Raw genomic sequence first — 55556 nt, 5'->3', positions numbered from 1 at the left:
GGCGGTTATTGCGTAAACCAACTGCTGCAACACTAAACCATTTCGGTTTGTAGTAAACCATTTGTCGTCACGCTAAACCATTTGGGGTCACGCGAAACCATTTCACTTTACGGTGAGTAGATTGATTCGATACTATACCATTGCGGCTTACGATTAACCATTTGCCGATGACTTAAGCCATTTCACACTTCTCTGAACCGTTTGTGTCAAGTTACTGAACCAAAGTACAGTTAGCTGTACCGTTTGTCATTTCGAAACTGAACCATTTCAGTAAATACTTGGCCACTGATGTTTTTATTGAATCAGTTCAACTAGGGTGGCTACACAGCTCCTGAATTGTATAAAACATTTTTTGTTTGAATATTTCATTTCACCAAAAGCGACTTGTCCATTTGTATTTTAAATAAATCTCTTAGGATAAGATCGTTTTCTCAAAAAGATAATTAGACCCCATCGGTTATTACAAACCAATTCTATTTTTGTATTTTTGGCGATGACAGCCGCTCTTAAGTGGGCTCCTGTTTCAATTTGAGTTGAAGAATTTCCGGCTTCTAGCTTGCACAGACTTATGGGCCAAGGAACTCCCTGTTTCATTTTCACAACGCGCTGTTGCGATTCTCCGTTCCATGACATAGCTTTCGTGTCTTTCTTAGTACTTTCTCAGTCTTAGTGACTTTCTTTGAAACTTTTTCATGACGGATTGAGGAAGCAAGGTCGGAAAACAGTCAAACGTGCCTTCTATTTCCGCGACAGAGGTAAGAACGCATGGTTGTATCAGATTTTTTTTTAATTGAAGGTAAATACTTTTGTTTCGAATTCTTTTAGTTAAAATTTCCTCCTTCGAATGTTTCTCATCTGTCCAAACTTTCTCTAATTTCCGACAATGAAAGACGTTCCTGCAGTTAGGTGACGAGGATTGCTAACTTTTACTTTATTCTAGCGTGTATTAATTGTATTGCCGCTTCGTGTTGCTTATAAACTTATTAATTTGAGCTTGTTTGAACAAGTTACAGCTATCGAATTCACAAAAATTCGCAGGCAATACCTGGCGTTTACCTTGGACAAAATAAGTAACTCGGGAGAGTTAAAGGAATATGCAAATGATATCGATTTGATTCAGTGCAAGCGCTGTTGATCGAAACACTTTCAGTTTCGTTTGCGTGTCATGTGGAGCATGCACACAATCGTGTTTGGCGCTAGCTTTCTTGTCGGGCTCGTGTTTGTATTAACTTAATTTGCTCCCGTATATATGATGCATTTGATCAAAAAGCGATAAACATTTTCAGCGTATTTCATGTGCTTATGTTTATCATTTTATAATTTGAAAGTAATTTTTTCTTTTCGATAGACTGCTTAGATTGTCCTTCCAAACTGTAATGTTATACTGATTTCATTGTTAAATATTAAGACTAGTTGGTTTTTCTTCAAAAGTCAGCTAGTGATTTACTGCAAGCTTCCTTTCAATTAACTGCATTCGAGTTTTATGAATCCATGTCATCAACTGGTAATGATTGATTGGTATCTGAGTAAAGTTTTACCTTTTGTCATCTGCTAATTAATATATGATCAATCAATAATCACATCAACTGAATGTTTCCGATCAATTTTTTTTAATCAAAACTGGTTTAGTTCTGCATGAGGCTGCATGCATCCAAGTGTGTGTTTGGTGATAATTTATGTTATTACATGGCAAGATAGTCATGGGGTAAATATAAAGTTCTGATTGGTTCTTACTTGGTCAGGATTTTTCCACAAAGACCATCATCACACCTTACAGACAATCATAAAACATGTTAATTTAAAGTAAACTAGTTTAGTCCAAGTGACACTGGTGCATTACAATTACCTTGCTTTCTTAAGAGGTACTAGGGAATATTGGCACCATTTCATTGCTATAGTGGTACAACCTTGGGCCAATATTCCTCTGTAAAGCCCTGGCAATCGGTTGATTTTACACTTACAAGCTATTTTGAATTCCAGCACAATTGACTTCCTTGTTACTCTAAGTTTATTGAAAGTTTTTGTACTTGAAGACAGCCAGCAAGGATTATTTGTTATTTAAAAAACAACCAGTCTTGATTACTAGGAGAATTAAAGTTAGCATCAAAACAATGTAAATATAGAATAATTGCAAAAACAATTAGTTAAATATACATATACTGGTAAACCACAAATGTCAGCACCTGTACCAAATTGAAATCCATTTCAGCATACATCAGCATGCATAAATGTATATATATTTCACTGTTTTTCCAGCAATAAGTGTAACAGTTGAACCAACAATCACCTTTACGAATATGGGTGTCAGCTCAGCTGTAGGAAATTGAATTAAAGAAATATATCTTTTATAAGTTTTGACCAGTAATCCCTATTTAAAAATCAGATAAGAGAATTTTTCTTGGGTGCTGTAATTAATTTGTTCCTTATGAGAAAGGATTCAGCATAAACTCTCTCCTCTTGCGGAGACATGGTGTTCTTATGATTAGTGAGGTGGACTCAGGGTCAGGAGGTCTGCATTTGTAACCTGGCCTGTGCTGGACTCAGGATTAAGAGGTCTGGGTTCCAGTCAATGTGTTGTGTTCTTGTGCAAAACACTTTACTCTTACAGTGTCTGTCTCCACCCAGGAGTATAAATGAGTAGCAAAAATTAGTTAGGGAAACCTGATAAAATGCTATGGGGGTGAAGGGGGGGGGGAAGAGGGTGGAATGGACTTGCATCCTGTCCAGGGTTGGGTAGTAATACTCCTAGTTGCTTCATGTTAGGAAACCAGGTTTAAGTAAAGCTCAGGCCCTGGATGGGCCACTTTTCAAATCCAGATGTGACCCAACTACCTACCACTTCTTGGTTTAAATGATTTAAATTGCTACTGTTACAAATTATATAAACTTGAAACACACAGATGTTGATTTTTTCCCAATTTATTTCAGTCAATTGCATAGGAATGTCTTTGGTACGAGGTGAGCTAGGTTCAACTTTGGCTTCATCAGTCATTGTTAAAACATTTTCTATTCCACCAGTTTCAAGAATGTAAGCAGATGTGGAGAATGATATTAGTACACTGCATTACCACTTTAAAGGATATTTGGCCAGTCATGACTCTCTTCTATGATTACAATATGCTGTTCATTGACTGAGAGGATCTATGACATATTTGTTATTTTCTTTCCTCAAAGTTCAAAGCAAGTACACAAAGTTATAATAAGAAAAGACTTTATTTGATCATCATATAACATCCATTTTGTAAGTTTGCATCATAAGTACCATCATCATCATAATCTTTCTATTACATTATGCAACAATCCATTGAAAGTGTCAACTTCCCCCAAGCAACCAATTTCCAGTAGAGTGCAAGTGTTATATCATTGAATATGGAGGTGTTTAATCCTTGACACCCTAACATCAGTATCCATATTCTCCACACTATTCTTTGTATGTTTCTTGTGGTACTGAAAAAGAGAATTCATTTGAAGATCAATGCTTCTAAGGTTGGTGATCATTGGTCACTCTTAGGGTTTAAAGGGTTAAGGTAGTGTATTGTTTGTAAATGTTTAAGTCTACCCTTCCCACCCCTCTTGTTTGTATATCAGAGCATGTGTGTTGTGATGTTGATAATTAAAACAACGTGTTGGATTCCTTTCAAAGGTGTTGTGTACTGTTTGTGTTATAAATCCATAAATACGTTACAGGTTGATAGTGAACTTTCACTAACAAATGGCTGAGAAGAAAAAAGTCTAAAAGGTCTAGGTTTTAAAGCTTGGTCAATTAGTTGAAAGTCAGGTTGCTAATTTTTTTTTTTTTGCATAAAAATTGTCGGGCATTTGAACACATTATTGATTTTGCTTGTGGAATAGAAATTTTAGGAAACCTATCTCCAAAAGTTTAAATGCCCAGGGGTTTGCTTCAAATAGAGTGATGTTAAATTCTCATAATTATTATTACCACTGTTGTCACCCACATTATTAACATCATTATAAATATTAATCTCATCTTCTTTATCATTATTCTTATCATTTATATAATAACTATTTTTCTATAAGTAATATATTGCTTCTGGTTTTTATGATTACAACATTTGGATCTTATTGACTCATTAAAAGGTTGTCTAAATGTATTAAAGGCATTAGACTCTTCTACACTTATAGCGGAGCTCGCAGAGCATAGTCCCATAATTATACAAAATAGTAGTAACCTATCAAGCCGAAAAGATTTGGATGTACAACCGTACAAGGTGCTACTTTTAACATGTGTGGTCAACTGTACCGCAGGCATGCCAATGCCACTGCTTTGTCCAGTAGTCCAGTGGTCAGTGCACTGGGCTCCAAGTCAGACAACCCGGGTTCTAGTCCTGGCCGGGGCAAGGCGTTGAGACGTGCAAGGAAAGAAAAGAAAAAAACAAGCTCTGCTTTTAGGCTTGGCTAAATCTATATATTAATATGCCAACTCTCCCTGATTATCAGGGAGTCTCACAGGCACAGAATGAGGCTCTAATTTTCTTGATTACACTTAGATTGTTTGAAAGTAGGGATTACACTTTCTTCTAAACAACAACAACAACAACAACAACGGCAACAACAACAACCACAACAGCAACTGAGTCTGCTTAGTTGAGCTTTCAACAAAAAAATCTCTCATGAATTTACTGAATGGAGTGTGTCCTGTGAAGGGGGCAGGGAGGGGGGGGGACTGCACACATTCTCTGAGCTTTTCAGGGATGGGTCAAGTCAGGCAGGTGCAAAAGTGGTCACTGGCACAAGAGGAAAAATCTTCAGATTTTAAATCTCCAGATCTTGGCAGCGTTGCTTATACACTAATTAACTACAACCAAAGACTTTGACAAAATTATTTTTTATTTTTTCTTTGCAGCCGCAGCTGATGGTTATAGGAATGAGGGTAATGAGGCCTTCAAGAAAGGAGATTTCATCAATGCTATTCATTTTTACACCAAAGGAATTAAAATGAACTGCAATGAGAAAGAACTGAAGGCCAAACTGCACAACAACAGGGCTATTGCACATTTTAAACTTGGTAAGATGATGAGAGCTTTAATATGCATTTTTTTTTTCTATTTTGAAGCTATTGAGTTGTCAGTAGTAGTTTTCTGAGATGTTATCTGAGTTTTCTGGTGATAATTTTTGATGCATCCCAGAAAAATATACATCTTATTTTAATTGGCCTCTTAAATATACAAAGAAGTAACCTCTTACCCCAGATATCAGTGAGCATTGCAAGTTTTTATCAAAATTATTGTAATGGAGTGGTGCTACATGTATGGCTAATCAGAGATATTTATTTTGATAACAGGAAATCACCAGGATTCACTAGGGGATGCAGAAGCAGCCATTGAGTTAAATCCAACTTTCCTTAAGGCAATTGTGAGAGGTTAGATATGTTAGCTGTGCTATAATAGTAATAATAAAAAATAACTCAACACTCTAAGGTTGAATGAGGAGTTCAATCTTGTCTAAATTAACATTAATTTAGAGGTCTAAACCACCCTGGTGTACATTTGAATCCAGCTCTTGACTGCTATGCAACTACTTTCCATTAATTTTGATGAGAATATTATTTTGAGCTGGATGAAGAACTCAATGGGGAATGCAAAGCAAAATTTCAGCACGAGTATTTTAGTTCCTTAAGCTCACTGAGTGAGGTAGTCACAGGTGTGAGATATGTTAAGTCAATATCTAGCTGTTTTAAAAAGAAGTAAGGATCAGGACTTATGGAACTCTTTAGGTAAGGAATTATTGGTCCCAATTTAAATATTCTTAGAAGTTTCAGTTGTCTTAAAAGCTAAATAAATGTAACTGAAACCTAATAGGACCTGTTTATTCTTTTCCATTCAGTTTTTTTGTTTTGTTTTGTTTTGTTTTGTCTTTTTTTCTTCTGGTCTGTAATGATTTCAATGGTTTCAGGTTCTTTTCTCAGAATTGAGCCACAGTAATAATATGCTTCTTTATGTTGTTGCCCACAGGAGCCACTGCTTGTGTTGAACTGAAGAGATTTGAAGAAGCAATCACTTGGTGTGATAAGGGACTATCTGTATCCTTTGAAGGAATCTTTCATTTTTAACCGTGGGTATAATGGAAAAAGTTTCCATCATTTGATGTTTCAAGGGAGAAATTATGATGGGAACTTGTCAGCTCATATACTTTAAGTGTGTGAGATTAAAAACATAGGAGAAGTTATTACCTCATGACTAATGATATTACTCCTTTTAGCCAATTTGACTTAGTTCTACTATCCATGCCAATAACTGGTACATTATTTTAAATAACCCTTTGATTTCTCAGACCAAATTTGTAATTATCCTTACTGTCAACCATACGATTCTTGTAATGTTAGTACAGAGAATTCAGTATTGCATCAACTAACTATTTTCAAATTGATATATTTTTTTTTACTCTCAACACTGATGTTAAAGCTATATTAATTTAAAAATTGAGCAAGTGCTGCTCAGTTTTTGGAAACTAGGGATTAAATCTAGATATTTCGCGTTAATTTTGAGGCTGCACACAGAAAAAAACATTTTTTTGAAGTGTAGATTTACTTCATAACTGACTTTAAGACTGAATGTTATAAATCATATACCTTTCATGCAAAGCCCTCCTAATGGGCCATTTTATAGTTGTGTAATTAGTTTCCAAGCCTTTGATTTAGCGTGAGACTGAAGGTGACCTTGTTGTGATAGAGACCAGTATCTAGAAACGATAATAACAAAGTAGTTTGCATTTAAAAATCAGCAATGTTTTTATCATAACAAGGTCACCCTTAATCATCGCTCTTGTTCAGAGGCTTAGGAACCAAGCACGCAAATGTTAAAATGGACTATTACATATCAATATGATTAGAAACATAATCTTTTTTGTTTTTTGCACATTTTTAACCCTTAACATAAAAAAGATTGACAAAAACAATAGGATCTTGTTGTCATTAAGACTTCAGTCTCTCAGTGAAGTGGGAGATAAGTCCATGGAGAAAAAAGATCCTATTAGTCATGACCACGGTAGTGCAAGTTCAGGTGATGTCAAGAAAGTCATAGGTCTCTATAATCAGGGAGAAGAAGCCATAGAGTACCTCAACCTATATCTTAAAAAAGCTAAAGAAGTAGGAGACAAGCATGGGGAGGGTAACGCTTATGGCAGTCTTGGCAATGCTTATTTTATTGGGGGTGATTTCAAAAAAGCCATAGAGTACCACAACCTAGATCTTAAAAGAGCTAAAGAAGTAGAAGAAAAGCATGGAGAGGGTAACGCTTATGGCAATCTTGGCAATGCTTATTTTAGTGTGGGTGATTTCAAAAAAGCCATAGAGTACCACAACCTACATCTTAAAATAGCTAAAGAAGTAGGAGACAAGCATGGGGAGGGTGGTGCTTATGGCAATCTTGCCAATGCTTATCACCGTCTGGGTGATTTCAAAAAAGCCATAGAGTACCACAACCTAAATCTTAAAATAGCTAAAGAAGTAGGAGACAAGCATGGGGAGGGTGGTGCTCATGGCAATCTTGGCAATGCTTATTTTAGTCTGGGTGATTTCAAAAAAGCCGTAGAGTACCACAACCTACATCTTAAGATAGCTAAAGAAGTAGGAGACAAGCATGGGGAGGGTGGTGCTTATGGCAATCTTGGCAATGCTTATAACCGTCTGGGTGATTTCAAAAAAGCCATAGAGTACCACAACCTAGATCTTAAAATAGCTAAAGAAGTAGGAGACAAGCTTGGGGAGGTTAACGTCCATGGCAATCTTGGCAATGATTATCACCGTCTGGGTGATTTCAAAAAAGCCATAGAGTACCACAACCTACATCTTAAAATAGCTAAAGAAGTAGGAGACAAGCATGGGGAGGGTGGTGCTTATGGCAATCTTGGCAATGCTTATAACCGTCTGGGTGATTTCAAAAAAGCCATAGAGTACCACAACCTAGATCTTAAAATAGCTAAAGAAGTAGGAGACAAGCATGGGGAGGGTGGTGCTTATGGCAATCTTGGCAATGCTTGTTTTAGTCTGGGTGATTTCAAAAAAGCCGTAGAGTACCACAACCTACATCTTAAGATAGCTAAAGAAGTAGGAGACAAGCATGGGGAGGGTGGTGCTTATGGCGATCTTGGCAATGATTATCACCGTCTGGGTGATTTCAAAAAAGCCATAGAGTACCATAACCTACATCTTAAAAAAGCTAAAGAAGTAGGAGACAAGCATGGTGAGGGTGGTGCTTATGGCAGTCTTGGCAATGCTTATGGCCGTCTGGGTGATTTCAAAAAAGCCATAGAGTACCACAACCTACATCTTAAAATAGCTAAAGAAGTAGGAGACAAGCATGGGGAGGGTAAGGCCTATGGCAATCTTGGCAATGCTTATGGCTGTCTGGGTGATTTCAAAAAAGCCATGGAGTACTACAACCTACATCTTAAAATAGCTAAAGAAGTAAGAGACAAGCATGGGGAGGGTAAGGCCTATGGCAACCTTGGCAATGCTTATTTTAGTCTGGGTGATTCCAAAAAAGCCATAGAGTATCACAACCTACATCTTAAAATAGCTAAAGAAGTAGGAGACAAGCATGGGGAGGGAGGTGCTTATGGCAATCTTGGCAATGCTTATTTTAGTCTGGGTGATTTCAAAAAAGCCATAGAGTACCACAACCTAGATCTTAAAATAGCTAAAGAAGTAGGAGACAAGCATGGGGAGGGTAATGCCCACGGCAATATTGGTTATATGTATCAAACTGAGGGAGATTTGATAAAGGCTAACGAGTCATACAAATTAGCGCTTAAAATTGCTAAAGAGGTCGAAGACAAATCCTTGGAGGCAAGGGCCTACTATTTATTAGGATGCGTTTTTGAGTTGGAGGGTGGACTGCCAAAAGCCGTTGAACATTACCAGGCTAGCATAAACTTATTCAATTCCTTGAGAGTACTTCTAAAATCTAAAGACGAGTGGAAAGTTAACTTTCGAAATCAGTATCAAATGGCGTATACGGGTTTGTGGAGAGTTCTCGTAGAACAAGGTAATATAGATGAAGCCTTATTTGTTGCTGAGAAAGGAAGAGCTCAAGTTCTGTCCGACCTTATGGAATCCAGTTTTTGTGGCGGAGCAAGTCAGCACAAGGCAGGTGATGAAGATTTAGCAGTCACTGCTAAGTCTACATCGATTTGGATGAAACGTTTTTCAAAAGTTTTAAAAAGCGTTCCATCAAACACCATCTTTCAGGCAGTGGACAACGCTGACGTCAATCTTTGGGTTGTGTCCGAAGGAAAACAAGTTCAGTTAAGACAAAGTAAACTCAAAGGTTTTGTTTCAGAGAATAGTGGAGCTAGCCAGTCCTTTGAGTCGTTTATGCTCGGTGTCTATACACAACTTGGTGTTCGTTCCATTTTGAGATGCGAGAATCGATCTTTGGATGCTTTGAGGGAGAGCCCTTCAAAAGTGGATGAGAAACCTAAAGAAGACAACCCTCAACCTGCCATCCAACAAAGCAAATGCTTGAGCACTTTGTATGATAACGTTATAAAGCCGGTGGCTGACCTGATTCAAGGGGATGAGTTAGTCATTATTCCCGATGGACCCCTGTGGCTCGCTCCTTACGCTGCATTGAAGGATGGTAATTCTAAATACCTGTGTGAATCTTTCAGAATCCGACTCGTTCCATCATTAACCAGTCTTAGAGTCCTTGCCGATTGCCCAGATGATTATCACAAAAGCAGTGGTGCGTTACTTGTAGGAGATCCGTGGGTATCCGAGGTTACTAACAGCGAGGGAGAGAAAGTCCTCGAGCAGCTTCCGTTTGCTAAAGAAGAAGTAGAAATAATCGGAAAAATTCTGAATATCACGCCAATCACTGGCAGACAGGCCACCAAACGTGAGGTGTTGAAAAGACTCAGTTCCGTTTCCTTAGTTCACTTTGCGGCACACGGATGTATGGAAACTGGCGAAATTGCTCTTACACCTGACCCAGACCGAACATCTACTTTGTCTACCAAGAAGGAGGATTACATTTTAACGATTCGTGATGTGTTAAATGTTCAACTTCGCGCTAAACTAGTTGTACTTAGTTGCTGCCACAGCGGTCGAGGCGAGATCAAGGCTGAAGGTGTGGTTGGCATTGCGCGCGCTTTTATGGGGGCTGGTGCTCGGTCTGTTGTGGTGTCCCTGTGGGCGATTGATGACAAGGCTACTCTAGAGTTCATGAAATGCTTTTATCGACACCTTGCCGAAAGTAAACCTGCAAGCGAGTCACTGAACCTGGCCATGAGAAGCCTTAGAGAATCAGACCAGTTCCGCGACATCAAACACTGGGCTCCCTTTTTGCTGATTGGAGATGACGTCACTTTTGATTTCATGGCAAAGGAAAGAAAAAATTTGAATACAAACTTGAATAAATGAAAACTTTTTTTTTTCATTTAAAAAAGAATGACGCATGAACTTAGAGGGGTTAAATGTTTCTCTATTTTGGCAAATTTGGCTATTTTTCATTACTTTCTACTTTTTGTTGAATGGAACTCGAGATGTGTAACTTTACTTTGGTGAAGAAATAAAATTTTATTATTTTTTGATCAGTGGAATTGTCTTTTTTTCTTACCCTTACAAATTTAAATGCTCGCGAAGAGAGCGAAATGTAACAAGGCCTCTGTTATGAATGCCTACAGTAGTTGAACGCGAATACGAGATTTTCGTTTTCGTCAAAATGACACTCAGCTCTATTCCTGTATTACAATCAGTTGTATGGACAACAGTTTAAAGGTAATTTTACTTTTACATAACCAGGAGCTTGTCCACTGGGTTTTAATTACCTTTATGCTCTAAGCTCTTCATAAGCGAAGAAACAATTCGTCATTTGCGAAAGTTGGCGAATTTTTCTATTTCCAAAACTTAGATTTGCAAAATTTGCAGCCATATGTTGATAAAACTTGATGATTTTTCTACATCATAAATCACTTTGTTACAAATTAAGATTTTCTTCACAAGAAAAATTAATTAATATTTTTTTAATCCGTTTTAATGCAATCTAATTCTATCAGTGCCAAGATTGCCATTCTAAGCCTAATTTGAAGAAGTAAACATCAAAGATGATGTTGTTGAATTCACTGACCATATGTTAGAGACATAAGACCTACTTTTCGTCGTGTAGCCAGCCTCTAGTCCCGTAGGCCCGGCCCACTTGACTTTTATAATATGACTCTTTCAAATGTTGAAACGAAAATCGAAATTTCTCAGAGAACAGGCCGACAACAGGTCAAAAGGCTGGTTATCAAATGAGTTTGGTCAATTTTAGTCGGTTTTATCAAACACTGATCTGTTTGCTTTAAGGAACCAATAGAGAGAGGTTAAAAATTGTCCATGTAATCTAAACCAGGAAACAGCGACGCAGAGTTCACTATAACTGAAGTTTCCATAGCTGTGACTTTTAATGTATGTGACATGGAATTTGTTGTTTTTAGTAGGAAATTTTTTACGCCCATAACTTAGAGAAGCAGTTAAAGTAAGCCATGTAGTCCTCGTTAGGAATTATTTTGGTGAAAAGGTTCATGAATTAATGTAAACCAAGTCTGTAGTTGAAAAGGTTCAGGCCTCAGGATGAAACTTTTAATTTTTGAAAATTACCTGTCGAAACTTTTTTCTTTGCTTTAAATTTACCTTGGCACAATTTGAAGATTTTTTTTCAGTTTTAAGAACTTATACTTAGGTATTTAGAGCACGCTTTGTAATTAGAGCCCGTTATGTGTATTTCGTGTGAAGTGTTTTGATGCTATTTTTATTTAAAGTTGAAGATAATTGTTCATTTACCTTAGTTTATATGAAGTCATGAACTCCCAAGTTCTGAAGAAAAATTCTCCCAACTGATATGAGTGTTTCTTTTTGTTGCTTATTCCGAGAACTCGATGTAACATCACGTTTCTAGTAAAAAAAACTATCCCCCAGTTTGATATTCTCGAATTCTTTTTGACACCATGTTTGTCGTTGTATTAATACTGTTTCGGAGAGTTTAAATTATGATCAGTCTTGGGAGTAATTGGGTTCATTATTGTGTCTCCGTTTAGCGCGTATTTTACTTAATGCCTCAAATAATTCTTTGTGTAAGAGACATGTTCAGTGTATTAAATACAAAAACTGCGTTGATTTTCATTATCTGTCTCTATATTCTAAGGATTCACGTTCCGTCGATTATTCGACTCCATGTGTCCTTACATCGTAGAATAAACTCGAATACGCACGCTTATATGTCCCTTAAATAGCACTATACATCCCTCTACTGCAACTGTTATCATTATACAGCACAATACAATATTATACCCCTGAGTAGCTCTGTAAATCCGTAAAATGCAGTAACTATACAGCACGTCACAACAATATGTACCCCTAAATAGCCATATGCTTCCCTCTACCGCATTTTACATCACCAAACAGCGCTATATGAAGAATTTCTCCAATTTGGCGCGAAAATAGTTTTGGATATTTGTCTGCGGACATTGTTTGTTCCAAGATGCGAAAACTGTGAGCGAGGGACAGATAACGTCCGAGGAAAAATATCCGTGCATATTTTCGCGCAAAGTAGAGGCTATTGTGTTTTATATCCTTCAAATATTTTGCAACGCACTTGAAAAATGTTTATGAACAGCTTACTTAGTTCAATTAATAAAGGGAGTAATAAAGAGCGTTAGCCCTTCATTAGAGCGATTGCAAAGGGCTAGCGCTCGAAACGTGAGCTTTCAATTTACGAAATCAACTCATGATAAGACTAATTTATCCTGAATTGAATGAAGTTTGAAATGAAGACTTATCGTGGTGGACGTAAGGTTTGCAAATTTGGGAATATCGCTTGGGTTATATTCTCGGATATCACCCAGTTTTAGCTGGGGGATTTTCAGTCACTTGCTGCGTTTATACCAATCGCGCGCGAGCAAAAAAAATTGATGGGTCACAAACAGCGATATGTAACCCTAGATAGCTCTATACTGCCCTCTTCTGCAGTTTACATCACTATACAGCGCTATACAACAATATGTACCCGTAAGTAGCCTTGATCGGCATAATAGAATACATCGAAATGTTCCAGCCTCACGGGCCATGTTTTATGTCTCTCTCCAAGGTTCCTCAAATACTCGATGAAAACCTCTGCGTCGTATAAAGAAAACGCAGCATTTTCCAATGCATTCATGACTCGTCTGACGTGAAGATACAGAGATCGAGAGTTGATTACGGCTTCAAGTTTCAAACTCTTAAAGGGGGGAAGTATGTCTTGAAATCTTGGCTTGGACTCAAAAAGTCTAAAACAAAATCATTCATGAACGTTGTTATCAATTCTGAATAATTGAAATTCGATTCACGTTTACTTTAGCTAATAAATTTTACTCCCATTTTGCCACAATATCCACAATAAGACACACGCACACACGTATCTCAGTTCTAAAAATAAAAAGATACATGACAGGGTTGACTCAAGAGTACAATTGGTATGGAGGCTCCGGGTAATGGGCTCCTGCCAATATATTAATTTTATTCACCGGCGACTTCAGCGGAGAAACCTGGAGGACGGATGCGTAACTCGGAAGTATGAACAATACTTTTCCATTATTTTCTGATGACGTCTCTAGTGCACGCAAATCTAATAAAAGGACTGTTAAAGGGCTATGAAACTCAGACTCAAATGTTTACTCTACGTTCCAGTTGATAACAGCCTTTAATGTACCTAACAAATTTTCTTAATAGCAACATTGAACATCTAAAATTGTCGAAAGCTGCGACATTCGGATATGAATTACAAGTTCTTTGAGGTTATAATTCAGGTCGGCAAGTAGTTTTTCTTTGAGGTAGAGGTTCAACTTCTGCCTGAAAGAAAAATTACTTCTCATCTGCCGACCTGAATTCTCACCACTCAATAAACGTAATGAACTCGTGTGCTCATGCCCCCACAGAAACAAAGCGTTACTGCGTAGCAATTGAACAAATAATTTTAACTTACCGCCACGCCTATAATGCAAATTTGTAAAGTGTATAAACGATGGTTTATATACTTTACAAATATAGATATATCTTTAACTATCTAACTATCTATCTATCTATATATATATAAATGTGGGGGTAGAGTCTACCTTGGCATAAAGTGCTCAATTCTGTAGTAGCAGAGCTAAGTATACATAAGTTAAAGAATTAAAGAGGACGCATCGATTCTCTGTGACTCTAAGTTTCGCGCCTAAGCGCTCGTCAGACAGAACTTTTTACTTGTGTATACAAATATATGTATACATATATTTATTTATATAATAAGCTCATTTATGAACGCATTCTGATTGGTTCTCACCTATGATCTATTGGAGGACAGACGTATAGATGACGTCATTTTTAGAACTTTTTTCCGTCTATTTTAATTCTTTATTATATAAACAAATAGATTCCAAGTTGCCGTGCGTCTGTTCAGTAATAGATCACAGAGGACGTCAAAATGTGGCAAGAACATCAGTGACACACTCGGCTGCGCCTCGTGCACCACTTTTTTGCATTTTGACGTCATCTGTGATCTATTACTAAACAGACGCACGGCAACGTGGAATCTATTTGTTATATATATATATATATATATATATATATACTTACCTCCATCCTAGCATCCTAGCATCAGCACTGCACTGATGAGGCCCAGAAGGCCGAAACAGTACTGTCTGCAGTTAGTTATATATATATATATATATATATATATATATATATATATATATATATATATAACTGCATATATATATATATATCGCTCCTCCTGGGGCATAGGCCGTCAGCAACAGTCCGCCAGAGATCTCTGTTCTGGCCATCCTTTCTACCTGGATCCATGAGTGGCTGGTCTTTCTGATGTCAACCTCGAGGTCACGATGACAGGTGTTCCTTAGTCGCCCTCTCTTTCTATTATCCCGAAGATTTCAGTGGAGGTGAATTTTTGGTAACGCACTCTTCTTTGAACTTTTCACACATATATTTGTAGTTCCGACAATTTGAGCAAATCATTTTGGTGATGTAAAGGGAAAATCTTGCTATTGATGATTTAGCGGTTTTATAATTATTTGGTTTTTGCTATTTTCTTTTCACCTTATAAGAATCTATTAAATAACCTCGGCACCTAGTGACGTTTTGCTCATTTTTCCCCTAAAACAGAAAAATAAAAACGAGACAGGAAATTGCTGCTGAGTTTCCAGTTCTTAACGGCGGGTTATTCGTATCACAATTTCTCAGTGTGAGACAGGACCGCCAGTGATGAATTCCGCTAATTTGCGAAAAGTAAGCTAATTGATAATGACATAGTCTTCCCGAAGGTTTAGCAGTCTACAGTCTTCAGCTTATTTCAAAGCAGTTCCGAATATTTAAGCTTTCGGAAGCGAAAAGATACCTTAAATTCGACTGTTCTGTAGAGGAAATTTCATTCTTAATTTACGTATTAGATGTAAGGTTAGTTCTGAGGGGTGTGGGATAAAAAATAATTTGGTCAATTAGTGGGTACTAGGGGAGGGGAGTCAGATCAGACACAAATTACAAAGGAATTGGGTCTTATTCATGTTTTTGATCGCCTCTCTATTTTACGAGGGAAAGCAAATCGATTTGAGATTTTAAATCTGATCGACTCCTAGCTGGAATGTTTTCTGAAGCCCCCCCCCCCTCCCCTCCCTCCTCTATTAAAAGAGTAATGCTGAAGAGAGAGTCAATTTTGTCGCCATGTCACAGTTTTAAAATTGAGTTGAGGACAACGTAATTAAGTGAACTCAAGGTTAGGAACACCTTGTTAATTGCTGGCTGATAGAAATTGTTTACTTTTCATTTACTGTGTAAAAAAGAGTGAATTGAACACCGTCCGATAAAGAAATAAGACACAAATTACATTGAATATAATCAGGAATGGGCTCCTGATATAATGAGGTACACTAAGGTATATAGACAGAGAAGTTATAGTAGCTGAAATATTCATTACTGCTAGAGTAACAATTCAACTTTTTTGGCTCATTTGAATACTTGCTGTGTTATTGAAGACGAAGGGCAAATATAGCTAGTAAGTGAGAGGAAATTTAACTCTTTTTGTTTATTTTTTCACGCCTAGACTTGGCATGAATACCTGTATTTTCTCACGTTCTCTCAAAAATAAAAAGATCAGTTTGTTGATTCTGTATTAAAACCCTGGTCTTTTGCATGGTCTTGAACTGCATCCAGCTACAGCCAGAGAGAAAACGAACGGATGTAATTCGCCGCGAAGAAAGGAAATCATATTGAACACATAGGTGTATCCGGTAAGGACTTATTTTTCTTCAGGTTTCACCATAGTCAAACAAGTGATGTTTTATCTCCTTTCATATGCTTTTAAAACTTAATTCGTCATCTGCCTTTCATGGGCTTATTAGCGACTGACCAAGCTAACAGATTCTTAAAAAGCGATTTACATGTTATGTGTCTTCCTCTTATCCGATCCTGTTGGCTATCAACAAAAATACCATATTAATCAAGTTATTTTACCCCTATGAGGGAGACGCGATGGCGTAATTGTTAGTGCGCTGGACTCCGGGTCATGAGGTCTGGGTTCGAGACCTGGCCAGATCATTGTGTGGTGTTCTTGGTTTGTCGGTCGGGATTAAGAAATAATAGTAAAATAATAAAGTAAGATGAGATCGTAGCTATTCTGAGTCACTATGACCTGAGGTGGCAAAAGTCATCTGTTTGTGCTAATGTCATTACTTTAATGGAAGATATTCTTCTATTGTTGCCAGGTTGAAAATATTTTTTTGAAAAATAAAGCAATATTTTTCTGAATTCAAAATCATTCCCATACATCTTAATTTTTAGTTCAGTATGTCCTGAATTTGTAAGGATACTTCAAGGAATGGCAACAAAGTCCACAGTTGTCCCTCTCCTGCTTCCTGGCCCTGCTCCTCCCCCTCAGTGGCCTGCAGGCGGAAGTGACTGGTATGGTGGAGACGAATGTCCTTGATAATCAACTGCAAACAAGACAAGTGGAGATGCCCACTCTTGTAGGTGCAGTAAAAGATAGTGGTGTCGTTGATGATACACTCGAGGAAGGTGAACAGCAACAAGAAACCATTTCCAGGGAAGGTGAACAAATTGGTAAACGCGAGATCGCTAAGGTGTTTTGCGATCGTTGTAGCCAGACGAGACTGCGTTCACAATCTATCTCTAAGGAAGCAGAAAGTTTGAATTCACATTTCTAATTCCAAGTGAGTAGAAAACGAGCGGAAATGTTTTAAACTAATTTTACAAAGCTATTGTTCATTGAACTGAGCTACGCTGACAGTCTCCTTCATAGAAGAAAGCAGTTTAAAACTTTAGCATGGAGGTTACGCATACTCTTTTCTGGGAACTAGGAAGGAGCGCCAAGGAATACTTTTTAGTTGATTGATGTACGTCTTCACTAAACATTTTTTGCGGCTCATGTCATATTAATTAATGTTCGCCTCTCCTTTCCAGATTTTCGTTATCAACGCATATATGCCACCTTCAAAGGATTCTTTACAAAACGATGTAATCTAGTAGAGTATCTCTATCTAATCCGAAGAGCTAATGATAATTCTATCACTCCAAAAGACTTAAACCCTTTAACTCCCAAGATCTGATTGTTAATTCTCCTCTCTCGCTGCCATTTCCTTTTAATGAGCTGTTCAATCAATTGATTTATGCATGCGGTATTTCATTTTCGTCAAACGCTTAAACGTTAATTCATATCATCAAATTTCTTTCAAACAAAGAACACAAATCAAGAAGAAAACGGCTTTATATGGAACATAAACTCGATAGACTGGAAAAAATGTAAAATAATAAAAAAAAATGTAAAAATAATAAAAATTAGGTACAGCTAACCAGATCGTATGAAAGTGAGAGAATAATGTTATGTGAAGCGCTCGAGAAGTATTTTAGTAATGTTAAGGTATGTGCATACGAAGTATGCTGAGTTTTTGGGAGATTTCTACTCCAAGCGCAGTCTATTAAGAATATTTTGGTTGCTTTTGGCCTCGCACCAGCTGCAGGCATTGTAATTAACAACGCATGAATAAATGGGTTTAGTTTCTAAGGAAATTGTGGTGCTGCGTTGGTGAGGGGTACAACGAGACAATTTGGTTTTATAATCCAACTACACAAGGTAGAGTTCAAATAACGCGAAAATATGTATATACCACATGTGTGCAGTTGGTTATTTTGTACTGTAAAAAAATCTGTTTAACCGGTCGGCTACGCATGCTGCGCTTCTCTATCCACTTTGCTTTTCCCGCCTTATGAGAAATGAGCAGAAAGACTTGGCGGAAAAAAAAAGCAGTTGGATCATAAATAACCTAGTAGACTATTCATTGGTGTGTAGTATTGCCTAGTATTTTCACTCCTTGTTTGAATTCGACGAGCCTGTGGGGGAAGTCAAAATATGGCACAGCTCCTAAAAATACTCAGGTATGTCACCGCCAGATAAAGAAAATCCGAAAAATCACCTTGAATCTTATTTCGCAAGATGAGCATCTCACAGCTGGAGCTTGGGCTGCCTGTGGTGTGAGTTCAGATAAGTTAAGTTTTTTTTTCTCTCAAGGTGAAGTAACGGGATATTTTCGTCCGTCTGAAAGTCATGCTCTTTTTTTGTTACATGCCTAACAACTCACGCTCCATAACGTACCATTAAAACAATGTCCGAAGTCCGCTAGAACATACCCAATCATTGCACTACACGAACATTAGTCAATTTTTTACGTGCTTGAATTGTATTCCACCAACCAAATTCACATCTACGCGCGCCCGGGTATTATTCACTATTCATGACTCATTTCCTCGGGAAAGTTAACAATGTATCATCAACTTTTGGTTTTCCTGAGAATGTCACGCAATGGTAAAAACATCAGTATGGTCGTGAAACAAAAAGTGAGTCATTTGCATCCTGTCGCGGTCGAGTGAACATCTTTGGTGGCAGCGAGAAATTTTTAATGCTGGCCATCCCCAGCTCGAAGCGTTGCTTCTAAGTTATCACGAGCTAAATTTCAGAGGAGTAAAATCAAAATATTCCTACGTCGTGAGATCACTAGGAAAAGAGTACCCTCTCGACACCGTTCTTTTTATAAGTCACCTTCTGAAGAACTCATCAAAATATCTTCGGTCTTGCAAAATTTTACAAATTTAACAGGTTCTTAAGGACGAATTCCACGCTCCGTCGTTGACGAAACGTCGTTTTAAGGTAAGCTCTGAAATAATTAATTAGACCAAGTGGATTTTTGTCTCACTCACTCGCAGTGTTCCATCAATAACATTGCCAGTTTGTATGAACAAAGAAAAACTTTTTACATTGTAAAATAAAGACAATCCGGTATGAGGCGTGGGGTCTTGGTTTCATATGGTTTCGTATGGGTCTTTCAGCAAAGTGAGCCGGCAACAAGACAGTAGACCATATGATCGCAGACAAGAGCAAGTTATGAAAATGTTATCGATCTAAAGTGCTGTGTCCCTGCTTACTCTATTTTTTTAGAAGAATATTTAGTGAGAACCGAGACAACTGAGTGTTACGAGATAATCCGAAGCCTTTTTCCTTTTTATTTTGATTATAAACTACCGTCTACGTGTTACATCCTGTTCGCATTATAGAAATTGAAAGAGGAAACAGTTGTCACAAACATATGTTTCGAGGGGAAGATGTAAAAAGCTCCTTGCTTATTAAATGATACAAAACTTGGCAGGTATTTTCAGTCAGAGAAAAATTTAAGGTGACAAATCAAAGTACGAATTCTTGAACACATTATTTGACTTCTTTTCAAAAAATGTAGGTTTAATTAAGAACACAGCGTAACTGAATATTTATCAGCACACCTGTGGAAAATGAAAATAAGCTGAAATCCAGCTCGTACATAGATTTTGGAATAAATGATCGTCGTCTCCCTTTTTTTTGTCCTACATAAATTAACGAGTAAATCACATGCTCCTCGTTCTTGTTCGTCATAACTCGAGTCGAAAATTTTACGAAAATTTGAAATGAGAATACGTAATTGCATTTGTTTGTTCCACATAAAATCATGAGTGCACCACGTGCTACCCGTTCGAGTTTTTCATTGAAGGCATTTTGGGTAGCGAATATTTATCTATTAGTTTAGTTTGAAATGACAAAAGGATATAGTCTAATATGAAAGAAAGAAAACATTACTATTAATCCGAGTCATTACGTTAGTGCCATAACTCCTGACTGTGGTGTACTCAAAGTTCTAGGGAGCATGCCCGAAGGTGTTAGGCTGAAAAAACAACATGGCGCGATCGGTAAGATGTAAAGATCGTGTAGATTATTATTGCGTCTAAAGGCAAAAGGAAATATAAACCTGGGGTTAAATTGTATCAAGTGTAAAGACTTGTCAGCAAGCGGAAATCGTCGAGCAAGTTTCGCGTATTATCATTATAATTGTGCAGAGTTGCAAACAGTGGACTGCTGATTTTATGACGAGCGTATTTGCGTGTACACTATAACAAATCCCGTTTGAATTACCTACCTTAAAATGCCTGGCTAAATTTCTAAAGTGGCTACCAAAACAACGAAAAAAAGTGCCGATGAGGCGAGCGTTTTGTATATTTTTCGCCTTGTTGTGACACATCCTTAGTGAAAATATTTGAAGGATCTTTAATGATCCCACAAGATCTTTATGAGAACCTTTAAAGATCTTCAAAATTCTTGCTTAGATCTTCAAGGATCTTTCATTTTCTTGCCAGGATCTTCAAGGATCTTCAAAGTTCTTGTCAAGATCTTAGAGGATCTTTCATTTTCTTGCCAAGATCTTTAAGGATCTTTCATTTTCCTGTCAATATCCTTCGGATCTCCAAAGATCTTGACAAGAACTTTATAGATCCTTTAAAGATCTTTGAAAATTCTTTGAGGATCTTAAAAATTCTTGTTAAGATCTTTGATAATCTCTCGTTTTCTTGCCAAGATCTTCAAGGATCTTTTATTTTCCTGCCAAGATCCTGAACGATCTTCCTGCTTCCTGCCATCTGGCGGGACGCGTAATTAAGCACACAGTGGTAAAGGGCCCTTCCGTAGTAGCTACAAGACGCTGACAAAACTTTTTTCTAATCACCGAAAATAACATCAAAATTTGTGCTTGCTAAATTTCAAGTGTGCTGCACGTATCAGCACCCCCCGGAGGAACCCCTATATATAAGAGGGCGAGGATGCGCGCCAGGAATTTCGAAAACGACCCCTATAAAATTATAAAAGGTACCTGAGTCTTATCCGTGTGGGAGTGGAAACAACTGATATCTACCCCTATAAAGTACCAATTTAAACACAAAAAAATTGAAAAATCCCAAAAATAAGAACTTCTTTATCGATGTGTTCTAGAGGCTCAAGTCAGATCATTAAAATCGTCCCAGTGCTTATTAAATGCTTATTTCAGGTATTTTATTGAGCGAAAAACATCCTAAAAGGTACCAGCTAGGTCTCTGGCAGTCCACTAAAGTTTGAGACTCCATAAAAGGTACCAGATCACTGAATTTGACCCCTGAAAGGTACGACAAGCATCCTCACCCATTTCCGATCGCCTCCTCCCCCACCTTCCCCACCAATCCTGTCAGCACCTAAAAACAAAAGATGTGATTTGCCAACTACGAGCTGTCAGTCTCACCTCGTAAAATTCACATAAACTGGCTATTTACTGATAAAAACTTTAGGCACTGATCTGTCAAATTTCTATGCTGACAAAATCTGTCCTGCTTCGAGGCAGGACGGCTGTACTTTTGTTTTGTTTTGTTCGTCTTGACATAATTTGGTAGGGATTAAAATAACTGTACGTCTGCATTTGTTAAACAGACTATTCAAGTGCATCCAGAACTCGATGTGTGCACTTCTAGTGCATTAAGTATTCTTTTGTAACATAGCCAAAGATCTTGCGATGTCTACTGTTCAAGCCTTTTTCTCTTTTCAAAGAGGCATCAGAATTATTTTCATGTCAAATATGCAGTAAACTGCTTGCGTGTCATCCTTTGTTTTCAAGGTGTCCGATCAGGTATGACTGAAAATGTGTTGCCAGCGACTATAAAATATACATGGTGTGCCAACTTATCGCCACCTTTTATTGGCATATCGAGGCACACTCTTACCTAATTTATTTATGATTTTATAAGACCAATAAGCTGTTTTGGTCATTATATTACGCTTGGATATTACTTTTTGCCGGGAGCCCAGGTTTTACGTTGTGTTTTCCCCTATCCCAGTTATATCAGAAGCTAGTCACGCAATAATTGATACCAACGAAAATGACCCTGTATGAAGATTTTTGAGATCAAAATCAGTATCTGGGCAACTGCCCACCTACCCTTCCCCTAACTCAACAACAGGTCTTATAAAATCATAAATAAATTAGGCAAGAGTTTGCCTCGATAGCCAATAAAAGGTGGCGATAAGTTGGCACACCATGTATATTTTATAGTCGCTGGCAAGAAAATTTTTCCGGACTTTGAGTTCGTCTCACGATAGAACAACGCAATAACACAAAAAAATTTTTACAGTAACTTTATAACCATCCTTTTGTCTTATAAAAGCTAGAAGCTCAGTAGATTCTGTCGTATCGGTCATTGTTAAAACTGTCTTTGTTTTGATGCTACTTTTCGACATAGAAAAAGTATGTAGGACAAAAATATTCGCCAAAAAAGAAATATTTTTTTTCCAGCCTCAATAATCTCAGGGGGTTAAGTTAGGATGATAAAACAGAGGATTATGCCGACAGAAATAATGGAGGTCAAGTAAATTCGTTACATGAGGTCACACAACTCGGGTAATATTCAGAGTGAAAATTTGGATATTTGAGCGGTCGAACGAAAAAAATCATTTCTCAAAAACTAAAATATATTTTCACAAAAAAAAATACACCACAATTATTAGGACATATTGGGATACAAAATATGAAAGTAGAAGAGAAAACGAATTTGGGCGACTTACCGCTGTTTGTATGATGCATGTTGACATTAGCTCTTAATTGGTTTCTGATTTTGTGTCCATGTATCCCTCCCATTCTCAGAAGGGAAAAAATATTTATTTTGCAACTGGGTAATATGTTGAACTGATGTTTACAACCATTTTCATTCACCTTTTTTTCAGGCCAGGATGACTTAAAAGAACAACTTTTTAAGAAGCATCAGTCTTCTTACAGTTGCTATGGCTACAGGAAGAAGTTCAATTAAAGTTCCATGTGAAAATGAAGACTTACCTGACAGAGAAAATGCACCAGATTTTGACGAGGACACTTTACGAGGTGAGCTAGGTTCAACTTCGGCTTCAGTAATTGTTAGAACAATTTCTATTCGATAAGTTTCAAGAATGCAAGCAGATGTGGAATAGGATATATACACTGTATGACCACTTCAAAGAATATTTGGCCAGTCATGACTCTCTTCTATGATTACAATATGCTGTTCATTGAGAAGATCTATGACACAGAAACTTTTGCTATTTTCTTTTCTAACAGTTCAAAGCACTAACACAAAGTTATAATAAGTTAAGACTTTATTTGATCATCATATAACATCCATTGTAAGTTTGCATCATAGGTACCATCATCATCATCACCATAATCTTTCTATTTTAATGAAACATAATCACTTTGAAACCTTCAACATTCCCTCCTTTCTCCTCGAGCAACTCACAGGCATTTGATTTTCATCCAAGCCAAAGACAAAGAGCATGGGGGGGGGGGGGGAGGGGGTTTAACCCTGCCTGCCTGGCGTTAGGGAATTTGAATAAAAACTGTCACATTTAATTTCCAGTAGAGTACAAGTGTTAATTATTATTGAATATGGAGGTGTTTAAGGCAGATAGTGCACTTTCACTAACAAATGCCTCAGAAGAAATAAGGCTTGAAGGTCTAGGTTTTAAAGCTTTGTCAATTAGTTTTTAAAGCTTGATCAATTAGTTGAAAGTGAAATTGCTAATTATTTCGCCTTTTACATAAGATTGTGTGGGGCATTTGAACATTTTATTAATTTTGCCCAGGGAATAGGAATTTTAGGAAACCTATCTCCAAAATCCTCATCTCCAGGGGTTTGCCTCAAGTTGAGTGATGCTTAATTCTCATCATTATTCTTACCCATGTTGTCACCTACATTGTTAGCATCATCATAACTATTGAAAATCTGCAGATTTGAAATCTCCAGATCTTGGCAGCTCTGACTATACACAAATAATTATCAACTACGACCACAGACTTTGACACCCATTTTTAAATTTTTTTTCGAATTATTTTATTTTTTCTTTGCAGCCACAGCTGATGTTTATAGGAATGAGGGTAATGAGGCCTTCAATAAAGGAGATTTCATCAATGCTATTCATTTTTACACCAAAGGAATTAAAATTAACTGCAATGACAAAGAACTGAAAGCCAAACTGCACAACAACAGGGCAATTGCACATTCTAAACTTGGTAAGATGATGAGAGCTTTAATGTGCATTTTTTTTTTCTATTTTGAAGCTATTGAGTTGTCAGTAGTAGTTTTCTGAAAAAGGTGATAATTTTGAATGCATGCCCGGAAAAATTTACATCTTGGCCTCTCAAATATACAAAGAAGTAACCTCTTACCCCAGATATCAATGAGCATCACAATTTTTGCCCAAAATTATAGTAATGGTAGTTGGTTTGCAACATGTATGGCTAATCAGAGATATTTATTTCAATAACAGGAAATCACCAGGATTCACTAAGGGATGCAGAAGCAGCCATTGAGTTAAATCCAACTTTCCTTAAGGCAATTGTGAGAGGTTAGATATGTTAGCTGTGCTATAATAATAGTTACAAAAAAAGAACTCAACACTCTAAGGTTAAATGAGGTTAAATGGAGTTCAATCTTGTTTCAATTGACTTTAATTAAGAGGTCGAGACCACCCTGATGTACATTTGAATCCAGTTCTTGACTGCTACGCCATCACTTTCCATTAATCATGATGAGAATATTATTTTGAACGGGATGAAGAACTCAATGCGGAATGCAAAGCAAAATTTCAGCATGAATAATTAAGTTCCTTAAGTTCAATGAGTCACAGGTGTCAGATATGTTAAGAGCGTGTCCACGAGAGCACCGGAGAGTCGTGCTACATGCCATCTCACCGATTTCAACGAAACTTTGCCAGTTTAAAGGGTCTACCCCAAAACTCAAAAAGACAAACTGGTTTCTGTTTTGGTTTTTTCCTGGGGGGAGATAGACCACCCCCCAGGTTTTTCTTGGTTTTCGCCAAGGAAATCGCTTCAAATAGGTAAAATGTATGAAGCTCTCACTGTGATGGTATTTAACCGATTACTTTGAGGATTTGCACACACATTTTTATATCCTTAGTTAATGGCCGCCGCGAGAATCAGTCAGTTTGATTGACGGCTTGTCAATCAACAGAGGCAAATATACGACTGTGTTTTTAGACTTTTCGATTCATCCAAATATTTGACAACTTTGAGGTCAAATATCTCCCGTCGCCAGAAAGCTACAAGACGAATCTTAATTCCCATTTCATCTCTGAAAATCATCCAAAAAATCTTTGGGTACTACCGTATTTATGTCATGGATGCCTTTTAAAATCTGCGACTGTGACAAGTTTCTCTTAACTACACCTGTCACGCACTTCTTGCTCTCGGCGGTCACTTGACCAAATAAACCAACATTTTTTAGCCCTTTATACAAGATGGTTGTTAAAGAAAGGTAAAAAATGTGAAAAACTTTCGAGATTTTTTGTAGGAATGGAAAATTTCACGTTTAGAGAGGTGCATGTAGACGAAAAATCAATGGGAAAATCGTAGCGTTTCTTTCTTCAGTCGTTTATTACATTGAAGATTTGCTAAAATCAGCAGATATGGCTTTTGTACGGCACAAAACATTCATTAGTCTATAATTTGATTGTTTAGCATCATCACTGCTCATTTTAGGAGATTTTAAAGTCACATGCTGCGTGTTGGTTGATATTACTACATGTTCCAGTGTACTACAACTTCGGCTTTTACAGACGAGAAATTCTGCGCTCTCGCTCGAGAGCAAATATCAATAGTTCTATCGGACTAAAAACTGTGCTTCTATCCCGAAAATAAAATTCAAATAGCGTTGTCGTTGTCACTTTCCGCCATCGAACATTTCCATGCTGAACTCCGCTATGCTAACATCTGTTGTGTGACCCGAAGACTCTCCGTAGGAATTATTCAAGCGCGTTGTTCATGCTATCTGCTAAATAACAATTTCAGAATAATCTGCAGATCTCTATGATTATTTGCCTGCTTCGATTGTAAAATATCTGTATATTTTTTTTCAAGCATTCTATTACTACATATAAATCCACATCTCTCTAGATCGAGTGTTGCCGGGTTTAATTGCGTGACTTGTAAAATTTTAAAATAAGAATGAGCCAGCAGTAATTTGACGAGTAGGCTTCCTGCAAATCTCCCTTGATGAAATCCCAAGACATAGCCAGTTGTTTTCGTGAGCAAAGACAATAAATATGAAAGAAAAGTGAGATGCAAATGTCTTTTTTTTTTTTTTAGCTTAATAGCAGCTGTACCCTCTCCTGCGGTCTGTGTCTAAATTTTGCAAGGTCCCTCTTTAACTTCTGCCTTGTTCGGTCAGTTTCGAATTCTGAAGCTAGATCATTGGCATCAGCCTCCCCGTCCTCATTCATATTTACAAAGGGGGACCTCATCAATAAACCAATTTTTGTTACGGCAGATAACCGGCTGAAGTATCGAGCGATTTGCTGCTGTATCAACCGGTCAGTTTTAGACAACTTTTCTGACTGGTGTCGTCTCTTAAACTCTCTCGATATTTGGGAAATCACATTAGAGGCGTTTGCCATACTAGTTTCCTCCCTTGTCCAGCACACGTCTAGGAGATAATTCTCTGCTTTCTGAGAAAAGGTGGCTGTTTTTTGTGTTTTCAAAAGAGCCCATCCAAAGTCCACTTGGCTAGTTAAGGATTGTTCGTCAGAATTTTTACCTGAGGTCCGAACTTGAACGTAGCCATCCCCTATAGAATGGAAAGCCGGTCTTAGTCCATTTCCTCTTGATCTTATCCTAGGCGGAATTTTTTTGTGGCTTCACTGTGTTTGTCTTTGTCAAGGTACATTTGGATGGCAGCCAATGACTAAAACGTCCTGATACATCCTTCTTTTAGCAAGAATATCTCGCTTTCTTGTTCCGTCTATGACGGATTGGGTATAGTTCTCGCGATGACCCGCGTTCAGAAATCTGTGCATGTTGCTGATAACCACCCGCTTCTACCATTAGTTTGCTGAAGGTTTCTAATGTGATGAGCCTAGTGAGACCCTGAGGTGCTTCAAACCGTGCCAGTTGGTCTGCGCTATAAACTTGTCGCAGTTCTTAAGTCCGAGGGAGGATCCGCCCACCTCTATCTATGTGAGCACCTCTACAGTACCTGCGTATCCCTAGCAATCATATGATATAAAGTTGATCTCAGTCACAAATCACCAGTTAGGAAAACTGATATTCAGATAAGCGCTCTTCTTGCCCTTCTTCCTTATTCATTACCGACCCTAAGATAGCAGCTACAGTAAGCGTTCTATTTAGGTTTACAGTCACCTTGCCGCCACCAGGAAGACTCGCCACCAGCTTTGATTTCTTCTGCCACCTGCAGATTCATCTCTCTCTCACTTTATGTCTCCGATTTTTATGAGGAGGATACTGGCATTTACGAACCCGAAGGTCTAAATCTCACACCAAGTTCTGCACGATATTTGAGGTACATCGTGAAATCGCGGCCTTCGTAATTTCCAAATAAGCCAATACGCGCTAGAATAAGCTCCATCTCGGACGAAACGCATGTTTGGGATACATCGACGTCTCTCGAATGTTTTTTTAAGCTGTATACCCACGAATTTAGAGGTATGAGCTGTTGCCGTCCCTGTCCAGCGCGAGAAAAATAACATTTGGTTGTACAGTTAGTTGCAAAGGAACAAGACAACTGCACCATCTTGACTTTATCAATTCGAGTGTTAGATTGAATTGAGGGCTTTTTAGACACTCGATTTCTTATATGGCATCACTATGAAGACGTAATACAACTGATACACCTACACTACATAGGATTAAAATGTCTGTTGCGCTGTTGCGAGAAGGAGGAAAATATTACTGGAAGTGTAAACTCTTTTTAAAAAGAGTTTCAGAGACGTTTCAGAGATGTCTATCTTTGATCGGCTGTCACAAAAAAATTTCCCCCACTTAAATTTACTTGGAAAAATGAACTTACCAACTCCTTGTTGAAAAAATTGGAATTCATTTGACCGATACGCCGGTTGTTTCAATTTTGCTTTTTTCCTCGGGCTGCTATAAAACAGTTCATAAATTGACTAATGAATAAAATGTTTTGAAATACCGTTCGGAATTTGCCTTTTTTTTCCTGCGTGCAAATTAAGGGTAGACAAAGTTTTTAAAACATTTGACTAGAATTTCATGGAGTTCACCTCGATCATTTTCGTCGGCCAGAGTCAAGACGCGCCAAGGTAAGGGACATCGCCCTCCAGTAAAATAATTTTCCAAAGAATAAACGTGGCAAGCGTGAGGAAACGCACAATTTTTTTTTATCATTCTGATCAAAGCCCAATGATGTACCTAAATTGGTACTTACGGTATCAAACCATCGATTATGACAGGGTGAGCTTAATTTTTCTGTCGAGGTCGACGTGACTTCACATTAAAAGCGTTTTTGGCGGAACAAACTAGTGAGCATCACTGCACGAACTGAGAAAGTAAAAACTTGTATTTATCTCCCACGCGTTTCGTCTGACAATAGTAGACTTCATCAAGGATTTTTTCAAGTAGGGTAAATAAGCTTGCTCATATACAAATAGTAAATAAGTTGACTCTTTGCTATTGAAGCCAATGGATAGAATTGGCCAGGTGCGCCGACGGTGTTATACATGCGTGACATTTTCCGGACGTTACATGTACGAGTACGTGATCCGTTTGAGGGTCACAGATTTAGGGTACATATTTCACCCTTCAACATCACGCAATGTCTCTAGTTTATAGAGGTCTTAGAACGTTTCATTATATGGAGTTGCCTTCTGCGGGTAGAAGGCTACAAGCGAATTTCTCAGGCGTAATTGATTTCTTAATTGATGTTGTCGCAAACCTAGTTTTTGGGAGTCACGAAACAAAAAAAACTTATCAGGACCTAGTTTCGTGTTCTAATGGAAATAAATAGCAAATAAAAACACATTTTCTTGAGAAATAAAGTCACAAATGACGGGGGTTCTCTGAAACAAATCGTGATAGAAAAGGATTTCAGTTCTGGTCAATATTGACTTTTTACGGCCTACTTCCAAATCTGAGGGAACGCACTGAGGGAATAAAAAAACATAAATGTGTGATAATGCAAGCAAGAGAATGAAAATCCAAATGAAGAAAGAGGAGAAAACATAGGAAGCCGTGTTGCAGCGTGCAGATATCTTTCGAGCCAGACCTACACACCTAAGCCCGACGCCACCCAGAGAAACTCGAAAGAGTCCTGTATATGAACTAGCTCGCACGTGCACGCAGGAAAGGCCATGACAATCAGCGAAAATAATAGCAAATGCAAATGATATTTTCAGTCAAAAAACAGGAAAATAAGATAACAGAAGGATTAAGAACTTTCTAGAAGTATCTTCTTGAAAAAAAAAGATGAACAATTTTTACTTCTCATGAAAAGTCACGCAGTAACCCTACAAATACTATTTCTATACGTGGAATTTTTTGATCGTGGAAAGTGGAAAAAACATTTTCCAGTCTTATTTTCTGGAAACGTGGCGTAGTTAATGAATTTATGGGGCTATTGATATTTCCTATCAAATAAGGGAGCAGAGTTTCCCGTCATGCGCGGTATGGAAAAGCCGAAGTTGTTACACTCGGGAACTTGTACGTCAACAAGCAGGCGACATGTGACTTTAAAATCTCCTCTCCTGTTACAGTTTCCTTATAGTAAACTGTGCGATAATGATAATAGACGATCAAAGTATAGGCTAATGAATGTTTTGTTCTGTACAAGAGCTCTATGTCCTGATTTTAGCAAATCTTCAAAGTAATAAACGACTGAAGAAAGAAACGCTACGATTTTCCCATTGATTTTTCGTCAACATGCATCTCTCTAAACGTGAAATTTTCCATTCCTACAAAAAATCTCGAAAGTTTTTCCCCTTTTTTTTTACCTTTCTTGATCAATCATCTTGTACAACGAGCTAAAAAATGTAGGTTTATTTCGTCAAGTGACCGCCTAGAGCAAGAATTGCGTGACAGGTGTAGTTGAGAGAAACTTGTCACAGTCGCAGATTTTAAAAGACATCCAAGACAAAAATACGGTAGTGCCCAAAGATTTTTTTGATGATTTTCAGAGATGAAATAATGGGTTATAATAAAGGGTAATTAAGATTAGTGTTGTAGCTTTCTGGCAACGGGAGATATATGACCTCAAAGTTGTAAAATATTTGGATGAATCGAAAAGTCTAAAAACACAGTCGTATATTTGCCTCTGTTGATTGACAAGCCGTCAATCAAACTGACTGATGCTCGCGGCGGCCATTAACTAAGGATGTAAAAATATGTGGAAATCCACAAAGTAATCAGTTAAATACCATCGCAGTGAGAGCTTCATACATTTTACCTATTTGAAGCGATTTCCTTGGTGAAAACCAAGAAAAACCGGGGGGGTGGTCTATCTCCCCCCCAGAAAAAACCAAAACAGAAACCAGTCTGTTTTTTTTAGTTTTGGGGTAGACCCTTAAAACTGGCAAAGTTTCATTGAAATCGGTGAGATGGCATGTAGCACGACTGCCCGGTGCTCTCGTGGACACGCTCTTAAGTCACTAATCTAGCCGTTTTAAAAAGAAGGATCAGTACTTACCTAACTCTTAGTGTTTTTGTGGGAATTGTTGATCCCAATTTAAGTATTCTTAGAAGTTTCAGTTGTCTGTAAAGCTAAATAAATTTAACTGAAACCTAATAGGACCTGTTTATTCTTTTCCGTTTAGTTTTTTTGTTCTGTTTTGTTTTGTCTTTTTTTTCCTTCTGGTCTGTAATAATTTCAATGGTTTCAGGTTCTTTTCTCAGAATTGAGCTACAGTAATAGTATGCTTCTTTGTGTTGTTGCCTAAAGGAGCCGCTGCTTGTGTTGAATTGAAGAGATTTGAAGAAGCAATCACTTGGTGTGATAAGGGACTAGCTGTATCCTTTGAAGGAATCTTTCATTTTTAACCGTGGGTGTAATGGAAATAGTTTCCATAATTTGATGTTTCAAGGGAGAAAATACAAAGAAGGGTATTAATTATGATGGGAACTTGTCAGCTCATATACTTTAAGTGTGTGTGATTAAAAACATAGGAGAAGTTATTACCTCATGACCAATGAAATTACTCCTTTTAGCCAATTTGACTTAGTTCTACTATCCATGCCAATAACTGGTACATTAGTTTAAATAACCCTTTAATTTCCCAGACCAAATTTGTAATTATCCTTACTGTCAATCATACAATTCTTGTAATGTTAATACAGAGAATTCAGTATTGCATCAACTAACTATTTTCAAATTGATATATTTTTTTTTACTCTCAACACTTATCTGATTGATATTGTATTGCTATTGTAAGGAGAAATTCTCTTTTGGTCACTCATGGGAGTTAAAGGGTTAGAAGACTAATATTCATCCAGTTTATACATGGTACTTCTCCTATGTTTTTAATCACACACACTTAAAGTATATGAGCTGACAAGTTCCCATTATAATTAATACCCTTCTTTGTATTTTCTCCCTTGAAACATCAAATTATGGAAACTTTTTCTCTAAAACAAGCCAGAACAAAAAGCTCCGTAATGTTTACATATCTTATGCAGATTTTCTTGCCTTCGACCTTTTTCCACTACTTAGAGACTCGGAAACTTTCGTTGTGCCTTCCTATGGACAAATAAAAATTTTAAAGACATGTATTTGTGTTGTAGACTCATTTCTTCCACTGCTGTAAAACATTTGTCTGATGTAAAAGCTATATTAATTTAAAAATTGAGCAAGCGCTGCTCAGTTTTTGGAAACTAAGGATTAAATCTAGATATTTCGCGTTAAATTTTGAGGCTGCACACAGAAAAAACATTTTTTGAAGTGTAGATTTACTTCATAACTGACTTTAAGACTGAATGTTGATGAATCATCTACCTTTGATGCAAAGCCCTCCTAATGGGCCATTTTATAGTTGTGTAAACTAAGGATTATATCTAGATATTTCGCGTTAAATTTTGAGGCTGCACACAGAAAAAACAGTTTTTGAAGTGTAGATTTACTTCATAACTGACGTTAAGACTGAATGTTGATAAATCATCTACCTTTGATGCAAAGCCCTCCTAATGGGCCATTTTATAGTTGTGTACTTAGTTGCCACGCCTTTGATTTGGAGTGAGGCTGAAGGTGACCTTGTTGTGATAGAGACCAGTATCTAGAAACGATAATAACAAAGTAGTTTGCATTTAAAAAGCAGCAATGTTTTTATCATAACAAGGTCACCCCTTATCATCCCTCTTGTTCAGAGGCTTGGGAACCAAGCACGCAAATGTTAAAATGGACTATTATATATCAATATAATCAGAAATATAATCTTTTTTGTTTTTTTCACATTTTTTACCCTTAACATAAAAAAGATTGACAAAAACAATAGGATCTTGTTGTCATTAAGACTTCAGTCTGTCAGTGAAGTGGGAGAAAAGTCCATGGAGGAAAAAGATCCTATTAGTCATGACCATGGTAGTGCAAGTTCAGGTGATGTCAAAAAAGTCATAGATCTCTATAATCGGGGAGAAGAAGCCATAGAGTACCTCAAGCTATATCTTAAAAAAGCTAAAGAAGTAGGAGACAAGCATGGGGAAGGTGGTGCTTATGGCAATCTTGGAAATGCTTATCACCGTCTGGGTGATTTCAAAAAAGCCATAGAGTACCACAACCTACATCTTAAAACAGCTAAAGAAGTAGGAGACAAGCATGGGGAGGGTGCTGCTTATGGCAATCTTGGCAATGCTTATCACCGTCTGGGTGATTTCAAAAAAGCCATAGAGTACCACAACCTACATCTTAAAATAGCTAAAGAAGTAGGAGACAAGCATGGGAAGGGTGGTGCTTATGGCAATCTTGGCAATGCTTATCACCGTCTGGGTGATTTCAAAAAAGCCATAGAGTACCAAAACCTACATCTTAAAACAGCTAAAGAAGTAGGAGACAAGCATGGGGAGGGTGCTGCTTATGGCAATCTTGGCAATGCTTATCACCGTCTGGGTGATTTCAAAAAAGCCATAGAGTACCACAACCTACGTCTTAAAATAGCTAAAGAAGTAGGAAACAAGCATGGAGAGGGTAACGCTTATGGCAATCTTGGCAATGCTTATCAGAGTCTGGGTGATTTCAAAAAAGCCATAGAGTACCAAAACCTACATCTTAAAATAGCTAAAGAAGTAGGAGACAAGCATGGGGAAGGTGGTGCTTATGGCAATCTTGGCAATGCTTATCACCGTCTGGGTGATTTCAAAAAAGCCATAGAGTACCACAACTTACGTCTTAAAATAGCTAAAGAAGTAGGAAACAAGCATGGAGAGGGTAACGCTTATGGCAATCTTGGCACTGCTTATCAGAGTCTGGGTGATTTCAAAAAAGCCATAGAGTACCAAAACCTACATCTTAAAATAGCTAAAGAAGTAGGAGACAAGCATGGGAAGGGTGCTGCTTATGGCAATCTTGGCAATGCTTATCGCCGTCTGGGTGATTTCAAAAAAGCCATAGAGTACCACAACCTACATCTTAAAATAGCTAAAGAAGTAGGAGACAAGCATGGGGAGGGTAACGCTTATGGCAATCTTGGCAATGCTTATCAGAGTCTGGGTGATTTCAAAAAAGCCATAGAGTACCAAAACCTACATCTTAAAATAGCTAAAGAAGTAGGAGACAAGCATGGGGAGGGTGCTGCTTATGGCAATCTTGGCAATGGTTATCACCGTCTGGGTGATTTCAAAAAAGCCATAGAGTACCACAACCTACGTCTTAAAATAGCTAAAGAAGTAGGAAACAAGCATGGAGAGGGTAACGCTTATGGTAATCTTGGCAATGCTTATCAGAGTCTGGGTGATTTAAAAAAAGCCATAGAGTACCACAACCTACATCTTAAAATAGCTAAAGAAGTAGGAGACAAATCCTTTGAGGCAATGGCCTACTCTTCACTAGGATGCGTTTTTGAGTTGCAAGGTAGACTGCCAAAAGCCGTTGAACATTACCAAGCTAGCATAAACTTATTCAATTCCTTGAGAGTACTTCTAAAATCTAAAGATGAGTGGAAAGTTAATTTTCGAAATCAGCATCAAATAGGGTATACGGGTTTGTGGAGAGTTCTCGTAGAACAAGGTAATGTAGATGAAGCCTTATTTGTTGCTGAGAAAGGACGAGCTCAAGCTCTGACCGACCTCATGGAATCCAGTTTTTGTGGTGGAACAAGTCACCACAAGGGAGAAGATGAAGATTTCACAGTTTTAAAAAACGTTCCATCAAACACTGTCTTTCAGGCAGTGGACAAAGCTAATGTCAATCTTTGGGTTGTTTCCGAAGGAAAACAAGTTCGGTTAAGACAAAGTAAACTCAAAGGTTTTGTTTCAGAGAATAGTGGAGTTAGCCAATCCTTTGAGCCGTTCATGCTCGGTGTCTATACACAACTTGGTGTTCGTTCTAATGTGAGATGCGAGAATCGATCTTTAGATGCTTTGAGGGAGGACCGTTCAAAAGTGGATGAGAAAACCAAAGAAGCCAGCCCTCAACCTCACATCCAACAAGACGGATGCTTGAGCACTTTGTATGATATCGTTATGAAGCCGGTGGCTGACTTGATTGAAGGGGATGAGCTACTCATTATTCCTGATGGACCCCTGTGGATCGCTCCTTACGCTGCATTGAAGGATGGTAATTCTAAATACCTGTGTGAATCGTTCACAATCCGAGTCGCTCCATCGCTAGCAAGTCTTAGACTCATTGCCGATTGCTCAGATGATTATCACAAAAGCAGTGGTGCGTTACTTGTAGGAGATCCGTGGGTATCCGAGGTTACTAACAGCGAGGGAGAGAAACCCCTCGAGCAGCTTCCGTGCGCTAAAGAAGAAGTAGAAATGATCGGAAAAATTCTGAATATCACGCCAATCACTGGCAGACAGGCCACGAAACGTGAGGTGTTGAAAAGACTCAGTTCCGTTTCCTTAGTTCATTTTGCGGCACACGGATGTCCGGAAACTGGCGAAATTGCTCTTACACCTGACCTAGACCGAATATCTACTGTGCCTACGGAGAAGGAGGATTACATTTTAACGATTCGAGATGTGTTGAATGTTCAACTTCGCGCCAAACTTGTTGTGCTCAGTTGCTGCCACAGTGGTCGGGGCGAGATCAAGGCTGAAGGTGTGGTTGGCATTGCGCGCGCTTTTATGGGGGCTGGTGCTCGGTCTGTTGTAGTGTCCCTGTGGGCGATTGATGACGAGGCTACTCTCAAGTTCATGAAATGCTTTTATCAACATCTTGCAGAAGGTAAACCTACAAGCAAGTCACTGAACCTGGCCATGAAAAGCCTCAGAGAATCAGATGAGTTCCACGACATCAAATACTGGGCGCCCTTTTTGCTGATTGGAGATGACCTCACGTTTGACCTGATGGCAAAGGAAAGAGAAAATTTGAATAGAAAATCAAATAAATGAGAAAATATTTTTTTTTCATCTCAAAAGAATGAAGTAGGAACTTGGAAGGTTTAACTGTTTCTCTATTTTAAACAAATTTTGGCTATTTTTCTTTACTTTTTATTTTTTTTGTTAAATGGAACTTGAGATGTGCAACTTTACTGTGGTGAAGAAATAAACCAGTCTATTTCATTATATTTTGATCAGTGGAATTGTCTTTTTTTGTTACCTTAACAAATTTAAATGCTTGCGAAGAGAACGAAATGCAACAAGGCTTCTATTATGAACGAGGTTTCCATTTCCACCAACATGTCACTCAGCTCTGTTCCTGTATTACAATCAGTTGTATGGAAAATAATCTAAAGGTTATTTCTTTTACCCAACCTGGGGCTTTTCCACCGGATTTTAATTGCCTTTATGCTCTAAGCTTTTGATAAGCAAAGAAACAATTCGTCATTTGCAAAATGTGGCGAATTTTTATTTCCAAAACTTTGATTGAATATGTATGTGAATTGAATATGTGAATTGATCTTAGACCGTTTTCTACATCATAAATTACTTTGTTACAATTTACCTTCATCTTTACAAAAAAAATTGATTACCATTTTCAACTCAATCCATTTTAATGCAATCTAGTTCTGTCAGTGCCAAGATTGCCATTCTAAGCTTAATTTGAAGAAGTAAACATCAGAGATGATGTTATTAAATTTACTAACCATAATTATGTTAGAGACATTAAACCTACTTTTAGGGGTGTAGCCAGCCTCTAGTCCCGTAGGCCCGGCCTACAATTGTTTTCTGCCCGATTGACTTTTACTAAAAGATATTATGACTCCTGCAAACGTTGAAACAAAAATTGAAATTTGTAAGGGAAGAGGCTTACATTTAGTAAAAAAGCTGGCTACAACCTTGTTTTCAATCAAACGAGTCTGGCCAATTTTTGTCCGTTTTACCAAACACTTCTCCGTTCGTTTTAAAGAACGACGACAGAGAGGCTATAAATTGTCCATGTAATTTAAACTAAGAAAGAGGGACGCAGAGTTCACTATAATTAAAGTTTCCATAGGTGTGACTTTTAATATATGTGACATGGAATTTGTTGTTTCTAGTAGGACAATATTTACGCTCAAAAATGAGAGAAGCAGTTAACGTAAGCCATGTAGTCCTCAATGGGAATTATTTTGGTGAAAAGGCTCATGAATTAATGTAAACCTAGTGCGTAGTTGAAAACGTTCAGGTCGTCAGGATAAAACTTCTAATTGTTGAAAATCACCTCTTCAAATTTTCATCGCTTTAAATTTACCTCAGCATGGTTTGAAGATGTCTGATAATATCTTTGTTAGGTTTAAGAATTTATAGATTGGTATTTTTGTAATTAGAACCCGTTATGTGATCAAAAGTTTTAAGATATACAGTATCACTGCTGTTTTAGAAGAAAGCTTTGTAAAATCAATCTTAGTTTTGCAGATTATTGTAACTACCATTGGTAAATGCTGGTATAAAATGTAATAGTTATCCTCACACATGGTTGAATATAATGTAACTGGGATTTTAACGACATGCTGGGACAGTTTCAAATAAGCATGGTTTGCATAATATCAGTGTATTTCGTGTAAAGTGTTTTGAAGCTATTTTTAATTTAAGTTGAAGATAATTGTTCATTTACCTTAGTTTATATTAATTAACTCATGAACTCCCAAGTTCTGAAGAAAAATTCTCCCAACTGATAAGATTGTGTTTCTCTTTGCTGCCGCTTGTTCCGAGAAGGCGATGTAACATTACGTTTTTAGTAAAAGATTATCCTCCAGTTTGGATTTTCTCTAATTTTCATTGACACCATGTTTGTAGGTGTATTAATACTGTGAGGAGAATTTAAATTATGATCAGTCTTGGGTGTAAATAAGTTCATTTTAGTGTCTCCGTTTAGCGCGTATTTTACTTAATGCCTTGAACGATTTAATGCAGTTTCTATTCTTATTTTTTTACTTCTTTGTGTAAGAGAAATATACAGTATAAAAAATACAAAAACTGTGTTGATTTACATTGTCTGTCTCCATATTCTTAGGATGCACGTAAGATGTAGAGAAAGCAGATCCTATGGGACTTCAATGCTTGTTTTGACCCGCGCGCCAAGTTGATAATGTGTGCAGCTAACAGTGTACTAACATTCCATGTTTCAAGCCCCCGCCCTCTTAAGAAAAGCGTGTCATATCTTCGATTGTATCTCTTTCACTGTCTATCGTTCTCCGTATTGCCACACGGTTTTGAACGCCGACGGACGTGTTCATACTGTTACATGTGTGCGCCTTTTTTTATCTTTTTCCTCACACAAGTTTTTACACCTTTTCACAACTGCGCATCCCTTTTTTTTCTCTCCTTCCTCTGGTTCCTTCCTTTTTTTTTTTTTCATCATAATTTTCCTTTATTCCCATCTTTACGCGCACCTCTTTTATCGCCCTCAACTCTATTCTTCTGCGCGCCTCATAGAACGCGACTATCTCCTTGTCTGTTTCAGTTTTCACTCGTCTCAATCTTCGAGCTGCCAAAATTCTCTTAAAATGCATTTTTGTTTGTGTGATAGTGGAATGTCTCTGATTCTCGAAGTCGATGTTGCCGCAGCAACTGAGACTATTACTTCGATTCTGTTATTACGGGACGCAAAACAACCCATGGCATTTATAGTTTGACTGTTAAACCTTAATGGAGATGTGTAGACACTAGCTTAAGAGATTTATGAATACAGCTGCTTTCCCTCAGGAAAGTTGTCATACCATGTGATGATGGATGATGGGCTAAAAACTCTGACATCATCTCTGCAAAACGTATGTCTCTATATCGACCAAAATCTCGACTTGTTGTTCACACTAACTGAAAAGGGAAAAATTCCGAATTGCTGCTTGTAAAAAAAGTTGCCATTTTAAAGAGAAAGAGCAGATCTGCCCTGTCTCTACTAAAAGCCTTAATATTAAAATAAGTGTTTCGCGCGTGAGTGAAAATCGGAAAATTGTTTAGCATTTTGCCCGACAAGAATATACGGGCGACAAGTTAACGCCTCAGATATAAATTTACATTCTGAGTATGGTAATTGTGTCTTTGTACTACCAATTAATCTTCTGAGTTGTTCCCCTGACATGTCTCGAGCCTAACATTGTCGCCGAACAGTCTCCTTCGGCAATTGGGCCTCTGGGCATCTAACCTTTCTCTATAGTATTGGCAAATGGCATTTGATGATGAGGTATTTTGAGGTGCTATTACTCTTATTAATTAACAGATGTTGTAGGAATAGCTATTAGCGATATTGATGGCAAACCGCTAATTTTCAAGCACAATTAAAGTTCTATAAGTATAGACAATGTGCAGTTATACGCTCTACTTGTGTAATTGGAATAATTTATTTCGTGAACTTTCCTTCTTTCTTCAAACCACTAATTTTCTAATATTTATGCGGTATTTTCTTAATTTATTCATTACAATTTCGTGCAAATGTAAAACGTAGACTAAAGCTGGCTCGATCTGTCCTCATGGGGCATCCGGTGAAAACATGTGAATCATTATATTGGTGCGGAAGAATTATATTTCTATAGTTATTCCGACATCCCTCAACGTATGAATTCAGGCGAATTTATTCATTCTAGAAGTTGTGGAGTCGGAAACTGATGTATGTCTTCATTAAACTTTTTTTGTGGCTCACGTAAAATTAATTTATGTTCGCCTCTCCTTTTCGTATTTTCTTTATCAATGGATATATACCATTTTCAAAGGATTCTTCACAAAACAGTTTAATCTAATCCGAAGAGCTAATGATAGCTCCAGAACTCGAAAAGACTTTAAAAGTTATTTAATTAAGGCAAACACAAGGTAACTGTTAGATAATCCTTAAGCAGTATATGTAATGTTTCACTACCGTCAATTTGCTTAAAGGTGAATAAACGCACTGAAATCAAAATTGATTTCCTTTAAGCTCAGCTCACTGAACTACAAGTGTGCTGTCAGATGATTAACGTGGACGCTATTTTAGTCCCTGAACTTCCTCGTTTTTCAATATATGCGTCAGCAACTGAAATTAGATTCATGAAACAGGAACGCGTTCTGTGACAAAAATCTTGGCAAGAACAGGACAGGTCAGCCGCAAAGGTACAACGGACGACGACTGGTCATTCTGATTTTTCGGTCATTGCTAACGTAGTACTTGTGGTCATAAGCATGATCCTAAGCAGACCCTTGCAAAAGTTTCACCAAAACTGCAGATACTTGAAGATTTTCGCTTAAACACACAACATTGGAGTAATATCAAGGTAAGAAAAAAAAATTATTTTTGATTTTAATGAAGCCTTTTGAATTTTCTGAAACACACCTGTAAGTGCAATGACAGCTGAATGTTCCTAATAAAGACGAAATAACCTTGGCTTTGCTCTCTAAAATAATGACTAAATATTTAGAAAGCAATTATTGTATGATTTGAGTGATCAGTTCTGTAATGTTTACCCTGAAACGGCATTTAAAAAATTGAAAACCGTTTCTAGCTTCCGCACAGAACTTATGTTGTGCTTCTTGAGTTGTTTCGCTGCTCGTCTGTCTTCGTCCTTTAAAATGATAAGTTTGTTTGGGACATTAGGATTAGTGTTTTTTTAGCAAAATAAATGGCCCAGGTATGACTACTCTATTTACCGGACCAGGTAGGAGTTCGCATCAGCTGATCTTTTTCTATTTTTTTTTTCTCAGTTTAACACAGAGAACTCTTACACAATAAACTTTCAGCACCTTTGCTCTCTCAAAGTTCAGAGTCCTCTTACTGCATAGCTTTTTCATTCAGTACGATGGTGTTGTAGTCTTCACGGCTTACTGTTATGAAAAATTCCTAAACTACACAGCATTGAATCGTTGTTGTTAAGTGCTTCTTAATAATTGTGTGCTGAATATAATACGCGCCTATCAAAACAACATTTCCATTTACTATGAAGCGAAACTAACGACGTACATCTAAAAAGTTCTGCTTTGATTCTTTTTTATCCCTTAGTATTGATCAAAGGATCAACAGTTTTTAAGGAGAGATCAGTGTATTGTGTTTCAACAAAGAAGTGATTGAACGAATATTTATGGAAGATTTTATGATGACAACCAGTGTGGACATAGACGAGCATGCATCACTCCTGCACCGCTCAAGCTATTACCTGACTTTGGGCGGTAAATGATATGAACATCATGCACTCACTGAATTTTTCTCTGTCTTTAACAGGATTGATATCACTATAAATAAATCAAGATTGTGTATATAATTAAAATTAAATATAATATGTGAGACCCTAATGCTACTTTTTTTGTTTTTAACCCCATTTTTAGAGAGCATATATATTACAAGTAATTCAAGCTACGTTGAGCTGATGGCTACTGTTACCTGTTGTAGTCATCTTTTCATATGATAGCGTTGAGACAGAAATTTAGTAGCAAACAATTCTTCACATCTATAGTAGCTATGGAGAGGATTTCAATTGAAGTTCCAAGTGTGGACGTTGAAACAGCTGACAAAGAAATTACTCAGGATGTTAATGAAGACTATTTACAAGGTAAGGGTTGCTTTAAGCTTCAGTTACTTTACTACAAGAACATGCACTGTGTATTCCCGCTGTATGTAGATCGTAGCAGAGGCACAGCTGCATGTATAACCACCCCGTCGGGTGTTTTTCCTAGTTATAGGCTGATGGGGATGTGCCGCTGGATAGAGTGGCATTTTCACGACCAAATTGACTATGGACTGTAGCATTCTAAACAGAGTTAATTAACACTTTCGAAATTTCGGGTGTAAGAAAATTCTAAGCCTACTTTGAAGGTAGGGTTAATTGACGGAAAGTTCGCAGTTATAAGGTCGTTACCAGCGCGTATTACCAAAAGTTACTAAGATGGGGTTGATAATTAGCCACAAAATAAACTATAATGAGGTTGGGGTTCTGAAAGGCCAGCGGCACATACCGCACAAAAGTTGACTCAAGCAATCCTTTAATTTATCTTAAATATTTTCTTCTACAGGTGATTGTGACGTTACCATCATGACAGCTTGCCCCGAAATAGCCACAGATACGGAAATCAGCCAAGATAATACTAATCTGGCCAAGACAACGAAATCTTTGTTATCCAGGGGTCTTCAGTTTGTTGTTGCTATGGTAACTGGTTAGTGCAATTCCGAACATGATTCGTGATGTTGCTTGTTTCAGGGCCCAATCCACCGCATATCAATGCAAAAAAAATGCCGCTTTCCCTTTTTCAGAACAGCTAACAATAGTGTGGCTGGCTTCGCATGTTTATTTTCACCGCTGGCTCAGTTGTTGCTTTTCGGAATGTTCTACAGTTCCCCGGTTACAAGGCAATTCTATATCAGCTCATGTTTGTTCCTTCATTCTCGACTCTACATCAACCTATTCATTTCTATCAAGTCTTCTTCATTTTGGGTCATAATTTTTTTCTCGACAGTAAGTTATATTCTCAAAAGTTTAGCTGTAGGATTTCTAAATTCCATCTATGGGTGGCCATCACCGCAAAAAATACAAAAATATAATTGGTAGGTAATCAGTAACAGATATAGTCTAATTGTCTTTTTGAGAACACTTGATCTTATCTTAAGAGATTTATTTAAAATACAAATGGACAAGTTGCCTTTGGTGAAATGAAATATTCAAACAAAACATGTTTATACAATTCAGGAGCTGTGTAGCCAACCTTGGTGAACTGATTCAGTAAAAACACGAGTGGCCAAGTGTTAACTGAAATGGTTCAATGTCGAAATGACAAACAGTTCAGCTTACTTTACTTTGGTTTAGTGACTTGACACAAACGGTTCAGAGAAGTGTGAAATGACTTAAGTTATCGGCAAATGGTTAATCGTAAGCCGCAATGGTTTAGTATCGGATCAATCTCCTCATCGTAAAGTGAAATGGTTTAGCGTGACCTCAATAGGTTAAGCGTAACGACAAATGGTTTAGTACAAACCGAAATGGTTTAGTGTTACAACAGTTGGTTTACGCCATAACCGCCAAAAATACAAAAGGGAAATAGACAAGTCAAGCTTGAAATGAAACAGTCTATGTTCGGTCTGACGTCACAACTACGTCATTCAGATCGAATTTGGCGCGAAATTCGCCAGAACGAGGTATTCGCCACGCCGTCCACTCGACGTTCAACACAGAAAAAAAATTATTTCTGTAGCCTCGTCTACTAGACTCAGAGAGCCTCACTCCGGTAATAACCTTTTTCACGTTTGTCTATTTTAGCTTGCTAGCGAATAAATTTATACCCTCATCATCTTGCCGCAATATCAGTAAATAAATGATATTTCGGATGAAACTGTTTTTATCGAGCCGCTGAACGTTCAGTAGCTTCGTAGTCATTTACTGAAAATAAAAGTAAGCTTAAGCTTATATTTCACAATGATATAATTTCCTATCGTTTCAAACCATATGCTTTTTTTTTAACTCCAATTTTTATAGTTTGTTAAAACTAAGTTAAGCCGCAACTATTAGAGACTTAATCTTGAGGTTGTAAAATTTCTAATAGTAGCGGCTTAACCATGTTGGGAGTTCAAATCGCTATTAGCTAGTTCTAAATTGTTCTTTTGTTCTTTTCAGTTTCTTTAACTGAAAACTGCTGTACCTTAAATGGAGAATTGTTACCTTGGTCATGGTAAGAATTCCTCATTTTTCTACCTCAAGATAAAATAAGAATCTGAAACAAAAGGAATAACAAAAATACACTCAGATAAAATGCATCATTTTACACGACAGCACATTTACCGTCTAGACAGTAAGAACCATAGCCAGGAAACGTGATAAAGCGATTCATTGTTTTAAGACGGCGAAACACAACTAAAGGGCGCCTAAAAATTATATAGTTTTTATAGTTTTGAGGCGCCTTTTGAATTCTTATGCTGTTCCATTTCAAGCTTGACTTGTCCATTTGCCTTTTGTATTTTTGGCGGTTACGTAAACTAACTGCTGTAACACTAAACCATTTCGGTTTGTACTAAACCATTTGTCGTCACGCTAAACCATTTCACTTTACGGTGAGTAGATTGATGCGATACTAAACCATTGCGGCTTACGATTAACCATTTGCCTACACTTCCCTGAACCGTTTGTGTCAAGTTACAGAACCAAAGTACAGTTAGCTGAACCGTTTGTCACATCTACACTGAACCATTTCAGTTAACACTTGGCCACTCATGTTTTTATTGAATCAGTTCAACTAGGGTGGCTACACAGCTCCTAAATTGTATAAACCATTTTTTGTTTGAATATTTCATTTCACCAAAGGCGACTTGTCCATTTGTATTTTAAATAGATCTCTTGAGATGAGATAAATCGTTCTCCAAAAGACAATTAGACTCTATCTGTTATTACAAACCAATTCTATTTTTGTATTTTTGGCGGTGACAGCCGCCCATTAGTGGGCTCTTCTTTCAATTTCAGCTGAAGAATTTCCGGCTTCAAGCTTACACAGACTTATGGGCCAAGAAACTCCCTGTTTCATTTTCACAACGCGCAGTTGCGATTCTCCGTTCCATGACATAGCTTTCGAGTCTTTCGTAGTACTTTCTCTGTTTTAGTGACTTTAAAACATTTTCATGACGGACTGAGGAAGCAAGGTCGTAAAATAGTCAGACGTGCCTTCCATTTCCGCGACAGAGGCAAGAACGCATGGTTGTATCAGATTTTTGAGTGTAAGGTAAATACTTTTATTTGGAATTTTTTTAGTTAAGATTTCCTCATTCAAATGTTCCTCATCTGTCCGAACTTTCTCTGGTTTCCGACAATGAAAGACGTTCCTGCAGTTAAGTGACGAGGATTGCCAACTTTTACTTTATTCTGGCGTGTATTAATTGTTTCGCCATTTCGTGTTAGTTATAAGCTTATTAAGCTCAGCTTATTTTAACAAGTTACAGCTGTCGATTTCACAAAAATTCGCAAGCAATGTCTGGCATTTACCTTGGACAAAATAAGTAATTCGGGAGAGTTACGAAGGATATCCAAAATTATCGATTTGATTCAGTGCAATCCCTTTTGATCGAAACACTTTTCAGTTTTGTTTTCGTGTCATGTGGAGCATGTGCACAATCGTGGGCTAAACTTCAGAATACCCCGCAACTCATTTACATGTGTCGGGAGGCTTTGAAGATCGAGGCATAACACAATAGACGCTATTCTTATTCAATGACATGTAAATGAGTAGCGGGGTATTCTGAAGTTGCTCAATCGTGTTTGGCACTAGCTTTCATGTCGGGTTTATGTACGTATTAACTTAATTTGCTCCTGTATTTACGATGCATTTGATCAAAAAGCGATAAACATTTTCAGTGTATTTCATGTGTTTATGTTTATCATACTGTAGTTTGAAAGTGATTTTTTCTTTTCGATAGACAGCTTAGATTGTCCTTCCAAACTGTACTGTTATACTGATTTCCTTGTTAAATATTGAGACAAGTTGATTTTCCTTCAAATTCAGCTGGTTATTTACTGCAAGAGCCCTTTCAATAAACTGTATCCGAGTTTTAGGAATCCAATTCATCAACTGGTAATGATTGATTAGTGTCTTAGTGAAGTTTTACCTTTTGTCATCTGCTAATCAACATACGATCAATCAATAATCATATCAACTGAATGTTTCCGATCAATTTTTTTTTATCAAAACTGGTTTAGTTCTGCATGAGGCTGCATGCATCCAAGTATGTGTTTGGTGATAATTTATGTTGTTATATGGCAAGGTAGTCTTGGGATAAATGTAAAGTTCTCATTGGTTCTTATTTCGTCAGGATTTTGCCACATAGACCATCATTGCACCATACAGAAAATCATAAAACATGTAAATTCATTGTAAACTAGTTTAGTCCAAGTGACATTGGTGCATTACAATTACCTTGCTCTCTTGAGGGGTACTAGGGAATATTGGCACCATGTCATTCCTATACTGTTACAACCATGGGCCAATATATCTCTGTAAAGCCGTGGCAATCAGCTGGTTATATTAATAGAAGTTTGTAGTGGTTTTTGTAAAAGCGATATACACTTACAGGCTATTTTGAATTCCAGTTCAATTGACATGAAGACAGCCAGCAAGGATTATTTGATATTTAAAAAACAACCAGTCATGATTATAAGGAGAATTAAAGTTAGCATCAAAGACAAATCAATTTTGTGCACAGACAATGTAAATATGGAATAACTGCAAAAACAATTTGTTAAATATACATATACTGATAAAGCAAAAATGTCAGCACCTGCACCAAATTAAGATCCATTTCAACATACATCAGCATGCATAAATGTAAATATTTCACTGTTTTTCTGGTGACAAAGTCAAACAGTTGAATGAACAATCACCTATACAAATATGGGCATCAGCTCAACTGTAGGAAATTGAATAAATGAAATACATCTTTTATAAGTTTTGACCAGTAATCCCTATTTAAAAATCAAATAAGAAAATTTTACTTTGGTGTTGTAAAATTTGTTTCTTGTGAGAAACGATTCAGCATATACTCTCTCCTCTTGCGGAGACATGGTGGTTGATTAGTGAGGTGGACGCACAGTCAAGAGGTCTGCATTTGTAGCCTAGCCTGTACTGGACTCAGGGTCAAGAAGTCTGGGTTCCAGTCAATGTGTTGTGTTCTTCTGCAAAACACTTTACTCTTACAGTGTCTGTCTCCACCCAGGAGTGTAAATGGGCATGGGTAGGGGGGGTGAAAGGGGGAGGGGGGTATAATGATGGAATGTACTTCATCCTGTCCAGGGCTGGGTAGTAATACTCCCAGTTGCTTCATATGAAGAAACCAGGATTAAGTAAAGCTCATGCCCTGGACAGGCCACTTTTCAAATCCAGATGTGACCTAATTACCTACCACCTCTTAGTTTAAATGATTTAAATTATTGCTGTTACGAATTATATAAACTTGAAATACACAGATGTTGATTTTTGCCCAATTTATTTCAGTCAATTGCATAGAAATGTCTTTGGTAAATCTTGAAATGTACTGTAATGAGAAGTAAATTACTATTTATTTAAATATTAATGCTTGTTTTCTTCATTATATATATCTTTTGTTCTTTTACTGCTTTAAATATGCTATTAATATTAATTGCTTGTGATTTGTGTCTATGAATCCCTCCCATTCTCAGGGGGGAAAAAATATTTAGTTTACAATTGGGTAATATGTTGAGCTAATTTTTTACCATTTGCAACCATCTTTTTTTCAGGCCAGGATGACTTAAAACAGCAACTTTTTGCAAGAAGCATCCCCTTACAGTTGCTATGGCTGAAGAAAGAAGTCCAGTTAAGGTTCCATCTGAAAATGAAGACTTACCTGACAAAGAAAATGCTCCAGATTTTGATGAGGACACTTTACGAGGTGAGCTAGGTTCAACTTTGGCTTGAGTCACTGTTAAAAAGTTTTCTATTCCACCAGTTTCAAAAATGTAAGCAGATGTGGAGAACGACATTAATACACTGCATGACCACTTTAAAGGATATTTGGCCAGTTATGACTCTCTTCTATGATTACAATATGTTGTTCATTGACTGAGAGGATCTATGACATATTTCTTATTGTCTTTTCTCAAATTTCAAAGCAAGTACAGAAAGTTATAATAAGTTAAGACGCTATTTGATTATCATATAACATCCATTTTGTAAGTCTGCACCATAAGTACCATCATCATCATCATCATCTTTCCATTATATTATGCAACAATCCATTGAAAGTTTCAACTTCCACCAAGCAACCAATTTCCAGTAGAGTGCAAGTGTTATATCATTGAATATGGAGGTGTTTAACCCTTGACACCCTAACATCAGTATCCATATTCTCCATACTATTCTTTGTATGTTTCTTGTGGTACTGAAAAAGAGAATTCATTTGAAGATCAATGCTTCTTAGGTTGGTGATCATTTCCTTTATTCTCATGAGCTTAGTGAATGATTCAGCAGTATTACTGTAAGGAGAAGTGAGATGCTGGTCACTCTTAGGGTTTAGAGAGTTAAGGTAGATAGTGAACTTTCACTAACAAATGGCTCAGAAGAAAAAAGTCTACAAGGTCTAGGTTTTAAAGCTTGGTCAATTAGTTGAAAGTCAGGTTGCTAATTATTTTTTTTTTTTGGCCTAAAGATTGTGTGGGGCATTTAAACACATTATTTATTTTGCCTGTGGAATAGGAATATTAGGAAACCAAAAGTTTAAATGCCTAAGGGTTTGCTCCTAATTGAGTGATGCTTAATTCTCATCATTGTTATTACCACTGTTGTCAACCAAATTATTAACATCATTATAAATATTAATCTCATCTTCTTTATCATTATTCTTATCATTTATATAATAACTGTTAGTTATATAATAACTGTTGAAGGGGGGAGGGGGGGATTGCACACATCCTCCAAGCTTTTCAGGGGATGGGTCAAGTCAGGCAGGTGCAAAAGTGGAAGCTGACACTAAAGGAAAAGTTTGCAGATTTTTAATCTCCAGATCTTGGCAGCTCTGCCTATGCACTATACAACCACAGACTTTGACACAAATTATTTTTTATTTTTTCTTTGCAGCCGCAGCTGATGTTTATAGGAATGAGGGTAATGAGGCCTTCAAGAAAGGAGATTTCATAAATGCTATTCATTTTTACACCAAGGGAATTAAAATGAACTGCAACGAGAAAGAACTGAAGGCCAAACTGCACAACAACAGGGCTATAATTGCACATTCTAAACTTGGTAAGATGATGAGAGCTTTAATATGCATTTTTTTTCTATTTTGAAGCTATTGAGTTGTCAGTAGTAGTTTTCTGAAAAAGGTGATAATTTTGAATGCATGCCTGGAAAAATTTACATCTTATCTTGGCCTCTCAAATATACAAAGAAGTAACCTCTTACCCCAGATATCAATGAGCATCACAAGTTTTTCCCAAAATGATAGTAATGGTAGTTGGTTTGCAACATGTATGGCTAATCAGAGATATTTATTTCAATAACAGGAAATCACCAGGATTCACTAAGGGATGCAGAAGCAGCCATTGAGTTAAATCCAACTTTCCTTAAGGCAATTGTGAGAGGTTAGATATGTTAGCTGTACTATAATAATAACAATAAAAAAAAGAACTCAGCACTCTAAGGTTAAATGAAGTTAAATCTTGTATCAATTGGCTTTAATTAAGAGGTCAAGACCACCTGGTTGTACATTTGAATCCAGCTCTTGACTGCTATGCCATTACTTTCCATTTATTATGATGAGAATATTATTTAAAGTTGGATGAAGGACTCAATGCGGAATGCAAAGCAAAATTTCAGCATGGGTATTTTAGTTCCTTACACTCAAAGAGTGAGGTAGTGGTGTCAGATATGTTTAGTCACTATCTAGCTGTCTTAAAAAGAAGTAAGGATCAGGACTTAGCTCAAAACTGTATGAAAATTTCCTCATTTGTCAAATGTAACTCAACTTCAAGTGCTATAATGCATGCAATAATGTAACTAAAGAGACAGCATGAGTTAACCTTATTCTTGGTGAATTTCATACCTTAGTTTGAGTCACTTCCTAAGAATCAATTATCAACTGATCGAGTAAATCAAATATGTCAACTCAAACTAAAGGGAAACTAGTATTGATATCAATAACCAAGTTCTAAAAAAATCAAAAATTCTAAAAAAATCAACCAAAAAATTGTACTATTATATATATATTATTTTAGAAAATGGGTCTCATTTTTCCATTTTCACATGGCATTTCTTATATTCTATTCTATAATTACATCATAGTGATTTTGTGATAGTTGTCAGTCCCAGTTTAAATGTTGTTAGAAGTTTCAGTTGTCAAAAGCTAATCTAACTAAAACCTAATAGGGCCTGTTTATTCTTTTCTATTTAGTTTTTTTGTTTTGTTTTGTTTTTTTTTTCCTAAGGTCTGTAATGATTTAACTTTCATTGGTTTCAGATTCTTTTCTCAGAATTGAGCTACAGTAATAATATTCTTCTTTGTGTTGTTGCCTACAGGAGCCGCTGCCTGTGTTGAACTGAAGAGATTTGAAGAAGCAATCACTTTGTGTGATAAGGGATTAGCTGTATCCTTTGAAGGAATCTTGAATTTTTAACCGTGGGTATAATGGAAATATTCCATAATTTGATGTTTTAAGGGAGAGAATGCAAAGAAGGGTATTTATTGCAATGGGAACTTGTCAGCTTATACTTTAAATGTGTGGGATTAAAAAAACGTGGGAAAAGGTATTACCGAGAGACTTATTAATGATATTACACCTTTTAGCCAATTTGACTTAGTTATACTATCCATGCCACTATTGGTACATTAGTTTAGTTAACCCTTTAACTCCCAGATCAAATTTAAAGTCAGTTATGAAGATTTACTTCATAATTGACTTTAAGACTTAATGTTGACAAAACATTTACCTTTCACGCAAACTCTCTTAATAGGCCATTTTAGAGTTGTGTACATAGTTGCCAAGCCTTTGATTTGGAGTGAGGCTGAAGGTGACCTTTTTGTGATAGAAACCAGTATTTAGTGATGATAAAACAAAGTGATTTGCATTTGAAAGCAGCAATGTTTTTAACATAACAAGGTCACCCTTAGCCATCGCTCTTGTTCAAAGGCTTGGTAACCAAGCACACAACTGTAAAAATGGACTATTACATATCAATATGATCAGAAACATAATCTTTTTTTGTTTTTTTCCACATTTTTAACCCTTAACATAAAAAAGATTTACAAAAACAATAGGATCTTGTTGTCATTGAGACTTCAGTCAGTCAGAGAAGTGGGAGATAAGTCCATGAGGGAAAAAGTTCATATCAGCTATGACCATGGTACTGCAAGTTCAGGTGATGTCAAGAAAGTCATAGACTTCTATAATCAGGGAGACAAGCATGGGAACGGCAACAATTATGGCAATCTTGGCAACGCTTATGAGCGTCTGGGTGATTTCCAAAAAGCCATTGAGTACTACAACCTACATCTTAAAATAGCTAAAGAAGTAGGAGAAAAGCATGAAGAGGGTAACGTTTATGTCAATCTTGGCAATGTTTATTACCGTCTGTGTTATTTCGAAAAAGCCATAGAATACTACAACCGACAGATTAAAATAGCTAAAGAAGTAGGAAACAAGCATGGGGAGGGTAGTGCTTATGGAAATCTTGGCTGTGTTTATCAAAGTTTGGGTGATTTCAAAAAAGCCATAGAGTACCACAACCTACATCTTAAAATAGCTAAAGAAGTAGGAGACAAGCATGGGGAGGGTAACGCTTATGGTAATCTTGGCAATGCTTATTTTAGTCTAAGTGATTTCAAAAAAGCCATGGAGTACCACACCCTACAGCTTAAAATAGCTAAAGAAGTAGGAGACAAGCGTGAAGAGGGTAACGGTTATGTCAATCTTGGCAATGTTTATTACCGTCTGTGTTATTTCGAAAAAGCCATAGAATACTACAACCGACAGATTAAAATAGCTAAAGAAGTAGGAAACAAGCATGGGGAGGGTGGTGGCTATGGTAATCTTGGCAATGCTTATTACCGTCTGGGTGATTTAAAAAAAGCCAAAGACTACTACGACCTAGATCTTAAAATAGCTCAAGAAGTAGGAGACAAGCATGGGGAGGGTGGTGCTTATGGTAATCTTGTCAATGCTTATTACGGTCTGAGTGATTTCAGAAAAGCCATGGAGTACCACACCCTACAGCTTAAAATAGCTAAAGAAGTAGGAGACAAGCATGGGGAGGGTGGTGCTTATGGCAATCTTGGCGATACTTATCGCAGTCTGGGTGATTTCAAAAAAGCCATAGAGTACCACAACCTACATCTTAAAATAGCTCATGAAGTAGGAGACGAGCTTGGGGAGGGTAACGCTTATGGCAGTCTTGGCAATGCTTATGACAGTTTGGGTGATTTCAGAAAAGCCATAGAGTACTACAACATAGGTCTTAAAATAGCTAAAGAAGTAGGAAATAAGCATGGGGAGGGTAAAGTTTATGGCATGCTTGGCAATGCCTATCAAGGTTTGGGTGATTTCAAAAAAGCCATAGAACATCACAACCGATCTCTTAAAATTGCTAAAGAAATAGGAGACAAGAATGGGGAGGGTAAAGATTATGGCAATCTTGGCACTGCTTTCTGGAGTCTTGGTGATTTCAAAAAAGCCATAGAGTACCACAACCTAAATCTTAGAATAGCTAAAGAAGTAGGAGATAAGCATGGGGAGGGTAACGCTTATGGCAATCTTGGCCATGCATTTTTGAGTCTGGGTGATTTCAAAAAAGGCAAAAAGTACTACAATCTACATCTTGAAATAGCTAAAGAAGTAGGAGACAAGCATGGGGAGGGTTCTGCTTATGGCAATCTTGGCAATGCTTATGACAGTCTGGGAGATTTAAAAAAAGCCATAGAGTACCACAACCTACATCTTGAAATAGCTAAAGAAGTAGGAGACAAGCATGGGGAGGGTGTTGCTTATGGCAATCTTGGCAATGCTTATGACAGTCAGGGAGATTTAAAAAAAGCCATAGATTACTATAACCTACATCTTAAAATAGCTAAAGAAGTAGGAGACAAACATGGGGAGGGTAAAGTTCATGGAAATATTGGCACTGTCTATCAAACTGTGGGAGAATTGATAAAGGCTGAGAAGTCGTACAACCTGGTGCTTAAAATATCTAAAGAAGTAGGAGACAAATCCTCGGAGGCAATGGCCCACCGTTCATTAGGACGCCTTTTTGAGTCGCAGGGTGAACTGCCAAAAGCCGTTGAACATTACCAAGCTAGCATAAACTTATTCAATTCCTTGAGAGAACTTCTAAAATCTAAAGATGAGTGGAAAGTTAATTTTCGAAATCAGCATCAAATGGCGTATACGGGTTTGTGGAGAGTTCTCGTAGAACAAGGTAATGTAGCTGAAGCCTTATTTGTTGCCGAGAAAGGACGAGCTCAAGCTCTGACCGACCTCATGGAATCAAGTTTTTGTGGTGGAACAAGTCACCACAGGGGAGAAGATGAAGATTTAGAAGTCACTGCTAAATCTCCATCGATTTGGATGAAACGTTTTTTAAAAGTTCTAAAAAACGTTCCATTAAACACTGTCTTTCAGGCAGTGGACCAAACTGACATCAAACTTTGGGTTGTGTCCGAAGGAAATCATGTTCAGTTAAGACAAAGTAAACTCAAAAGTTTTGTTTCAGAGAATAGTGGAGCCAGCCAGTCCTTTGAGTCGTTCATGCACGGTGCCTATAGGCAACTTGGTGTTCGTTTTAATGTGAAATGCGAGAATCGATCTCTGGATGCTTTGAGGGAGAACCGGTCGGAAGTGGATGAGGAAACTAAAGAAGATAACCCTCAACTTCCCATCCAACAAGATGAATGCTTAAGCACTTTGTATGATACCGTTATGAAGCCGGTGGCTGACTTACTGGAAGGGGATGAGCTCCTCATTATTCCCGATGGACCCCTGTGGCTCGCTCCTTACGCTGCATTGAAGGATGGTAATTCCAAATACCTGTGTGAATCGTTCATAATTCGACTCGCTCCATCTATAACAAGTCTTAGACTCATTGCCGATTGCCCAGATGATTATCACAAAAGCAGTGGTGCGTTGCTTGTAGGAGATCCGTGGGTAGCCGAGGTTACTGATGGCAAGGGAAAGAAAGTCCTCGAGCAGCTTCCCTGTGCTAAAGAAGAAGTAGAAATGATTGGAAAAATTCTGAATATTAAGCCAATCACTGGTAGTCAGGCCACGAAACGTGAGGTGTTGAAAAGACTCGGTTCCGTTTCCTTAGTTCACTTTGCGGCACACGGATGTATGAAAACTGGCGAAATTGCTCTTACACCTAACCCAGACCGAATATCTACTGTGCCAACGGAGGAGGATTTCATTTTAACAATTGGAGATGTGTCGAGTGTTCAAATTCGGGCCAAACTTGTTGTGCTTAGTTGCTGCCACAGCGGCCGGGGCGAGATCAAGGCTGAAGGTGTGGTTGGCATTGCGCGCGCTTTTATGGGGGCTGGTGCTCGGTCTGTTGTGGTATCCCTGTGGGCGATTGATGACGAGGCTACTCTTGAGTTCATGAAATGCTTTTATCAACACCTTGCAGAAGGTAAACCTGCAAGCGAGTCACTGAACCTGGCCATGAAAAGCCTCAGAGAATCGGACAAGTTCCGCGACATCAAACACTGGGCGCCCTTTTTGCTGATTGGAGATGACGTCACTCTTAACTTCATGGCAAAGGGAAGAGAAAATTTAAATGTAAAATCACATAAATGAAAATTGTCTTGTTTTCTCATCCCAAAAAAAACGACGTAGGAACTTGGACAGCTTAAATGTTTCTCTATTTTGAGAATTTTTAACTATTTTTCATTGCATTTTACCTTTTTGTTAAATAGAACTTGAGATGTGTAACTCTACCTTGATGAAGAAATAAAAACAGTCTATTTCAAATGTTTTGATCAGTGGAATTGTCTTTTTAGTTACCTTTAAAATTTAACTGCTTACAAAGAGAACGAAATGTAACAAGGCTTCTCTTATGAATGCCGACAGTAGTTGAAGGAGATTACGAGGTTTTTGTTTTCGTCAAAATGACACTCAGCTCTATTCCTGTATCACAATCAGTTTTATGGAAAACAATTTAAAGGCTTCTTCTTTTACATAACCATGAGCTTGTTCACCGGGTTTTAATTACCTTTATACTCTAAGCGTTTGATAAGCAAAGAAACAGTTCGTCATTTGCAAAAGTTGGCCAAATTGTTATTTCCAAAAGTTTGATTTGCAAAATTTGTAGCAATATGTTAATAAAACTTGGGTGATTTCTCTACATCATAAATTACTTTGTTACAATTTGAGATTATCTTCACAAGAGAAATTGACTAATATTTTTTTCAGCCTATTCTAATGCAATCTAATTTTATCAGAGCCAAGATTGCCATTCTAAGCTTCATTTGAAGAAGTAAACATCACACATAATGTTATTGAATTTACTGACCATATGTTACAATCTAGACCTACTTTTAGAGGTGTAGCCAGCTTCTAGTCCCGTAGGCCCGGCTTACAATTGTATTCCGCCCGCTTCGCTTTTATGATATGACTCTTGCAAATGTTGAAACAAAAATTGAACTTTCTTAAGGAACAGGCCTATAACAAGTCAAAAGCTGGCTACAACCTTGTTGTTGTTGAGTTTCGTCAGTTCTAGTTCGTTTTATCAAACACTTATCTTTTCGTTTTAAAGAACTACGGCGATAGGTTAAAAATTGTCCATGTAATCAAAGGAAACAGCGAAGCAGAGTTCACTGTAACTGAAGTTTCCATAGCTGTGACTTCCAATGTATGTGCTATGGAATTTTCTGTTTCTTGTAAGAAAATAATAACGCTAATTAATTGGAGAAGCAGATGAATTAAGCCATGTAGTCAATAATGGGGATTTTTTTTGGTTAAAAGGTTCATAAACAAAAATGTAAATCTAGTCCTTAGTTGGAAAGGTTCAGCGCTTTAGGATAAAACTTTCAATTTTTGAAAATTCCTTCAATTTTTTTGCATTACTTTAAATTTACCTCAGTATAATTTGAAGATGTCTGATAATACCTTTCTTAAATTTTTTCAGTTTCAACTAAATATGCTTTGTATAATGTCAGTGTATTTTGTATGAAGTATTTTGATACTATTTTTATTCATAGTTGGAAGATAATTGTTCATTGACCTTATTTTAATTAACTCATGAACTCCCAAGTTCTGAGGAAAAATTCTCCCAACTGATAAGAATGTGTTTCTTTGTTGCATTATTCTGAGAATTCGATGTAACATTACCTTTCTAGCAAAAAACTATCCTCCAGTTTTTATTTTCTGTAATTCCTATTGACACCGTGTTTGTTTAATTTT

The 55556-nt window shown here is 37.3% G+C and overlaps 2 protein-coding genes across 2 annotated transcripts; both read left to right on the top strand.

Moving 5' to 3' along the window:
* The first annotated feature begins 526 nt into the window (after window positions 1-526).
* LOC113681797 (uncharacterized) lies at window positions 527-54128 on the top strand. Its single transcript, XM_089194459.1, has 6 exons — window positions 527-755; window positions 46914-47065; window positions 48250-48414; window positions 48675-48752; window positions 49687-49754; window positions 50409-54128. Exons 2-6 carry the CDS (start codon window positions 46969-46971, stop codon window positions 53949-53951), a joined length of 3951 nt encoding a protein of 1316 aa, XP_089050585.1. The 5' UTR covers window positions 527-755; window positions 46914-46968; the 3' UTR covers window positions 53952-54128.
* LOC149034658 (uncharacterized) lies at window positions 4840-12105 on the top strand. Its single transcript, XM_089194341.1, has 4 exons — window positions 4840-5026; window positions 5303-5380; window positions 5973-6040; window positions 6902-12105. The coding sequence occupies exons 1-4, from the start codon at window positions 4957-4959 to the stop codon at window positions 10379-10381; spliced, it is 3696 nt and encodes a 1231-aa protein (XP_089050467.1). The 5' UTR covers window positions 4840-4956; the 3' UTR covers window positions 10382-12105.
* Window positions 54129-55556: the final 1428 nt, after the last annotated feature.

Source organism: Pocillopora damicornis, chromosome 14 (assembly GCF_964200805.1).
Source record: "Pocillopora damicornis chromosome 14, jaPocDami1.2, whole genome shotgun sequence".
NCBI lineage: Eukaryota > Metazoa > Cnidaria > Anthozoa > Scleractinia > Pocilloporidae > Pocillopora > Pocillopora damicornis.
Note: the sequence above shows the minus strand (reverse complement) of the source record. Positions and strands in the feature narration are given on the sequence as shown.

Coding starts and splice junctions, on each gene's coding strand:
- LOC149034658 (XM_089194341.1), top strand. CDS start 4,957: ATGAACTGCAATGAGAAAGAACTGAAGGCCAAACTGCACAACAACAGG. Junction 5,381..5,972: donor CCTTAAGGCAATTGTGAGAG/GTTAGATATGTT, acceptor TGTTGCCCACAG/GAGCCACTGCTTGTGTTGAA. Junction 6,041..6,901: donor GGTGTGATAAGGGACTATCT/GTATCCTTTGAA, acceptor AACATAAAAAAG/ATTGACAAAAACAATAGGAT.
- LOC113681797 (XM_089194459.1), top strand. CDS start 46,969: ATGGCTGAAGAAAGAAGTCCAGTTAAGGTTCCATCTGAAAATGAAGAC. Junction 47,066..48,249: donor TGATGAGGACACTTTACGAG/GTGAGCTAGGTT, acceptor TTTTCTTTGCAG/CCGCAGCTGATGTTTATAGG. Junction 48,753..49,686: donor CCTTAAGGCAATTGTGAGAG/GTTAGATATGTT, acceptor TGTTGCCTACAG/GAGCCGCTGCCTGTGTTGAA.